This window comes from Erigeron canadensis, chromosome 4, assembly GCF_010389155.1.
Source record: "Erigeron canadensis isolate Cc75 chromosome 4, C_canadensis_v1, whole genome shotgun sequence".
Lineage (NCBI taxonomy): Eukaryota > Viridiplantae > Streptophyta > Magnoliopsida > Asterales > Asteraceae > Erigeron > Erigeron canadensis.
This window is the reverse complement of record NC_057764.1, coordinates 26,099,397-26,171,485: the sequence shown is the minus strand read 5'-3', so window position 1 is coordinate 26,171,485 and position 72,089 is coordinate 26,099,397. Positions and strand designations below refer to the sequence as shown.

Below are 72,089 nucleotides of genomic sequence, written 5' to 3'. Positions count from 1 at the left end.
TGATAACCCAATAATGATGGAGATGGTAAACTTAATGTGATTCCAACTTAAAACCAATTAATGATTCAAGAAATTTAGAGAGAGAGAGAGAGAAAGAGAGAGAGAGATGATTCTTGCAAGAGATACAGAGAGGGAAAGATAATATGGAGGATATGAGTGGATAATTTTGATGGAAGAGTTAGGGATAGGGTCAGGGGTAAAAATGGCAAGTGTTACACTATTACCTTACGTAGATAGTCTCTTTTCGTCTCCAACTAGTCTATTTCCGTTCCTAACACTTTTAGACTATTACCCCTAGTAAGTAGCCTCTTTCTGTCCACTTTTTCTTTTCTGCCTCTTTTAGACTATTACCCCATGTGAGTAGTCTATTTTTGTTTATTTCCCATTTTCGCCACTTTTAGACTATTGCCCTAGGTATGTAGTCTTATTCTGTCTATTTTCCATTTTCACCACTTTTAGACTATTATTAGAAATACGAGTTATACACATGAAGGATAAATCTGAAAAGAAAAGGCAAATGTTACATGCATAATTAACGAAAGTCAACGGGTCCATCACCACGAGTGTTACAATTAATCACATAGTCAACAAACATCAAACATCGTCAAATAGGTCAAAATTCGCGAATGTTACGGATATAGTCTTTGAAGTAAAATTCACGAATTTGAAAGTTATGATAATAGGATCAGATATGAAATTTAATAATAAAAAAGTAACCAAAAGTCACCCTAAAAGATTTGATATAATCAACGTATTCTTTTTTGTATATAAAAATTTATTTGTTTATTTAGTAAAAAAATAAAAGTCACTGTAAAAGATTATTTATTTATTTAAATTTGTCAACTGTCATGTAAGATTAAATGAAATCACTATTTATCTAATTATTGACAAATAAGAAAAATCCTAATTGTAAGTTAGATAAATATGCCACATATTTAAAAAAAGAAAAAAAAAAGATATACGTTCAAAGTTACATAATGAGTATGCAACAGAAATGATAATATGATAATATAAAATTATATAAATGAATAACGAAAATTGTAGTGGTTATCAAGTAAATGTTGACCAAGTGAATCGGTGTGAGGTCGTAGTCAAAACTCTTATCAATAATTTTCCAACGAGCAAGGAGACAATGAAACATCAATGGAGAAACCATGCACCTTACAATCATCATCATATAAAAATATGGTCCAATGTATTTTATATATCTATATATAAAATAATTAAACAAGCATTCACGAGATTCACACTATATGCAAAATTGCAAATACTAGTAAATCTAGTGGTAACCAACCCAACTGGTATCTTCTAAATCCACTATGTGGGCCCAGAATGTGGGTTTTCTCCAAGGTCTCGGGTTCGAGTCTTGGGTTTTTCATCTCAAGTTATTTTCCATGAGGAGGGGTTGGAGGTCCAACAATTTGTTGGTTAAAATTGCCTCCAGCATGTCTGAATCGAAACTAACTTTACAATAAAAAAGTAATCTAGTGGTTGTGTTAAGATATTCTTTATAACCCCATATTTTTCTTCTATTTTTTCACTATTTATCAGTTTCTCTCTCTCTTAGAACATCCCAAGAATACCCCCTCCTTATAACCTCTATTCTTCTCTTATTCTTTCATTATTTTACTAGTTCATTTTTATTTTTATAGAAAATAAATAAACAAAATTTATTGTTATTAAAACACATTACAATTAAAAAGACAATACATAATTAAAAAAGACAGTACATAATAAAAACACGCAATACATTATTTTTGAATTTTGATGAAGTCGCCTACTAGTTGATCTTTGTTACGTGTTCCTTCTGTCGTGTCCCTGTTAAACATTACAGTAATCTTATTCCAAGTGTTATTTCATATTTACTGCTCACAAGGTCCGGTAGCCTCAACATCCAACACCTCGACAACAAAATATTTTCTGATTCAGCCCACCTCCGTATCGGCATTTTGAAATGGAATGGTTTGAGTAAGATAAAAATGAAATAATTTGAGGAAGATAAAAATTAATTGAAATAAGTTTTTTTGATTTAAAATGGTTATGTTTAAGTTGAGAATAAATAGTGGTGTGAAAATAAAAAACAAAAAAAATATCAAACTAGCCGTTTGATTTGAATTATAGGATTAAAATTTGCTTTTTTATTTTAATAGCATTTAATCGGAAAAGGGACCCACCACAAGCTCCTAACGCATGTCTAAACTTAGGAGAAACCCCCAGGACGCAAGGCTGAATGCCGGCCGTGCTAGTAGCATCTTCGGTCGGTCCGATGTCGGACGCGGGAGAAGAACACCTATAAGGACCGACCTTATATCACCACCCACGAAAAGCTATTTATGTAAATAAATGTAACACCCCATCAGTGGCGGAAATGTGTGATGCAACTCAAACATGCTTGCAAATGGATATTACTCACATAATTACATGATGTCCAAATAAAGCTACAAGTTGTCAAATACAAGTCAAAATACAACAATCAAATACAAGTTGTCAAGATACTCTGAAATGTCAACATGAGGTTGGTGAATTCGTAGGATCACATAGTTTCAAATTGAGCCATCACTTCGATACTAGTTTATATACACATATATACATAATTACATCTATAAGTAAATGAGTATCAAAAAGGTTGAGCAACAAAAGTCTCACACCGGGAGATATTCCGCCCCATTAGAATTTTCACAAGTATCTCATCCACAATACACAAGCTCATATCCACCATATCATCCACAATCAACACAACAACAACAACCAAACTAACAATAATTATTTGTGTCGATACGTCAAGTATGTACAACAAATGAGTAATGGGAATCACTTACAGTAAATGGGAGACACCTAAATCACAAGAATCACTAAAACATCTCTATATAAATACGATTCACATAACAACAGTCACCACAATATACCATACCATAAACTCCAATATACCTCAACACCAATCCAAAAGGACGTACAAGTTCTACACTGGCCCAATTCTGGACGTACAGGATCAACACCAGTTCATTCAAGGGCGTACAAGATCAACACCAGTCCAAAAGGACGTACAAATTCTACACCAGTCCATTCAAGGACTTACATGATCAACACCAGTCCTAAAAGGACGTACAGATTCTAAATGCATGGCAATGGGCCAAGTGAGAATCATCTCAACAGCTACCATTACAAGTATCCCAATGCATAATAATCACAAGTATCATAGCATCCGTTATACATAAATAATCACCAATCAGACCTAGGTTTCTGATATACCTTTTAGGTATTGGCAAAGTTTGTATACAGGTGATACCATCAGCTTTCCCTCCACTCGACCAACACCCATTAAGCATACCAAAAACCTACCAATCTCTAATCATATAAACACATCAATATCATATGCAACGTCATAGGATCGCCTTAGCATAGTCTACAAATATATGAAAGTAGATAAAAAGAGACTTCTTCCATAGGGTAATAATCATAAAGCCTATAATAGTCCAAAAGAGACTACTTATCTAGGGTAATAGTCTTAAATCATACAATAATGTAAAAGAGACTACTTGCCTAAGGTAATAGTCTTAAATCATACAATAGTCCAACGTAGACAAAAAGAGACTACTTACCTAGGGTAATAGTCTTAAGTTATACAATAGTCCAAAGGAGACTACTTACCTAGGGTAATAGTCTTAAATCATACAATAATCCAATAGAGACAACTTACCTAGGGTAATAGTCTTAAATCATCCAATAGTCACATGGAGACTACATACCTACAATAATAGTCTTAAAGTATTCAACTTCAACGTTTTCTTAACTGATATCATGTATCCCTATCACCACATTGAAGGATGAAAGCATATAAACAACAAATATAGGCTAAATCCATGATATAGCACATACAACACATAGCGAGTATCTTTCCACCCCCAAAGAATACACCATATAGTAGGGCCACGAAACTCACCTGACGCGAGCAATACAATCCACGGGTGCACAAAAGAGTTTATACGCAATTCAAAGCTCACTTCTATCCACATCTAGGACAATGGAACAAGATTTGTGAGAATTGTATCTCACCACACCGCACCTTGGTTTCTAAATGTTAATATGGGTTTCAGCATGTGCACAAGGGTCCGGGTTTGTGCATACTAGTTATGGTTCGTGCACAAGGAGTCGACTACATGATATCCACCAAGCTAAACTTAAAATCAAGGCTTCAAACTTTACCACGACCCGTAGTGTAAAAATCAACTCTTTTCACAAACCCACTTCCTAAATTAAAAAGCCCTCTTTCAAAACCCTAAATCAAAATAGTTTTAACAAAAACGAAAAGATTTGACCAAGTGTTATGAAATCTAGTTATCCAAGACATATAAAAACATGATTTAAGTAAGTAAGAAGCAAATTTACTTACAAATTATTACCTCGGATCCAAAAATCCGAATTTGAGACAAAAAGGAAGAAATAGAGATATGTTCTTGCTAAGATAGATGATCTTGGTTGATTTACTAGATTATTATTACAAGTTGTTGTTGATCTCTTGCCTATTTCTTGATCCAAAACCACTTTGAATAAGACTCTGAAAGAAAGTTTGGGTCTTAGGGTTTTATTCCTCCTAAAACACTCTCGCATCCTCTTCCGACTTCTTTCGAGAATTGATTCGACTAGTTATAACTTCTACCTCTAGACTCGTTTAAATATTTCACTGATGCAACTTTACATATTTTTAAATTACGATTCTAACGACTATTCATACCTACAATTTCTTCACAAAAGATTATTTACTTCAAAATTTGACTCATTTAAAACTACTAGTCTCATAACGTTGACCGACCCAAACTGCGAGTGTTACAATAAAGTTCCTTATTGCAAAGTAAGGATATAAAAAAGTTCAAAAGTTTTCTTTTTTGCGATATATAAAGCTTTTCTTTCTGTTGAGTAAGTCGATCAACAAATTCTCGTTACAAGAAATAAATTTGATAATAAGTGAAGCATTAAATTTATAAATTGTAATCAAATAAGCATGTTAGGTCCAGTTTACTGAGAAACTGAAGCGTCTCCAGTTGCATATGGAGACTAGAAGATTTGTCCAGAGATAATATGAAGTCCAGTGGCCAGTATACAATTAATGCAATTGGAGCTTCACTCCAGTTAAGATCTGACCAGGAACTGAAGACATTCTAGTTGAAGTCGAAGACAACAAGTGGAAGATAGAAAACATCCATGACAGCGAATTCCAGTGGAAGTTTTACCCAGATCAAGACTGGAGAGCATTAGTGTAAAGTACTTACAAAGCTTTACACTGATTTGGAGGAAGACTTTTGTATTTTACATGCTATTATCTGGACAATACCCGTTGTCTGTGATTAAAGTACAAAGCATGTAAAGTAGGTTGGATAAATTGACTTTATGTCTTAGTTTATCAAACATGTTCAAGGACACTTACTTAAATGCTCTCAACCATATTTGTAGGGCAAAATTGACATCCCAATGTCAACCTTTGCTTATAAATAGAGATCTTTGCACATCCAAGAACAAACCTTTGCATAATCTGACTTTGCATATTCTTGATGAACTTGTGCAATATTCTCTCAATCGTAAAAAAGAACATTTCACAACTTTAAGTGTTTCGATTGTTAAAGAGAATTTCCAAGTATTAGATCATTTGTATTTCATAGGTTGTTAGGATATTTACATTATTGTATTATCTTGGTTCCGTAACAACCTTGTAATTTATTTAACATTAATAAATAAATTACACTTGAAAATTACAACTTGGTCTCACCAGTTTACTTACTTGTATTATTTATTGCATTGTAATTTACTTATTTACATTGTCACCTTAATAAGTAATATATCTAGTAACTTGGTATACGTTCATTGTAACTGGCAGTTGTCTAGTTCAGTAAACATATTGCAATGACTCTCACCATTAACATAGAGGTGTCTTCAGTAGTATCATCTCTTGAGTTGGAACTTATAAAGCAAATGATGCAAAATTCTACATGTATTTAGACCCCTCGTAATGTTCAATCCGCATACGTAAAAAATAAAATAAAAAACTATATAGATATTTGAAACCCTTAGGTTGATCAAAGCCCATAGCTTCTCACTACACGACATTTAGAAATTACATTTTTATGGCGAAATCATTTAAAATCCGGTTGATTACAAAGTTGAGGATGCCCAATAGCTTTAAAAAGAAGCATTGTAAAGGGCAACAACTCTTCTCAACTTTTTGTTGCAATACGAAAAAAAAAACAATGCCGCAATTCTTGAGTACAATGAGAAGATTTAAAGATAAAGTCAATATAAATCTGAAGTTCAAACAAAAAAACAAGCGGCTCTTTACTAAGCAATCTAAAAATTTGGAAGCTCCTAATAGTTATTAATGTATAGTTTCATTGAGACTACTATAAATACACTGAGATTTCAAAAAAACTATTATCTTATTATTTTATTGATTGGGGTCCAATTTTAAACTGGTCCCAGACAAATTATTAGTTTTATCGAGATTATTAAATTATCGAGTATCAATTTATAGATGTTCAATTGTAGTTAATAGTTAGCACTACAAGCTAATATTTATATTTTTTTTACATTTTCTATCCCTTTAGAATAGAATATAATAATAGAGGCGAATAAAGTTATAAATTAACCTACATAATCATCATGCATGTACAGATTTATTGACATGTAGTAAAAATTATATGACATGAATAATGATTCAACTTGACAAATCAAATAAGATACAACCCGTGAAGGTTGCAATACAAGTTATTACACAGTGATACGTATAAACTTAAAAATTAGAGGTGCAAAATTTAGAACTAAATGAAATAACACGCTATATTTAAATGCTAAATTTCTTGCGTAATACGTGAGAAAAACTGCCCCATTGACTAAGTGGGAGGCGGCCGCAACACCTACGTGGACTCCTCTTTATGCTCTCAAAGATCGACTTTTATCGAACCGAGATTCCATAGCTAGGTTGAAATATTAAGTTTTTTTTATTGTTATGTGCAATTCTCTTTATATAACTATGAAAGAATATGAAAAAACTTAACTATTTTTTTAGATTGACAAGTCAGCTTTTGTCTTAAGTGTAAATTTATGGTTAATTTTGACTTTTATAATAATAATAATTAACAATTAAATTTATTTTATAATGATAATCTTAATATAATATTGTATGTCTATTAAAATTCCCAAAGTCCCAACCCTAATAAACGTTCAACATACACCAAAAAAAAAAAAAAGAAACACTAACTCTTATCCATCAAATCTTAATATCTACTACTCCTTTATAATGATTATTCACCCCCTAATTTAGGAAAGAGTTAGAAAATAGTTAGATGGGAAATTACTAGATTGCCCTTAATAAACAACCCTTAAGGAAAGGGTTATTAGATATTACCAAAATTACCCCTAATGAATTAATTTACACTTTAAACCCTTATTTTCTAAAATATCACTATTACCATTGTATCAACTTACACGGTTAGACCACTTGACACTAATTGTCGATGTCATCGATCACTACCTGTCACCGACACCACTAAACCACCGTCGCCGTCACCGCCGCCGCATTGCGCGGGTACAATGCTAGTCATTATAGTGATAAAGGCCTCGAGAACCATATGCGCACGCTTTCAATTACATATTGTAGAATCTTGAATTAAGACCTCAATAGGCTAGATACACACATATATAATCATTAATTTAACTAACTATCTCATTAAATATCTATATTTTTTCTTAATCATTAAATATCTTATTAAATAAAACCTCATTTATTATTATTTTTTTCTAACCATTATATACATAAAATAGTTTTTTTCTAACTTTATTTTATTAACACAACTAGATTTTTGTCCCACGTAATACGCGGGTAAATATATTTTTATACTTATATATATAATACTACTTTCTTAATTAATAGTTAACAAATTAAAATATTCAATTTCACTTTATTAACATTTGTTTTTTGACCTTGATAATTTCATAACACTTATTATGTTGCTTATTAAGTCTTACTGATTAAATAAATTATTCAATGCCAAAAGTTATTACTCATCCATGTCATCACAAATATCTCTATGTCATTCGGATTTTCATGTCATATCATAAAAAATATCAATTATGACACATTCTTTAGATGGTGCCAAGGCATACAACCTTCTAAACCGAGTTGCGAGATTGTCACCATCAAGCCAATGATCATTCCAAAATCTTGTCTTATTTTCACTCGCAACTGTTCTTTAATAACATTTTAAGGAGGCTAACAATTGAGTGTGTCTAAAAAAATGAAGAACATATATTTGTCTACATATTATTACCATTTGTTTTACACAGGAACACAAACTCAGAACCACGAATCACATTGATGATTTTAAATCTAATGTAATTCAGATTTTGAACCACATGTCATATTCATTTGTACATATCAATGCTAAATTAAAAGTATCCAGATCACCAAAACCTAAACCACTCACTTTTTACCTGACAATTGTCTTCTAGTATCCCTTACCCCTTCCACCAAAAAAATGAAGTTTTGATCTTTATCAATCGAAATAAAGAAAAATAATATATCCTAAATACTTTGAATTCCCGAGTAAAATCCATCATAGACAACACATTAGTATTGAGATTAGATTTTATTCTATAATAACTTTACAAAATTTATGAAATATAACCATGGATGGAGTCCCCACTCCAATTTGGTGAATCTTGTCTTATTTTCACTCCCAACTGTTCTTTAATAACATCTTAAGGGGGCTAGCAATCGAGTGTGCCTTAGAGAATGAGGTTCCATATATTATTACCATTTGTTTACACAGGAACACATACTCAGATTCATGTATCACATCGATGATTTTAAACCTAACATAATTCAGATTTTGAATCACAAGTCATATCCATTTGTACAATATGAATGCTAAATTAAGAGTATCCAGACCACGAAAACCTAAACCACCCACTTTTTTACTTGACAATTGTCTTCTAGTAGATCCATTACATTTCATTTTCCGAGTTCGACCCCCCCTCCTCCCTTACCCCTTCCACAAAAAATTAATGAAGTTGTGATCTTTATCATTCGAAATAGAGGAAAAATAATATATATCCTAAATATATTTTGAATTACCAAGTTAGGATCTATCATAAACAACGCATTAATATTGAGTTTTGATTTTTTTCTATAATAACTTTGCAAAATTTATGAAATATAACCATGGATGGAGTCCCCATTCCAATTTTGGTACAATGTAAACTTCTTTTAAGGGTATTTTTGTAATTTTGTTTCTAAAAAATATTAATAAATAAAGAATATATAAAAACATTGACTTTATTGTCATAGGCCCCTTCTTTGAAAGTATATCACTTGGTTGGAAACATTATTTTTGAGATAAACCCCTCTATTGGTAGAGTAAAAATTTTAAGTTGTTTTTATTTTTAATAGAATAGAAAAAAAAAGGTTGGAAAAAGGGTTTTTTTTTGTTTGGGTAAATGTACAATACATTGATAATATAACTGTATGTAAAAACGTTATATTTTTTCAAATTCCTTTATAACAGTAATCACAATAGTCATGCATATTTAGAAGCTAAATTATATATCATTAATTTCGATAATTTATTTTATGTTGTTCATTAGAGCGCAACTTTTCCGTCACCACATGCTCCAAAATTGCAGATCAATGTTAAAGGTTGACGTTTCCAAAGTTGTCACTCACCTAAGCTAAACTCGGCCTTCTCAACACTGTCGTTGATAATTTCTAAACCCGACATTATATATATATATATATATATATATATTGTTGATACAGAATGTTACGACATTATTAATATTCAATTTTATTTTATTTTTGTTTAAAATATAGCTTACTATTTTTATTAATAGAGAATTGATCTATATATTTTGTATGAAACATATATTAAATATTTCAAATTAAAATATGCTTTATTTTTTTCATATGATATTAACTATTATTCTATTAGATAAGATCTAAGATAGATAATATTTTTCTATTATTAGGATATATATATATATATATTAATCTATTGAATATATTATATTAAAATTATTGGGTAAAACGTGTAAATTTGTGATGAAAAATCAAAAAGTTTAAATTAAATATAAAGAGGAATTTTTTTGTATAGTTATAAAAAGTATAAGTATTAATATTGTCATTTAATAAAGATGAAATAATTAAATTTGATCTAATGGTTCTAAATCAAAGATGGAATCCATCCAAGGGTTCTTGTTTGTTTATGAATGAATTTAGCACCTTGTTATATATATTGGTAGATATATATATGTATATTAATAAACTTTTTTTAAAATAGTTTATATATTTTTTTATCTTTATATATAGTTGTGTTAATGATATCATTAATAAATTTTTCTTTCCATAAAAGTCCAAAAATAACATAAATAAAAAAAATATTTAAAAAACAATACCAAATACAATGACATTAAAATATCGAACCACTTATACCGACAAAAACTCTTTTATGCAGATAAAGTTAATCATATAAATCTAAACGTTGTATAGGCGATATAAAAAATTAAAACTTATAAACTAACTAATCTTAGTATATGAGAGTACTTATAGCAGGTCCTTTTTTTAATTAACACAGTTTTTTTTTAAAAATCTCTAATAATCACCTATATATATATATACATATATATATACACACACATATATATATAAATTTCACACCGACAGACTTTGAAAGGGAAGCTTTGTTCTTAGCTTTGTAATCAATCCATTAATTTTTCACATGACTTAAAATAATAATAATAATAAAAATAAATCCTATTATTTCTTGTAAATCCTATTAAATTCTAAATAATAATAATAATTAAAAAAACATAAAATTTATATAATTGGATTATTATTATTAATATATATTAAAAAAAAAGGGATAATTACTAAAGTAGACTAATAAAGAGGGGCATTTTACAACTTAGACCGCCTTTTCAAAAATATTTAATTTAGACAAAAGACCCGTGGGCTACATAAGAATACATCACGGATGAACCTGGCCCAATTAAGTGACGACATGTGGATGGTGGGGGTTGCTGTACTTCAATAGCTTTATACATATACATATTACAGTGTATACTCATTTTTATATCTCTCTAACATACTAACATATTACTGATGTATGATGCATTATATACACTTCTTCTTGCTCTTTTTTTGAACAGTATATACTCTTGTTCTTGTTTAGTTAGATGCACTTCAATATATTAAACAAATTAAGCTACAACCAATAAAAATAAATTACAAACGCAACAGCTTGAATCTTTTTCACTGCGCAGGCAAATGTTGGCTATCAGGCAATGATCACAAACAAACTCACTAAGTGCAAGTAAACTTTCTCTGCAATGCTACTACTTCTTATTCAACAAAAAAGTCTTAAAATAGACTTACAAAGTTACAAGTGAATAGACGTGAGAATAAAAACAATATTAAAATGCTAACTAATCCTACTAGCTAGTCAACATGTGTTGAACGAGCCCACGTACTCCTTTTCGTTTGCATCACAATAACAATCTGGACCAAGATCTTTAATTTCACAAACAAACGTCCCCAAATTAACCCTTAACCAATTTTCCTGCTGACCCGTATTGATCATGCTCAACCCGGAACCATTTGATCCATACCCATCAAGATTAATCCAACAACAAATACATGCTAAGCGGCAACAGTCGAGTCATCAATGTAGTTGGCCTGCGCAAAGTACCCAAGAAATGTATACAGAGAAAACATTATATTGGATACCCATATTTAATGAATACAAAACAAGTATGACTCGAACAAAATAGAACTTATCCTCAATTAATGTATCTTGAACTATATAATTACTGACATAAACCGAAAAGGTCTCAAAACTATAAGAAAAATCAATTTGTTTGCTGACACAGTTGCGAAGGCACGACTAACCGTACCCTTGCACCAAACAATTGAGCTCGATTGAGAAAATGAGGGTGGCTCGATAACAAGAAAGAAGGAGGAGGTGTGGGTTTTGTCGCACAAAAAAGATGAAATCAGCAACGTATAAGAGATCTATCACATGATGTTTAGGTATATGTATATGTGAAAGATATATGATATAATAACGAGTATATTATATGTATAAAGCTATTGAAGTACATCATCCCCCACCATCCACATGTCTTCACTTAATTGGGTGAGGTTCATCCGTGATGTATTCTAATGTAGCTCACGGGTCTTTTGTCTAAATTAAATATTTTTGAAAAGGCAGTCTAAGTTGTAAAATACCCTTCTTTATTAGTCTACTTTAGTAATTATCCCTTAAAAAAATATATAACTAATTTTAATTTGATGTATTAAATGCAATGTTTGAACATAATTAATATGATGTATTTAATGTTAATGTTTGATATAAAATTTGTTTAAATAGCATATTGGAAATATATATATCTATATTAAAAGAGTAAGAATCCTATCATTTTAAAGCACTCTTCAAAATTAAACCTATTTTAAAACATTGCCACCTACGATTACATCATATGTGTCATCTCCATAATTTTTTACAATATTTATCTTATTTATATATGTAAAAAAAAAATTTAAATATTAAAATAATCTCCATAATTTTTTATAATATTTATCTTATTTATATATGTTAAAAAAGAATTTAAATATTAAAATAAAGACTAACTAGCTAATTAACCCGGGTTCAACCCGGGCATATTAATAATAGTTTTTTAAAAGCGTATGATCATCCTGCTGAAATTGCGACGAAATGGATTGAGTCTATTCTGAAATAGCTATGTGATTATTTACTACAACATTTTTTAGTTTTGATAAACAAATGCATATAGTTACCTTTAAGCTTTTGTGTATCAAATATATTTGATGTACTTAGACAACAAACATTAATATATTTGATGATAATTTTTTTAACTTAAACTTCTTAAATCAAGCTATTTATTTTTTTTATATAAGATACCTAGCATGTAAATAAAACAATATGTAGTTATATATTTTAAACTTCAAAAAATTCTTTTTACTTGGAAATAAATAGAAAAATTTCTATATTTATTAAAGTTTCACAAGACTTAAATGTAAATTATAAGAGACATACAAAAATCTTTTTATTTAAAAGACATACTTAAATGTAAATAGAAAATTTTTTACAAAAATCTTCTAGAAACAATTCTTTTTTATTTATATAAGAGACATACAAAATTAAAAATATAATAGTTTAACTTTGGATATACGTAGGATTCCCTACAAGTACATTAAACTAAATAAAAACTTTATATACACATAATTATAAGAAAAAATAACAAAATCAAATTCCATATCAAAATTAAAGCATGTACATTAAAAAAAATAACATAATCAAATCTCATACTAAAACTAAAACAGGTATAAACTTAACATATATTTTTAAATTTGGAAAGTATTTATTTATCAAAAATTTGTGTTTTTATCTTTTTTCTTTTTCCAAGTAATTTTATTATTCGATGGGTGATAAACCATTTTCTTTTTATGTTTTATACGAGTTTTTAATATTAAAAATATTTACAATCTTTACTTTTTTTTCAACTTTTTTATCACGCGCATATCGTGCGGGTAAAAGACTTAGTAAATAAATAAAAATTTTGACTTGAAATTAATGATATAGAGTTTACTTAGTAAATGGGGATTTCTATAACATGTCTCTAAATGAATCATGTAGTTTTCATACCATATCTGATTTACGGTTATGCCATTGGAAGTTTGCAATTTATATAAAGTAAAAGGTAAGTCCACATAGGATCACTATTTTGTGTTTGATTTATTGTTCAGTGTATTTGTTTAATGTTTCATTTTTTTTGTCTTAGTCAATACATTTTTTCTTACTAATATGGAATGGCAGATTTTTGGTTTACGTAAGGAAATTGGATGTCATTTTACCATTATACCCTTAAGTATTTTTCTCTTATTTACTTTTCCTTTATCTACAAGTTATGGATTTCTTCCCTTTTTTTTTCTCATTTGTAAATAAATGTGTTTTATGATTTTTACTTTCCCTAACCTCGTATTGGTGTAAAGTAATGATAACGTCTAGATTTTTACAATTTTTAACATTTTTTAAGGAATTTGTTTCTATTTTTAACGAGTTTAAAGAGTTTTTTGCACTTTTGAGCGTATTCATATCATAGTTATTTGCATAAATACATCTTTGTAAGTAAATCTTTTGAAAGTTTTAAGTTAGTTACATTATTGACCGGTGTACCATATTTACTTGACCCGAAGCACCAATAAAAAACACATCATTTTTATTAAAAAAATTATATTACAAAAATTTAACGCACCTGTAGCCCGGGCTATCCCTCTATTGTATGTAGTTCTGTCAGTGGTTATTATATTTTTAAATGATACAAGTTGTAAACGATATGATTTTATAGATTGAATTTGTTTCTCATGTACGTTTAACAAACTGACTAGCTAATTAACCCGGGTTCAACCCGGACATATTAATAAAACTTTTTAAAAACGTACTATCGTTGTTGAAGTTGCAACGAAATGGATTGAGTCTATTCTGAAATATCTATGTGATAATTTACAACATTTTGTAGTTTTGATAAATAAAATGCATATGGGCTACCTTTAAGCTTGTGTGTATCAAAATGTATTTGGTGTATTTAAACAACAAATATAAATATATTTGATGATAACTTCTTTAATTTAATCTTTATAAATCAAACTATTCTTTCTTTTTTCTTTTTATATAAGATGGTTAGCATGTAGAAAAAAAATATATAGTTATGTATTTTAAACTTCAAAATATTCTTTTTGCTTGGAGATAAATAGAAAATGTAAGACTTGAACGTAAATTATAAAACTATATGAAAAATTAATGAAGTAACTAAGATAGTGTTAAGATTGATTAATTTTTTAAAAAGCTAAAATGTTGCTAAAATTATAATTTTAAATATGATGTCATAATTTCTAAAAATATTTGTAGGAAAGATTGTGAGTTTGCCACATAAGATATTTTTTTAAAAAATCTTCTAAAAACAATTCTCTTTTATTTATATACTAGCTAAATATCCCGGGTTTAACCCGAGAATAGTAATAAAAGTTCTGTAAAAACATATATTTGATATTTAAGTTGTGACAGTCCAGCGGTACTCATAACCTCGTAATACTATATCTTATGTTTCAAATAAATTTAATTAGTTTATTAACCTGTATGATATGGCAAAAGTTTAAAATTATGTTATCATAAAATTACTTATATGATGAAAATATAAAAGTCCCATGTATAAAATATTAGATTTTTCAAAAGAAAATAAATAAAAAAAAAAAGACATCAAAAATAACAAAATAAAAATGAAATAAACTTTAATTAGGAATGTGTTTTTGACATCATAAATAAATTAAATAAAAAAGAACTAATTTTAAGAAAAAATTTGGAGGTGACAAATTAGTTATTTTTGTAAAATATGATGTCATAACAATTTTATTTTATTTAATATAAAGAAGAGGTTGAATAGTTTGCATTTTAGTAGTTCTAAGTTCTTGTATACCAACACCAAGAGACGATACGATTTTTTTTAATGGCAATATATAAATCAAACTAGTATTAATACCCGTGTGTGTTGCACGGTCGACTCATGATTGTTTATATTTATACTACATTTTATTTAAAAAACAGTAAATTGATGGGAACCGTTTGATCTTATGTACCAAATTGATACTCACATAACCCCAGCAAGGATAGTGTCAAGGTAATAGCCGCTATGTCTGACCAATGATAGGAAAAAATAACAATATGTAATCAGGAAAACGTAGGAAGAAAGTGAAATCAATTAATCTGAATCTAATAAATCTATCATAAGCTTGAAGCCAAATTAAACATATAACTTAAACACCATTCAAATAATATAGATAACTTTTATTACCTAAAACTATAAGAACAAATTAGATGATCATAAAAAAATCAAGAAAAGTTATTATGCTTCATAAGAGATGAAAAGGTATAAGCTATGAGTATAAATAATAATGATAAAAAAATCAAAAATTAAAAAAAAGAAAAGAAAAGAAAAAACATTCAAATAATACAGATAACTTTTAATGATTATTTGACTAAAAAGACAATTGTTGTTTTAATATAGCGTCACGTGTCGATTAAAAAAAAGCTGCAATTAAGTAATTATACTATACTAAAGATTAGTATTTGATTACAATTAAGTAATTATGAATTAGGAATCTTTTTTTAGTTACACCAAAGTGACACATGTCATGCGAGAAATGCGCCAAGTGTCGATCAAAAATCTTTTTAATATTAAATCTAAAGAAAGATTAGTATTTCATTACAAATAGCCCCGAAGGTGAGTTTTCCCAAGGTCTCGGTTCAAGTCTTGGGTTTCTCATCTTAAGATATTTTTCATGAGGAGGAGGTCAGAGGTTTAGCAATTAGCTGGTTAAAATTGCCTCTAACACGTCTAAATTGAAACTAACTTTAAAAAAAATAATAATAATACAAAGTGGAGAAATCGTCATGCATGACTCACTAGTCATTAAATTTTACATACAATATTACAAATTTACAATGCAAGTAAACAAGCACCCAATAATATATTTTATGGGTTTTGGGTCTCGATACTTTAACGATATATGGAGAGCTTAAGATGTAGACATCTTTATCCTATCAAGACGGTGTAAAGAGATTGCTTGCGGATCTCTAGCATTGCAAGACATTAGGATAAAACCCTTGACCTCTATCTCTAAAAACAAGGGTCTAATTAACCACTTATCCAACTTTGATGGTTTGTATAGATCAGACAATACATGATAATTCTGTAAAAAAAATTTAATAGTAATGAACATAAAAGTCTATAAACTTCATACAATACACGTATACTATAATAAGATGAGCGGAAAACCAAAAAACTGATATCAAACCGGTACCATTACCGAATATCGGTACTGATGGGGATTCGGTTTCAGTATAAAGTTTTGATTTTGGGAGGGAATCGGTTTCGATTCCAATCGGTTCTGTACGGTGAACCGATTATGAATCCCGAATTTTGAAAAACATAATTTTTTTTTAACATGAATTTTGAAAAACATATAGCTTGTGATCGTACACACACCTTACATTTTACCTTTCCATTTCATTAATGCTTATAAATATTTGCTTCATTAATTATCGTCTTACTTTACAAACAACATCTTTTCTTTATACTTTCTCGCGATTGTACAAAAAGCAACAAGAAAACCCAAAAACCCATCCAAGCATTAAAACTCAGTAAGTCACCATATATACATCATATGGTTTGAGAAACATGTATTATATGTTTGATATGGTGTTGGATAACTTAAATATGTCGGATAATGAGTATTTTTTTCTTTTTTTCGGTACCATTCGGTCATGATACCGGTAACGATACATAAATCAGTACGGTATTCGGTTCTTACTTTAGGTTGTTTTCAGTTTTGGTACCGTTTCTTACCGAAAACCATCCCTATACTATAATAATAATTAATTACAAATGGTTAGTTTGGTTGGAAAGTGAATTTTGAGGGTACAATATTTAATATTTTATGAGGTTAATGTTTTAAACTTTTATAAATAAACTCATGTTAAACAAATACTTTTATTCAAATATATTATTTAAGAAAGCAAGTATCTATATTTTTTTCCCTATATCTAAACATCTTTTGTTTAGAACATCCTTTTATTTACTCATATCAGACATTTTGTGGGAGAAATCTGTATCGTTCGCTCGCTTTAAAGAACATCCTTTTATTTACTCATATCAAACATTTTAGGCTGAGCATTTATTTCTCATATATCGCTCCACACCGGGAAGGGGAACCGATGGTCGGAAATGGTATTGTAACTAAATCCCATTTTCGACCTCGCTGAAAGTCGGAGATGATAACCGGTATATATCTCTAATTACTGATCATATACCTTTATTTAACCACTCATATCATCGTTAGATTCAGATTTTGTCAGTCATTGTCGTATTTACCGGTGCTCACGTCACCATCGTCGGAGGTTGCTTATGTAGTTTTCGCTAAACTTATTTTGTACACATCTAAAAACTCACCAAATTAAATTCATCCTTTTCTCGATCACCTTGCCGGAGGAATTTATTCGGCCAAACTCCCAATTTTGACACATGAAAACCCGAATAAATTTATAAAAAATGGAAAAATAAAAATATGCTTTAACTTACTTGGCCTAACTAGCTTTCTTTTAATTGTGGTCCATAGATTTAAATATAGATATAGATATCTAGATTAAATATAGGTATAAAATATAAATATATCTCTGTATAGTATATAGATACCTAGGATTAGATATAGATTTAAAATATAGATAGATAGATACAAACAGTAAGGCTTACACCCATTCGCGTTAGTTCATCAGATATAGATATAAAAATTTAAACCTAGATATAAACATACTAGAGTGATGACCGCGCGTTACAGCGGTGACGGTCTATAATGCTTTAGACACTGTAACAGTTTATAGCGTTCAGTTTACTTTCATGAGATGCGGCAATGCATAATCTAACCGTATATATCATTATTAAAATAAGTCGCGGATTAGGTGCAAAAAATAATGAAGTGCAAACATTAACCATGAAAAATAACCACTTACAATTGTAGGGGAGTAGACGAAGACGTACAATTAAAAAAATAAATAGTTAAAGATTAAAATTTAATATAAATATACAAAGAACGTAATTGGTTCGTAATTTCGTGAGTTATAATTTTTTTCTTATCCGTAGCAATACCTTCAACAACAATTTTAGAGTTAATGGAGATTTTATAACAATAGAGGTTTTAGGTAATTGTAGGTAATTCAAAGGTAGAGAGTTGAATGGGGGAGATGGTAGTTTGTTTGTATAGGTGGTATATAAATATAAATATATTGATACAAATAGATATATGTATCTAACAAGCAGCATGGTTGGATCAGTGGTAAACACCATGCCCTCTAGAGACAGGGGTCATAGGTTCGTTCCTCATTCCATGATAAGGTTGGAGGGCTTTTTCTACCATTTAGGTAGAAACGGAAGCAACCTCTCTACTTAGGTAGAGGTAAGGTCTGCCTACAATTTAACCTCCCCCATACACCGTCAAGATATTAGGGTTCAAAACCCGCAAAAGACGAAACTGAGCAGTTTCTTTCTTTCTTTTGATATATGTATGTATGTATATATATATATATATATATATATGGGTGGGATAAATAAGGAACAAAAAGATCAATCTGGACCGTTAGAGATCAGATGGAAAGAAAAGATGCATCTAATGAACCAATTCCTCATTTCTTCTCCTCATGAGGACCTATGGCCTATCATGTCGATAAAAATAACAAGAGGGTAATGGTCGACGGGATTTAAGTATTGAGGCGAACGTTTCTTGAATGTTTCAAACTTCTTCAAACGGTTAGGTCGAGCCAAAACATGTGTAAGATCTTCTTGATGATTGATCGAGTTGTATTTGATGAATTAACAAGTGATAGACTAGTGATATTCTACCGTACTGTACTCTTGAGTGGATAACAATGTTAAATAAGCTTTTTGCATCGTATCATAAGTTTGTTTTGAACAACCAATTAGAAAATATTCGATCCATATGATAAGAAACACTATCGATTGTTAAATAATAAAATTCACCAACTTTTCTTTATTTATAATTTAAACTAGATTTAAATTAAGATATAAAAGATTGTATTTCCCAAAGTAGAAAGAATATTCTACTATATATGTAGGTCGGAAAATGAAAATTAAATTTTGGTATTAATTTTGGTTGGTATAATTTAAATGTGGTCATGATCCACTTGCTCATATACATATATACATGAATGAATAAAACCTTTCCAAAATATACACATAATATACATTTATACATATAGATAAAAAGCTATATATAGGACCTTGCTCTTTAAAGAATCTTTCATTGCTCCTGTGCTCCATTACTCACTCATTTTCCTCCTAAAAAACAGAAGAACACAAATTCAAAGGTACTTCCCACCAACCTCTCTCTATTTCTATATCTCTAGAATTCTTCTGTTTTATAAAAACAGCCGTGTGTTATTATTTATGTTCACTTTGTGTACTCATTGACTAGAAACAACAAATAATTCACTTTCTAATTACCTCAATGATATCAATGTATCTCTCACTATAACTCAACTTTGTCAGGTTTTTTTCTTCTTTTTTTCATTTTATAATAATTTGTAAGGCTTTCTGTTATATGAGGTTTGTGTGTGTTATACCAATAAAAGTAGACGTACTAGTAATGGTTAATTAACATCGTGAAATTTTTACAAGAAATTTCAAGCTCAACGATTCATTTAGTAGTTTAAATTATATATTCTACTTTTTTCCTTGATTATAGTTAGGTTAATTCAGTGTTGATTCTATTTTATGAAATTATGAATCTCCCCAACTTTTTCTACTTGAATATCCCTTTTTGAAAAGATCCGATTCTGGTTTCTGTAGTATAATTAATATATATTTATATTTTTCATAGTCTACAAACAAGTCTACTATACTATTATAATGATAAAAGTTTTATATCTTGTCATTAGTGTGCATAAGGATATACTTTTTATTTAAAAAATTAAAAGTTAGACTTTTTTTTTTTTATGGAAGATATAATTTTTTTACAGGTCTAAATGCTATCACTAGATAAAACCTATATATATATATATATATATATATATAATGAGTTTTGCTAAACAAAGCCCTAAGTGTTTTTGTTAAGGTGTATTAATTAGTTGTATACTTATCATAAAATTCAAGGGTGGACTTTTAATATGAAAATATACAATCTTTTTATGCACGTTAAGTGAAGCCTTAAAGGCTTTGTTTATCATTTTCCATATATATGCAATGTGCCAAACGTTTTTATATACTTGATGGTTAGATCACTCCTGTCCCAACGCTAGCGATCATCATTGAAACCGATGAGGTGCCAGTAAAGCGACACCGTAGTAGAGGGGCACCGTAATTTTTGGACACGATCAGTTTTTGGTATTCGTTAAGCGACAAGGGAGATTGAACAACTGCTTTTATTAATTGAAAACAGTTTTGAATCAAATCATGTTAATTAGGAGTTTTTAGTTTAAAACAAAAAGTTAAAGTTACTGAAAAACTCTTAAAAATCTTGGGTCAAATATCATCATAAAAAGGTATACATTAAAAAAGGTTAAGTGGTATTGTTGGTAGAAATGTATAGTCGAGTGTGTCACTTTAAAAACACCACGTCTTATTACTGATGTGTACCAAAATTGGTCTTAATATAGTCACAGCTATTTAACTTATTTCAGCTACTGTTACAAGGTCCATTGAATCTACAATGTTCAAAAGCGTCATTCACTTGTTTATTAATTGATGCAGGTTTTAACCATTTTTATCATTTGATTATTATGTTTTTTATTTTTAGCTTTGTTTTATATAGATTAACAGTTTCAAAAGTGTGTTTTATGTTTGACTATTGAAATAACCATGCATGTAGTTATGATTTTTGGAAACTTATTACGTATGATAACAATAACAATAACTCTCCTGAATTAGTACATTATATATTCTTCTATTTATATATATCACAATAATCATGTGTTTTTTATACTTACCAAGCATATACTTTAAAAATAATAAATATGTCTATGTCTAATTTGTTATTTGTTAGACTCACTAAGATGCCTAAAAAATAAAAATCTTGAGCTACTACTTACAAATCAAAAGGTAGTGTTAAGAAAAAAAAAATGTAAAATACATATGTCGTTTTAGGCATATATATATATACTCGTTGCGTATAACATTTATTTAACTTTAAATAACTCATCTTCTTATAAAACTGTAAAGAAGACGGTATCTGAAAAAAATCCTAAAGGGAACATTGGCTCCCTTGCCCCCTTTATTACCGCCAGTGCCGTGGAGTGTTAGTAACAATAGTTGTAGATACATATAATTTTCCTTAATTAATAAGCAATGAGATTGTCAAATTATAAAGCTCTTTTGAATAATTTTTAGAAACAACTTTTTGACCTCTTAAAAGCTAAAAAACCTTATAAGCCTTTTCTATTAAAATAAAGAAAGAATCATCACATTAGAGATATCACATGAACCTAAACCCTCTTAATAACCTTGATTACATGTATCTAAATGTCATGTCAGAAAACTTTGTACGGTTGTATCCTTAATAGTTAATATATGGGAGGGGTATTCCCTCAAGTTATCTTAACATAACTAGTGATGTTTGGATAATCTTAACCTTTGATTAAAAATTAAAGGCTTTAAATTTTGGCCTTTAATTTTCAATCAAGAGTTATAATTCAAGTTGGTAAAATAATTTAAGAAAATTGCTTCTCTCAATATATACGAGTGCTTTATATATCTTTCACTTATATAACCGCACTAGAATATGCCATGATCTCCAACAATCTATGTCCCATGTCCCAACATGTCTTTGTCTACTAGACCCACAGTAATTTACTGCTATTTATTCTCCGTAACTATTTGTTGAATTATGTGTCTAGGATAACTATTAAGAAAAATATAAGAATCGTAATTTTACTTTGTATATAAGTATACTACGAATTTTTTATTATTTTAGTTATCCAACAAAAATTTTCAAAATTTGTTTACATATACATATAGTGCAGTATTTTTTTTTTATTACCATTAAATTTTCAAAATTGTTTAAATATGGCTGCAGTTTCAAAACTTAATGATCAAATGTAAACAAATTTAAAAAGTTAATGGTCATTTTTGAACAATAATTGATGGTAATAACAAATATACATACTGTAAAAAAATCCAAGCTAACTAAACAAATTGGTTAATAAGAAAGGTTAAACATCCATCCCAATTATTATGTAATGTAAAACTGCATTATTTAGAAAGTGACATCAAGACAACAATTTGATTTATTTTTTCGTTTTTATCAACTATATTTTAGTGTCTTTATTCTCTTTCACATTTTCATTTTCATGACCATTTCTAAGTTGGTTTTAGTCTTTTCAGGGTCAAGAAAATGGAGAACAAATTTGATTCAGAGAAAGTGATTGAGGAATTTGAATCAATAACCAAAAATGCCAAAAAGGTTCAAGCTGAAACATTAAAGAAAATCTTGAAAGAAAACTGTGAAGCAGAATACTTGAAAAAATGGAACCTTGATGGTAAATTTGACCCTCAAACTTATACTTCTAGTGTTCCTGTTGTTACCCACAAAGATCTTCTGCCTTATATTCAAAGAATTGCTGATGGTGCCAACTATCCAGTCCTTACTGGAAAACCAATCACCACTATTACACTAAGGTATACATACATATACATATACCTATATATAGTTACTAGATATATCATATATATTTAGTCTTAGGCCGGTTTTTCATAATATATATTGTAAGTCTTAATGTTTGTGTTTATAGTTCTGGAACTACTCAAGGGAAGCCAAAATTTGTACCTTACAATGATGAGTTGACTGAAACAACAATGCAGATTTATCGGACTTCTTTTGCTTTTAGAAACAGGTATATATATATATATATATATATATACACTGATAGAACAATAAATATGTTATAAAAAGTAGCAGGATGTGAAATTTATAAATGAGGTGATATAGCTGGTTTTAGTTCATCTATTGTGCTGTTGAGCAGTAGGATAAGAAGTATACAAAATGAGTTATAAGTTTTACAATACAAGCAAGAAAAAGATTGTAGCACTGATTATAATGTTTAAAGTATAGTTTTCATTAAACAATAGTCTAATGTCTAATCTATGTTTGTCACATGTTATTTGCTTTTAGGGCATTTCCTATTGGAAATGGAAAAGCTTTAAGTTTTATCTTTGGAAGCAAGCAATTTACAACAAAAGGTGGATTACTAGCGGGGACCGCGACTACAAACGTATACCGTAGCTCACAGTTCAAGAAAACAATGCGGGCAATACAAACCCCGTGTTGTAGCCCAGATGAGGTTATCTTTGCACCGGATTTTCATCAATCTTTATATTGTCATCTCCTATGTGGACTTATTTACCATGAAGATATTCAAGTCATATCGTCCACATTTGCCCATAGCATTGTTCATTCATTTAGGATCTTTGAGTTAGTGTGGGAAGAATTGTGTTCTGACATTAGAAAAGGTGTTTTGTCAGCCAGGGTCACGGTTCCATCAATTAGAACCGCGATGGCCAGGGTTCTGACACCGAACCCTGAACTGGCTGACAAGATTTATAACAAGTGTTTGGGGTTAGTGGAATGGAACAGGTTGATCCCGGAAATGTTCCCTAATTGTAAGTACATTTATGGGATCATGACCGGGTCAATGGAACCGTATTTAAAAAAGCTACGCCATTATGCTGGTGAAGTACCGTTGTTGAGTGGAGATTACGGGTCGTCAGAAGGGTGGATTGGAGCAAATGTTAACCCAAATTTGCCACCCGAGATGACTACTTTTGCCGTGCTTCCTGATATTGGGTATTTTGAGTTCTTACCATTGACAGAGGTTGACTTGGATGGCCCAATTGAGTCCAAACCGGTTGGCTTGACCGATGTCCAAATTGGGGAAGAGTATGAGGTTGTGGTCACGAATTTTGCAGGTCTGTATAGGTACCGGCTAGGCGACGTGGTTAAGGTTATTGGATTCCATAACGCAACCCCGGAACTCCAGTTTGTTTGTAGAAGAAACCTCATGCTCACTATCAACATAGACAAAAATACTGAAAAAGATTTACAGTTATCAGTTGAAGCAGCCGCAAAGCTTTTAGCTACTGAAAAACTAGAGGTCCTTGACTTTACAAGCCATATTGACCTGTCCTCGGAGCCGGGCCACTACGTGATCTTTTGGGAAGTTAGTGGGGAGGCAAGTGATGCGGTTTTAAAAGAATGTTGTAATTGTTTGGATAAGTCATTTGTTGACGCGGGCTATGTGAGCTCACGAAAAGTCAATGCAATCGGGCCTCTAGAGTTGCGGGTTTTAAAGAGAGGGACCTTTCAGAAGATTTTGGATCACTATGTTGCGCAAGGGTCAGCGTTGAACCAATTCAAGACTCCACGGTGTGTGAGCCCGGCTAACCAAACAGTGTTGCAAATACTTTGCAGCAATGTTGTTAAAAGTTATGTGAGTACTACTTTTGGTTAAGGTATCATGATGTCTTCTATTGTTACAGTTTGGATTGATTTTGCTTAAATACTTAATATATACATCGTGTATACAATGTCTCTTTTTGACATTTGTAGGTTATATCAAGTTTTCAATTAGAAAAAGTACATGATATTTTTTCATGAATATCAATGTAATTAATGTATGTGGACTTCACTGATCTATCTATAATAAAATTTGGGTAAGTGTGTCATTGAATTCACTTTTAAACAATCCTATAAATAATATCTCTATATAACCAAGAAAGGACATTTGAACCGTACACCGGTTTGAACAAAATTATAATGTACAGGATTAGGTTGTTCATTATACAGTGAATATGTTTCTTGTCATTTGATATCTTCTAAAAATTTGCTCATCGGTGTAACTGTGACCTTGATCGAAGTAGTGATGCATTAGCATCGCTTGCCCTTCATGATTTTCGCTAGACATATCTTCTAGCACAACTTCTTTGTCGTAGTCTCAAAGTTTCTGCTTGTTCTTGGGCTTCAATTGTTGGATCATGTACCATAAGTACCTGAAAAATTCCCATAAGCATAACTTTGTCGGAATCGCAATACATGTGGTTAAAATTGGTTAATGAAATTATATTGATTTGTGAAAGGAATATATTGATAAGCATACATGTAGATTGTTGTGATTAATATGGTTGAAATGGTATTCCATTTGATAAAAAATAACAAAAAGAAGTTCGTAGTCGTGCTCCAAAGGTTAGACTTTTTTAAGGTGTAATTTTTTTACATATCTACGAAGAAACTTTTTTTTTTGTTTTCCAAAACTCAACCTTTGAATCTTTTACAGGTCCGAAGCGAACCTACTTACCTTGGCCTTTCACGCCAAAGCCCTGGCGCAAAAGGCTGTTAACGCCGACCACAAGCAACGCGTTGGAGACCCTCTAAAGGAGAGTCATTTGACATCATCAACTCTTTCTTTAGCATTGTCTCTTTGGTTCGCAATCTTTATAATGCGTTGACTTACAACAAACTTGGCATGCGGCTTTGGTGGCTCTTTAGCAATTGCTGATGGTAGTGGATTTAAGTAAAATATACATAGTGTATTAATAAGGATTAGTATGTCACTCAGATCATGTGTCATTGAGGAGCAGAAAGTCAAAAAAAAAGAAAAAAAGAAATAGGACACGGTTGGCATAAAGTTTTTGGATTAAATAAAATCTATTAAAAAAATTAAAATTTAATAGAATAAAAATTGAATGAATGTATTTGTTTTTTAGAGATTCAAGTGATAAACGGAATCTTTCTCATGCCCCGAAAATAGAGATTTCATTAAATAAAAAAATGTTTACTATCTAACGAAATAAAATTCTTTCATTTTTTCTTTCAACCAGATGCATTTAAAAAAAAAGTTTAAAAAAAAGGTGGAGTTTAGTTCCTATTCTAATTAGCTAAATTTATCATTATCCCTATAAAAAAATTTTCGGAATCTCCATGAACCGAACGTGGCCTTATTATGTGACTTAGAACAAGTATCATTAAAACCACCTTCTGAATTGACTAATATATTTAAATAATAAAATACAAAACGAAGTAGAAAAGACGACCATTAACAATCAAGCTTGTGGTTAATAAATTTGATTTATTGGAATAGAACATTAGGAAGTAAAAAGCTTAAACAGGAATGACTATATCCCATATCCATTTGTTGTTTCAAGACTAGTTCTTTTTCTAAATCTACAAGCAGCCTCACAAAACTTGTTCTTTAGAACAAATTGAAACAAGCGATTGTCATTCTATTGACAGCAAATCTCATACCATTGAACATGTTTCGATTGTATACCTTCATCTCAAAGCAAGAATGTAGCACCAACATGCTGACATCTAACAAAGAATTCTAAAGTTCTAGATACATCAACTTCAACTTATACAATGATCATTCTTTGATCAAGGGCATGGCTAAAACATCGAACTTGAACCTTAGAGGGCCATTTTAGTCAAATCATCCATTTTTACGTTTGTCTTTACGCCCAGCCCTTTAAGACTATCAATCATCGCAGGGATATCTTCTTGCAAACCAGCAGCCAAGGCCTGAAAAGAAGAAATATAATAAAAGCCAAACATAAAAAATCACCTTCTAGAAGAAAATATGGCATCCAATTTACCATTTTGTCCCCATCTTTTCGACACTTTATAACCTCCAAAGGCCATTCGCTAACCAGCTTCTCCAGTTCTGCCATTATATTTGGCCTTTTGGCTTCCGGTAACGTCTGACATCAAGTAATAGAAACATATAATTGTATCCCAAGAAGAAGCCAGTGGTAAAAATATACAAAGCCAAACGTTTAGTTTGTTTTTGTTGAAATGATGATGGGATCCACAAAACGGAAGCTAAATAGTACCTGAGTCACATCTTGAATTATTGCGGCTGCTTCATCAGGCTTGTGTTGAAGCAGAAACCCCTGCAAAATGCCAAACAATATATAGACACGACATCTGAAAGAATAGACATTCAAAAAGAGTAACAAGATCTGAACAATTAGTACCTTGGCACATGAAAAGGCACTACCGATTGTATGTGTTTTCATCACTTCTGATCTCAACTTTTCAATCTTCCATAAACTATCAAGATCTCCTTTAAAGAGAAAAGCGGAAAAGGGTATCAAATAAAACTACAGATAACCATGTCAAATTTTCCAGGACTCGGGTGCTTAGATTAAGTTTACCCCAAAAGGTGATGTAACAAGTAAATATCAGTAGGGGCAAGATCATGACAGTATCAAAGATGTCGATTATTTATTTAGAAGAGACTTGTAGATAAAAAATAATTGACCATAAGATCCACGATTGTAAATGACCAGAATTTATTTACGTGACAGTTAAAAACGTTTCTTTTTTCCAGCTATTGGTAATGATAATGTAAGGAATACACGGGACCTAGTTTGGCAGCAAATGTCATCCAAGTATCAAATGAAGTTCGTCTCAATTTCGCTCCAGCCTTGACGAATCGTTTTGCGTACTTACACATCAACTCCCAGCTATCAGTATTGTAGCAAATGCTGCAAGATATATGCATGATGCATTAACAACATCATTGGAGAAATAAGTTAGATTTCATCATTGACAGCATTTTCTCCATTATGGTTTTGTGGTTCATACGAAAATATACACCCACAATAACATCATGATTCAGGTAACATCATGGGCCCCAAAGGAGTGAGGATTGACCATAATGAAACATATTGGTAACACTAATGAGAATTAAACATAATTATCAGTTAACGAACAGTCAAACAATAAACCTTTTCAAATGATATTCCTTTTATTTGAGAAGTTGGACCCATTTACCTAAAAATGATTGTTATTTTTTACACTTTACCTTCAACAGGTCAACTTTAAACCCACAGCTAAAACAAAACGGGTCAAAAGTTGTCCCTGGTTACTTTAAATGATTACAACATCATGCATCGGTTTCTTTAAAAAGATCAGATTATTACCCTAATAGTATAATTTTTTGTTATAGAATTTATAAAATTCGACAAGTAAACAAAAGGTGTTGGAGGGCCAACCTAACCTACCCCACCACCCATATTGCCACGCCTCCAATGGCAGATTTGTGTCCACTGTCTTGCTACAGTCTATATTTTGCAAGTCCTATCTTCATTTCTCCTCACATCATAACCACTAAAAATGATAATCATTAAACGGAAATGCAAAATGACGCATTCAGATATCTATTCCCCCCATTCATCTATAATGGGTCCCATATTTACTTTAGCTTGCATCAAGTAAATAAGAGCCACAAAAACACTTCCATTTTAGTAACATTATATTCATGGCACCCTGAGAATAGAAATGTCAAACGACCAATATATAACAAGCAGCATTTTGATTACACCAGTGTAGGAAAAGCAAAATTTAGTTGACAAACAAAAAGGCAAGATACAGAAAAGTAGAAGACCTACAGTAACATCATTGTTGAAAGATTTTTTGCAGGCTAACACTAAAAATAAAACAACATTCAAAACTTTAAATGGAAACTAAAGAGAGATGTAGATTAAGAATACCTAAAAATGATATCTGCAGTACCAGGTTGCAGGGGCACATCATTTGCTTTTAAGAGTTTCATTACATCGACCATGAGACTAACATCATTATGTTGCTTAGCATACAACTGACACAACATTACATCAATTCTTTAAATTGCAAAAAAAAAGAAAGTAAAAATAGTAAGGAATTTCAAATTAGTAGTGAAAAACTATACCAGTACATTGTGAGCAGATGCAACACTAGGAGTCAATCCGTACACATTGTGTTTCCACAATGTCTTCTTGCCTAAGAAAAAAATAATTGGTCGGTATTGGTTTGCCTAAATTGATATTTCCACATTATGAGCCCCAGTTATGAAATGTCAAGAAATATACGATTTTGAGTCTCGATTATTTGAAATTTGGAATATTGGATAAATCATGAATAAATAAATGAACTAAATGTCAGTTTTTTATATAATCTTCTTTTATTTTCCCTTTTCTGGGTCTTCTTTCCTTAACAAAAGAATTAGAATAACAACCACTTGTTGATTATTCTCATATCATAAAAGGGGAACCCACAAACGGAAAGGTCAAATGGTCACACAAAAATGAAAAAAAAAAAAAAAAATCAAAACGTATGTCATACCAAAGTCGATAGCTTCTACACGTACACACGCTTTGGATACTTCCCGGCAAAGATTGTCATTAAAGTTTTCAAAAATTCGAAGATTTGATAACCTCTGCAATTGAAACACATTATTATATAGCAATACTATATTTGTATCTTAAACAAAATCAGATGGTTATATGATGAGCAGTATGGAATTAAATTTGCAAGAAGGCTTTGACTAACAAATTTACGAAGGTTCTCCAAGACGTTAAATAGAAGTTTGATGTCTTCACGATTGTCGCATTTTTCAATCAGGGCCCACAGTAAACTGTTTGGAGGTGCAGTCCTTTTATCTATCACGGATTTGAGAAGTTTATCATGCAATTCCTTAGCCGCCTCTGTAGTGAGACAGATAAAAGGCTTAAGACATTAATACCATCATTTTCAAGAACAAATGCTGAACTAATAACTAGAGGTGGCAAATTCAAAGCAATTACATGTGAATGAGCCAACTGGAGTTGTGTTTTATTTCAGACTGGTCAGATGATATGTACAGCTGAAAGTCGCTTAGAGTGTATCTTTGATGCATACAATGCCGTATATAGTTTCATTTAAAAGTTTAGATGATTACTGAGATGGGACAAATAAATGGCCATTTTGACCCTATTAAATGTGTCAATATGACGCATACAAAAAATTGACCTATTTCAATCTGGAGCCATTTTAGCACATTACTGAACCTGCCCGCCCTGCCCATCTTTGCATCTCACCACCTTCAGAGATACTGCATTCAAGATAACTACCTGTGGAACCAACTTCTGTCAAACTAGCATCTGTAGAGTATAATGCCCTTGACAACATCATCAAGCCTGAAGGATGTTGAAAGTTGCATTCTTGATTAATAAATGCATGTGGGACAAGACTTTCATTAGTAAGCCCTGTATCACAAAATTACTATTGCTCAGATTTTAAACACATAATTATTGATGCAGTTGCCTGATGAAGCCTAATAATATACATATGTTGTTGAAACAAGGTGTAAATTCTAACTTCTTTTTATCATTTCTGTGTGCTAGTTTGAACAAGGCATACAACATTAACCCAAAAGTTGTTTAGAAGTTGGTAACAGCAAAAGATGATAGAGAAAGTATTGAGGTAAATGAAAGATCCCCCTCTCGGCAATACTTTAATGCAGACTTGCATCTGAGCCCATTAGTAACTATTAAAAAGTATAAACGTAATTTACTTTGTTAGCAAGAATTCAACTATATTGCCGTTATTACTGATGTTTCAAAATATTTAACTATACTCAAACACTTCCATTCCATTAAATTTCTATTAGAGGCATAACCAAGCAAGAATAACGGAAGTGGCCTAACTTCTAACGTGAAAAAATACAATTATTACATAATCAAAACAGACATAGATGAGCTCTGTGTCAAAAAATAAAAACACTGCATACATCGTTTGCATCCTAAAGTATCATTAAGTATGTGCCAAAACCAAGTCCGGAATCCTAATTCTACCCTGTAGTAAAATAATATCCTTAAAAGCAAGAGATAAAAATGAAATTTAAGTTAAATTCAACAGGGTAGTGTGAACCTGCATTGCTTCCAAATGTCAGTGACGTCTGATAAGAACATGGTAATAAGTTATTAACTTGCCTCAACCGCGAGTGCTGCCGTGACACCTGCATAAGGAAGCCAGACGTGAGACGGCTTTTTTCGAATTGACAGAACAAGAAAGTTGAGCTAAACAAAAATCTGGGATGAAGTAAGCTATATGCTCAAAACCGACAAAACTGTATTAAACTTGTCATGTTTTGCTAATGTATGTATCCAAACTCCAAACCATCTATTGTAACTTGTAAGTGTCAAACTTCCAGTTCATTGCTATTGTACACGTCTACTTACCTCTTCAATTGGTAACCACTATTTTTATCGACTTGGCAGCCATATAAATTATCACATCCCAAAGCCAGTGCCACATCATCATTTTACAATTCATAAGAAATAACCGGATATATATGATAGCAATGAAATGATTGTTTGATACACACGATATCAAAAGGCCGAAACTTGACAAGTTTGATACATTTTGGTACACTTCATCCATCAAATCACCAATATTCAGCTACATAATTTTCACTAAACAAATAAACTCCTAACAACACATAAATTACATTTTCCCCAAATTTAAATAACCCCAGAAATGTAACATAAACCTTTCTTAAACCCTTATATTATTCAAATAAATTTCTTCAATATTCTCATTCTTAAAACAAATAAGTAACTAGATTAGAATTATTCATATATATATATATGAGAGCAAAATGCAGAAACTTGTTATATATAAAATCAGAAAAAGAATGGATTTTTAAAGAAGAAAACAAACCTGAACAAGAAGGCGCCTGAAACCCATTTGATTTTAGAATAAACCCAACTCGAATCTTGAATAAACTTAGCACCTTTTTACAACACAAATCAGTATATGATTAAAGTGTTCATCGATGTAAAAGAAAATGAAGAAGAAGACGGCTGGTGTGTGTTGGCTTAGAAAGCTATTGGGCCCTTTTATCGAGCCTAATTATGGCCCATTTAAATTTAAAGTGTCTGTTTGGGCTTTACTTTGCAACCCAAATATTTTTACAAAGTGAATCATTTCAAATCTTCAAGGGTTTTTTGGCTTTGCTTACTTTTGATAAGTATATGATCATATTTTTACAATTCTAAGTCATGATAAGTTCGTAAGTTTTAAAATAAGTTATTAAATGGGACTTATTACATATAAGTTATAATAAGTTAAGCCAAACGCCCTCAAAATAAAATTGTGATAACAAAGATAATTCAAATTCTGTCAACAACGGGTATAAAAGAGGTAAATATACACATTATATTTCTACTTGAAATTGTAAAATTATTGTGATTTCTTATATGTTTAAAATAACGAGAGATAGTATTTGCGCGTTGCGACGGTAAGATGGTGAGGATGATAGGCCATAGGCGGTGATAAGTCATAGAGTGTGATAACCAAATGCTTTAGCCGTACAGGCTCAGTCATTGGATTTAAAAATTCGTCGAAAGTATATCGAATGACATCTTTAATGAATGAGCATGAAATTTTAAGGACACTCATACATTTTTTATAATTTATCGATATACGATTTTTGAGATAAAAAATTTTGAATGAATTATAGGTATATATGATTTATAGAGGAAAGAGAAAAAAAAATGAGTGGTTGAGATTTGAGGAGAGTAGGAAAAATGAGTGATTGAGATTTAAAGATATATCAGGTATATTAGGTAGAGGTGTTTAAATTAGTAAAGTAATTCAAATAATCTTTTCTTAAAAAAAATGGGGGTCCTCCTTTATAAGATACAAGAGAAAGTACGCGCGCATTGCGGCGGTGAGATGGTGGGGTGATAATAGAGTGTAATAGTTAAATGTCTTAGCCGTACGGGCTCCGCCCACGGATTTAAAAATTCGTCGGAAGTATATCAAATGATATCTCTAATGAAAGAGCATGAAATTTTAAGAACACCCACACAATTTTTAAAAATTATCGATATGCGGTTTTTGAGATAAAAGATTTTGAATGAATTAGAGGAATAAACTACAAGTAATTTTTAGAGAAGAGTGAAAAAAATGAGTGGCTGAGTTTTAAGGAGAGAGAGAAAAATGGTTGGATTTACGGGTATTATGGGTATATTAGGTAGAGATATTTAAATTAGTGAATAAAGAATTGAGGTAATTTAGGTAGTTCAAATCATCTTTTGAGATTTTAAAAAAGAAAAAAAATGCTTTATAACATGGTATATAGATATATAGATATAGATAATAGTTTGAACCACTGGGTTAAACCCAGTGCCCCGGGGTGTTTCACTAAACCTGCTATGCGGGGCCCCGGGAGAGTTTACTCCAAGGTCTCGAGTTCGAGCCTTGGTAGATTCTCCTCGACGGTATTTTCTAATAATGGAGGTGGTATGGTGAGAAAGGCTAGTTAAGATCTGCTTAGTGCGAGACCCTTTAGTTGTGCGATTAGCACACATCATACGCGTCTGAGGTAAAATTCACTTGTCAAAAAAGATAAAAAAAAAGATAGTAGTTTGTAAAAAGATTTTTTTTTGAAAGAGTCAATTCTTAATTTTGTTAGGTAATTTAGGTAGTTTAAATTATATTTTAAGATTTTTAAAAAGGACAAAATGCTTTATAAGATAGTAATATAGTATATATAGATATAGATATAGATTATAGTTTGTAAAAAGTTTTTTTTTTTAAGTCGATTCTTAATTTTTGTTTTTCTTTTTACAATAAAATACTACTACATTACATTTGTACAAACGTATATATAATCTTAAAGGAATGAGAAAGACTTACCTTGTTTGTTTGCAACGAAGATAGAGAATGAGAATGGAGAAAGGGGAATCAATTTCATTCTCTATAAATTGTGGAGAATGGGTGAGAATGGAAAAAAAATTATTATTTTTTTTTTTTAAGATGTTATATGTAATAAATGTATTATTATTTAAAATTTTATTTTTTATATATATTCATTCTTTGTGGGTACCAAACAACGAAATCATTTCCATTCTCTATGATTCCCTTTTACCAAACACCTCTAACATTAATCCTTTAATGCCTGCCGTTAAAAATAAAATAAAATTCCTTTAATGCCTCACCTAAATTTGTCTATCGCTATCTCACTAAACCTTGAGACTTGCAAAGATGACATTAGCAAAAATAAGTGACGCGTATTAAATTAAATTGATGACTATTTGTTTGCAACTACTTTGAGAAGGTCCAACTTTCAACAAAATTCACACGATAAACAAATCAGAACTAACTCACGTCATTTTAGCAGAAGATCAACTTCCGCCATGGTTGTGGCCGTGTAGATGAAGTCAAAAGTCAAACTTGCTCCAGCAACGTACTGTGAATTGTCTTTTTCTCTCTCTCTCTTTTTTTTTTTTTTTTTTTTTTTGTAACAGTTTATGTTTACTCAATATAATTTAAAAATATATATATTTTATCCTTCAAGCAACATTCCCATAAATGCAAGTATTGGAAGATTAATATTGAAATATGCTAACATTTACATCAACAAGATTCTTAGTAAAACACGAAGGGGTTTGCTAAATACAACCCTTAGGACTGTGTTTAAGGTGCATAAATTGTTTGTATATTTACCATGAAAATCAGGGGGCGGGCTTTTAATATGAAAAGTACAAGTTTTTTATGCATGTTAAATACAGCCCTTAGGGCTATATTTAACATTTCCCAAACAGGAAATACGATAAATTAGAGTAAATTACACTTTTCGTTCCTGAAGTTGGCACGTTTTTCACTTTTGATCCATAAACTTTAAAAATTACAATTTTGACTCTAAAGTTGGCCAATTTTTTCAATAATCGTCCTTTGGCCTTACGGTGTTAAAAAATGGCCGTTAACGTACGCACGTGCTAGACACGTGAGGGCACTAATGACATTTCACCTTACACCGAGGGACGAAAAGTGAAAAATAGCTACTTAAGGGACGAAAAGTGAAAAAATAGCTACTTGAGGGACGAAAAATGAAAATCATACAAATAAATTTCTTCTTCCATACTTTTTTTTCCGATCATCTTCTCCGATCATTTTTACCGATGAAATTTTCCGACTAGACATTTATTTTTCGATGATACCTAATGAAAACTCGACTTTGAATCCAAATCTAAACCACCAACAAAATCATTTACTCAAATTCATGGCATTCAAAATACAACAATAAAACAAATTATAGTTCAAACATGTCAGTCATCTTTTTTTTTTCTTCTAAATTTTGATTTTAATTGAAAGGGGGACGGTGGTTGGTGGTGATTCTAGGTGGCGGCGGTGGTTGGTGGTGATTCTAGTCGGCGACGGTTGGTTGGTGGTGAATGTAGACGGCGATGGTTGGAGGTGACTGTAGATGGCGGTGTTTGGTGGTAATTGTAGGCAGCGGTGGCTGGTGGTGATTGTAGGCGGTGGTGGTTGTTGTTGATTGTAGTGGCGGTGGCTGTTGGTAATTATAGGCGGGGGTGGCCGGAGGTGGCGGTAAATGCTGAAATCCTTTCCAACTCTGACCCTCTTATCAGTTCTGAAATCCCTTCTTTTACTGGGTTTACCAAAGTCCCTCTTCTTCTCTCCAGATTTAGTCAGTGTTCCAGATCTAACCAGGTCATCAGTCATAGCACTGGTCCTTCGAATGGCTTCTTCAATCGAGTAAGGAGGAATGCCAGTCATAGTGTTGCGAATCTGAGGAATGAGACCATAGGTATATCTCTCAATCAACTTAGACTCAGAAGTCACCAAATGAGGCACCAATCTAGCCAACTCTTGAAACTTGTTAGTATACTCTGCATGACCGAATCCCACCATGGTGTGGTGCCAAAATTCTTGCTCAATCTTTTGCATCTCATTCAGTGGACAAAAGCGGTTCTTCATCATCTCTTTAAACTGATCCCATGGTGTTTCCAAAGTAGTAGTTCTTCCACGGGCTCCTAGCAAGGTATTCCACCATGACAGTGCATCATCGGTAAATGAACCTCCAGTGAATCTTACCCTCTGATGAGATGGACATTCACTTATGTCCATGACTACTTCCAATTTCTCCAACCACTTCATAAACATGCATGCCCCTCCTCTTCCATTATAATCTGGTGGACCACACTTCTTAAACTCGGTGTAACTACAACCTCTTCTCTCCACAGCATACTCATCATTCCTGGGAAACCTTCCGGGTCCAAAGTCCACATACACACCTTCCCCAACAAACACCACCTGGGGTCAATATTTTCTGGTTCTTGATTCACTCGTTGCGGTGCAACTCTTACTGGTTCAACTTCAACTTCAGGGGCTCTTCGGTTCTGATTTGGAACAACACCCATTGCGGCAGTCACTTGTTCAATAATAGTAGGCATTGAAGCCGCCAACTGTTCAGCAATGATAGTGGCCAAATCAGGGTTCTTAACGTGACCCATGCCATCACCACGGCCACCACGACCTCTACCACGGCCTCTTCCTTGCTGACCTCCACGACCTCCTCTCGGGTTGCCACGACCACCTCCAGGGTTACCACGACCAACACCATTATCTCGAGCTTCGACATTCGGGTTTGCTCTTGTTCGCACCATTTTCCTATATCAGGAAAAGATGGGATCGGCGTTAGAATGAGGAAATAGTCATTCGTGACGTCATTTACGCACTCTCAAACACACTCGTGTTAGTTTTCTAGAACCCTATACACTTATATTTTCATTATCACATGTAGCTCAAGAAATCAAGTATTACATCTGAAGGTGAGCATTATCATCATATCAACCATGCAGTACAAAGTAACATTACAATAAGATACTCAATTCATGAAGGATAGTTCGCAAAGTGAATAACATAACCATTTCAACTTAAATTTAATTTTTAAATTCAATTAACTTTTGACAGCCAAAGTGCGGTCCGGATCTAACACCTACATCCGTTGCACTAGCGGTGTATGTATACAGGGTGTACCAGTGGCTAACCCTCCACACCTCTAGTACATCTAATGCAAGGTCGGTTCACGGTACTGATATGCTCCCTAGGTATTGGCAAAGGTATGTATACAGGGTGTACCAACGGCTAACCCTCCACCCGACCAACACCTATTGAACATGCCAGAGTTGCTACCACACTCTAACCATCTTAGGCACGATCCATGTTGCCATCAAGTCCATAGAAAATATACCACACGCGAAAAATTGATCAGGCTTTTCTGTGATGATATATCGTCGTACTTTCTTGCTAACAACACATCATTTCGCTAACTTATTATCATTATTCAAATTCAATCACATCTCATAGTTCGAATACCAATAGCATGAGTACACGTGGCAAGGTAGCATGGTTCTAAGGTCGGCGCATGAAGGAATACAATAGCATGAATATCGCAGATATAGATAAGATCCATAGAAATTGAATGCACACATAATTCATATCATGCATGCTACGTGCGGTTCCTAAGTTATAGTCTAGGCAAATCCACCTAATTCACTATAATCACGGCTCTGATACCAATCTGTAACACCCCGACTAAGGCGGAAAACTCGGGATGTAAGATAAAGCACACGCGCACATGGATGTTACATAGGAATACTAAATGAGTGCATAGAATAGGCATAAATAGTCGTTTACATAGTCAACAAGCATAAGAGAAGTCATCCCACACATGTTCAATCGAGCATTCAAATAAAGATAAGATAAGTTCCCACTGGACATGTTCAGAATCGTCCTAGGGTTTCAGCTAGCCAAGATCGTCCTACTGCTAGCCAAGATCGTCCTACTGCTAGCTTCAAGATCGTACTAATGTTCTAAGCTAGGTCAAGATCGTCCCATCCTTCAAAGCTACAACAAGATCGTTTCAAGTGTTCAAGGGCTTAAGATCATTTCACTACTATAGTTTAAGATCGTTTTAGGCTTCTATATGACACAAGATCGTTCTAATATTCTATCATAAGAGCACAAGTACAAGATCATTACTAGATCAAGAACGTGTGTTTGAGCTAAACCAATCCAAAGGATTAGTTACCCATTAAACGTACCAACGCATCACAACATCACACAAGAACAAACGAGCAAGAACCATGAATCAAAAGGCTGCCCGGGACGATCTTGAGGACCAAGATCGTCCTAGGGAGATCGTCCTAGGCTCCTGGTCGGCTGAATCAAAGACTAAATCAACACACGAAGATCTAGGTCACTCCCGGGACTTGTTAGAACACAAAACTAGTACATATATACATAATAACACTACCCATTAACACTTTTTACGATTTCAAGACCATCTATAACATGAACAAGGTGTGGCTCATTAAGAACAAGTTTTCCCTCATTTTCAAAAATGGGTTTTGTAGATTAAAACATGTTATGACCCAAATTTGTTCACAAAAAGGTTACTAAACACATTTAGACACAAACCCATTAGCTATCAACATGTTTTCCATTCAAAAATTGGACCAAATCATCAAAAACATAAACTTGAAAAAGTACACTTTTAATTTGATCAAAAACTCAAAATTTGTTGTTGTTACCTGAAATTTAATGCTAGAAATATGTTTTGATTATTACAAGGAAGCTAAAAGTACAAATAATTTTGGTTTAACAACCTAAGATCAAAAGATGAATTTTGTGTGTATGAATGGAGGCTGCAAGTGTGTGTTTTAGAGAGAGAGAGGTGTGATGAAGAAGATGAAGGAATAAGTTTCTCTCACTAAGTTCTTCTATTTATAGTTTTCCAATAATAATGATCTTAATAAATGTAGGGACTATTTGTGAATATTTTACGGCTAGAACTTTCATAAATACGGTCGTTTGCGACTCGAAATCTAGTATTTTATCGTATTAAATTATGGACTCGTCTTAGAAATTAAGTTTTTTGATCAAATGGGCCTTCATGTAAACACATATCTTAAGTCTAAAGCACGTTAAGAACTTAGATAAAATTTGTGGATTTTATTTATTGCATTTCTAAGACGGTTGTTACAGTGGGTGGCAATGGCTCGTGGTGGTTATAGACGGCGGTGGCTGGTGTTGGTTACAGACGGCGGTGGCTAGTAGTGGCGACTGTTGTTGGTGGTTATTGGGTGGTGGTGATTGGAGAGGCTTGGGGTTAAAGGGATAATAAATGTCTAGTCAGAAAATTCTATTGGAAAAGACGATCGTAAAGATGATCAGAAAAGAAAGAATGGAAGAATAAATTTATTTGTATAATTTTCATTTTTCGTTCCTCAAGTAGCTATTTTTTCACTTTATGTCCCTCAAGTAGCTATTTTTTCACTTTTCGTCCCTCAAGTAGCTATTTTTTCACTTTTCGTCCCTCGATGTAAGGTGAAATGACATTACTGCCCTTACGTGCGTACGTTAACGGCCATTTTTTTAACGCCGTAAGGCCAAAGGACGATTATTGAAAAAATTGGCCAACTTTAGGGTCAAAATTGTAATTTTTAAAATTTAGGGATCAAAAGTGAAAATAGTGCCAACTTTAGGGACAAAAAGTGTAATTTACTCGATAAATTAAGGAATCATATGTACATATTTATTTTGCTAAAAATGTGAAAATTATGTTAAGTACGTTATTCACACTTACATAGTTTGTCTATATAACACGTTTTCCATAATAACATTCGGGATTACAAGCAATTCTTTTTATCTGGTGGTGGTATATTTGGAAGGCTCGAAACAACGTTTTCCATAATAACATTCGGGATTCCAATATCGATGTTTTTAACTCCATTGTTTCTTACTCTTTTCTTTGGATTCATAATAGAGATAGGAAAAGTGGTATGAGCTGGAATGCGTGGGATGAGAATCCACTTCAACATAGCTAGCCAGGTTACAAGAAAAGTGTAGTCACGTGGGAGTCTTAGATCGCAAATCTGCTTCTTTATGGAATATGATCTGCTGGATCGAGTTTTAGGAGAAAAATTTACTACACGATGTTTGGATGGTGGACTTCAAGTTTTTTGTCCTAAGATTGGCTGCTCACGAGTTATTGTAGTTTATTTTGAACTGATTTGTCATTAGCTTGCAATTGCTTTGAGACATCTAGATTGATAAAATGTATTTGTAATTTTACTCATTTGTGACTAGTACCTTGCTAGTTTCATTTTCAAATAAAATTCCGCCGTTCTAAAAAAATATAAAACACAATAAAAAAAACGATTTCACATTTAAAAATGTGAACAAAAAAGTTTCCGCTAATGCTAGGATAAATTGATCAATACACTGAAATTATTTTTGAAGGACAAAACTACCCCTAATATTATATTTAAAATATTTTAATATATTACGGTATTTATTTTATTTGCTTTAACGTCAAAACCCTAATAAAATATAGAGTTTTTTTAATGACAACCCTTAGTCAGTATTAATTAACTTGATGCTTTAAAATTTGTACTTTGTCTTGCGAAAGTTCAGAGGGCGGTTATTGATATATAGAGTACTACTTTTTATGCATGTAATAAGCTGTTAATGACAACCCTTAAGGCTGTCATTATCATTTTCCTAAAATATATAACCAACCAGCCTCCCGTTTTCAGTTTCTTCAGCGATCACAATATTTTACCGACTTTCTACCACATCTACTTCCTACTTCTGGCCATCTCCTTCTTACTCACGTGTAGAAAGGTGAGTTGATCTTAAAATATTACATGTAGAATACTTAATATGTTACATGTAAAATTGTTAACTATGATTACAAAGTCGTCTTCTTATTTCAATTTTGCTACATTGCGTTGCTCATTTATAATGACGATTCGTTATTTTAGGATTTCTTAGTATATTTCTGTAATATGATTTGATATTGCTAAAATTTTATCTAATAGATGGCGGAAACTACTAATCCAACAATTCTACCTGATCAAAATGAAGAAGTTTATCTTGCTAGCTCCAAGTTTGGATCGTATGACGATTTACTAAATAGTGTGCGCGCATTTTATTACTCTAAAGGTTACGGGTTATCTATTCGTGGTTCTAGAAAAGAGAAGTATGTCATTTTGCAATGTGACCGAGGAGGTTCCTATAGAGATTTATTACGCATTGGAGATAAAAGGAAAAAGAGAACTGGATCTTATTTGATCAATTGTCCTTTCCAAATTGAAGGCAAAAAAGGAAACGATGGTATTTGGTTTTTTAAGGCAAAAATCTTGGCCCATAACCATGAGCCATCTTCTGATATATCCGGGCATCCATCGTTTCGTCGACTAACAGTCGATAACGTGGAAGTGTCAAAAACATGACATTGTCAAGAATACCGCCAAGGCAAATTCTTAGTTCCTTACGTCAAAAACCCCAAATCTTCCTGCAACCCCTAGAACCATATACAACCTGAAAGCAAAAATCCGTAAAGAGAGTTTAGGAAACCGATCAATGATTAGTGCCTTGTTTGAGGAGCTTAAAAAGGGTGGTTTTGTGTACGATATATTAAATGGTCAACAAGGGCGTATAACGAGTTTGTTCATTGTCCACCCCTTATCTATTAAGTTGGCTAAAACATTCTCTGATATCTTTTTGATGGATTGCACATTTGCACATATAAAACCAACAAAAATAACATGCCTCTTCTTGATATCATTGGTGTTTCGTGCTTTAATACCTCTTTTTATTCTGGCTTTGCCTTTTTGGAGAAGGAGGATGAAGAAAGTTACACTTCGGCCTTAAGTGCATTTAAGAAAACGGTTGGACTGGGAAATCAACCATTTGTGATTTTAACAGATAGGGAACTAGCACTTATGAATGCAATTAGAAGTGTATTTCCATCTGCAATTAATTTGTTATGTGTTTGGCATATTGAAAAGAACATCTTGACGAATTGCAAGAAGTATTTTGGGGGTGATGAAGAGTTTGACATATTTATGTTAACCTAGAATAATATAGTTTACTCAACAACAGAATCTATCTTTATGCAGAATTGGGCTCAATTCTTATCTTATAACGAGAAGAAAGATGTGATTGATTACGTAAAGAACATATGGTTGCCTTGGAAAGAAAAATTTGTTAGTGTTTGGACCGAAAAGTACTTACATTTTGGTAATCGTTCGACCTCAAGAGCTGAAGGTGCCCATGCCAAACTCAAAAAGTATTTACAGGTTTCAATAGGTGGTTTCCAGGAAGTGAAAGACAAAATTTGTCTTGCAGTGGAGCATGAATTTAACGAGATTAAGGTGCAACTTGCAAATGAGAGAATTAAAGTTCCTCATGACTGCAATATACCTATTTTCAAAGAGCTTATATACCATGTGTCTCAATTTGCATTGCAGGAAATATTTAAGCAATATGAAAAAAAGAAATCGGGTAATAGTTATAAACTCTAACTTTTATCATCATAAAGTTTAAAGTGTTCTTTTAACGTGTGATAGCTTTTTGGTTCTTATTAGGTATATTGACTCCTTGCACAAGTCATTTCATGGCGACTATGGGTCTTCCATGTGCTCATAAGATAAAAAGTTTGCACGAAGGGATACTTTCGTTAGACCTTGTTCATCCACATTGGAGAATTGATACGTTATCTCTCGATCCGAAAGATGATTCACATGACGAGGATGAAGACAATTTTTTAAAGATGATTAGTGAGTTGTGTTTGAAGTACAAAGGGTGGCCGCTAAACAAGAAAGAGTTTGCTACTTCGATGATCAGTAGACTTGTTAACGAATCTGAAGTGTTCTTTGAGCCCATTATCCGACGACCAAAAGGAAGACCCCCAAAATCAAAAAAGAAAAGAGGAATAACTTCTACCACGCGGGATCCTTCAAGGTTTGAGCATGTGGAAGCCTCGCAAACACAAAATCCATCAACTTTTACTTGTGTATTCCAAAGGAGCATTGGAGTAGCCGAGGATATGAGCTATATGCATCAGGAAGATAACTTTATTGATTTAAACATCTATCCTGATTTTTGAAGTGATGTTTGTTTCGGTTGAAAATTACCTAAGATAATTTTAGAAAGGATTTTAGATTAATAATCAACCGAAGATTTGTAAGTGGGGTTTGATGTTCAAGGATCTTCAAATAAAAAGGAAAGTTTTCTTATCAAAAATAAATAAACTAAGAGTTTGTACTAAAAACGAGTTTGAGAAGATCTTTGAGATCGAAATACTTTGAGTAAATAAGAAAACAGTTGAAGATAATGTAAAATAGAATAAAATAACGTAAAAGCTTAATGAAATTGCAAATAAAAGTAAAGACACCAGAATTTTGTTGACAAGGAAAAACCCTTGATCCAGTTAAGTGATCTTAGGTAAAAAAAACCCCGGGAGGATGCAATCAACCCTCCAGTTATTCTTTTATTACGATATTTGTTTATGATTGATCGATTACAATGAAATGAATAATTGGATGAACTATGAAATGCTAATAAACTAAAGTGTTGTTGATGATTGTTGAATAAGTGTTGTAAAAGTGTGAGTGCAGATGAGAATGTCCGTCCCTCGTGCAGATCAATCTTCCTTCTATTTACAGAGCTAGACGTTGAACAGTATTTCCAAAATATCCGGGATCTTCTTTGAATTACTCTTCTTCGCTAACTTGACTTGTATGACCGTTGAGAACTTATTCTTCTTCAAGTAATTCTGTTTTCAATCCCGATTCTTGTGGACGAAGTGGTAGACTAGCCGTTGTGGCACGTTTTTAATATAAGACGCGTCTTTGACCTAATTCCTGCAAATAAAATCTAATATACTAGACGTATATTCGTTAGTATGATCACAGGTCTTGAAGATATCAAGATCCTTATATATCTGGATAACATTGATTTTAGGACTACATTTACCAATACAGGATCAAGGATCCTCTAATTACATACAGCATTAGGAAGTTATTATAAAAGGACTTAAGCTGTAAAATATACTCGGGATCCTAGTAGTGGAAATTCTACCCCAAACAATGTTATGTCGTCGGAGTAATATGGTCTTATTTGTTTCTTATTTATATTTTCTGTTGAGACTTTTTAGACTCAAAGGTTTGGAGTATCGATCTAGTTGCACTTCTCATAATGTATTTGAAATTGCAGTTTGTTTTTGTCGAATCTGTCAAGTAATGACTTATATTTAAGTTAATAGCGTTGGTGTTACTGTTTTGCAACTTCTTTTACTTGCAGCAACTTATTGTTTCTGGGTATACGCATAGGTAGTTGGTAGTTTTATTTGGTATCTTGATGTTGCACTTCTATGCGTTCTTGTAAAGCCGAAGTGGTGCCTGTTCTTATTTCATTGATTTATAAGAGTTAACATGGGGGAACTTAAACAGAGTGCTTATATTTGGCGATGTAGTCGCTTCAAATTATATGTTATGATAGACTCTACTTTATTGATATAATAACAGGCTTAGATTACAAAAGGAGATGGGCATACCCATTTTGTACATGAAGTATCTTCCAAAATCCTAAATATCCATCTTTAACTACATGCTAGATTGACTTGAAATCAACACGATGACTAAAACACAACGAGATAAATGCTTATAACCATCACGTTCAGTTGCCCGATGTTAAGACGCATGAAAATCACGATACACTTCAGTGTGTTGCTTAACTTTTCCTGTGTAAGAATCAGGACCCTAATCTTAATTTTTACACACACTCTTAATGTTAAATGTTATAACATACTTGAATCTGAACCACTTGATAGTTTTAAATGTGTCGGAGTTGATGTTTTTGAAGAAATATAAATTAAGATTTTTTAGAAGTAATTTGCATGACTTGATGGCGGATCTTGTGGAAGCACAAAAACAATATAAGTCAAGGTGGCAATTAGAGTATGTTTGACAAAACTAGCTTATAGTTAATGGTTGTTAGCTGGTAGTTATAGCTGAAGCTTTTTAAATATTTTTAAACGTTTGACAGAATAGTTTGAGCTTTTAGCAAAATGTATAAAATTACAAAAATAGACATAAATAAAATAAAAAAAAATACCTAATACAAATGTATAGTATATACATATTTTATTTAAGTTTTAACCATATATAGTAATGTCACATACTCACATTACATTCCGTATACTACATATATATATATATATATATATATATATATATATATATATATATACTATCTTTAACTTAATAGGTATAATAAATATAAGGATAAATTGGAAGCCTGTGTTACAGTGTTAGTGTGTTACACTCTTCTTTTTTTATTTTTTACTTTTTTAGAATGACAATATATATTAATAAAAAACATCTAGCAAAACACTAGACGCCGACACAAAAGTTACAATTACAATGCCTAGAAATGCCACACATAACATAACCCTAGACACTTCTTGGGGCTTGAACTGCGAGGAATGCAAAAATGATATAAAAAAAAAAAAACTCATGCCAATTACGAGACATAAGAAAAATCCTCATCCACAGAAGCCGAGCATTATAGTATTTTTGTTACACTCTCCTTCAACCATGTGATCCAACAAAAAATTAACCAATGAACAATTCTTTCCTTTCGCTAGATAAAATATTGTAGGCTAAAAGCCTCCGGCTTGTGTTAAACGCTACGTGTACAAGCGTTTAAAAAACTAACTTTTTTTTCAAATCTAAAAGCTTGAAGCTTTCCAACAAAATAAAGCTTTTTATTAGATAAGAACTTTTTCTTAAAACTAAAATAAAAGCTTGATTCGGCTTTATGACATATATATTAGTATGAAATGTTTGTGATTCCATCATCTCGCCTAAAAATTCATAATACAAATTGCGGTTAAAATAGAAACAACTTACAACACATTTAATAAGTCCTTGACCAATCTAGGCACTATTGCAATCGCTTGAGAAGTTGCTTTCATAGAATTTATTGGCCACAAAAGTACAAAACAGATATATTGTTTTACTCGGAAAATTACAGCTTTATATCATAAATTATTGGTTTTACATCCATGTGATGTTTATAAAATTTATATAAGTCTGTTATTAATGTAGAAAAGTGAAGTGCTGTGCAAGAACAAAATTAATATTAATATATTTATTATATAAGATAAGATGTAAACTGGAAATTAGGCATGTAAAATAATGCAAAGAATAGATGGTGTGGTTTTTTAATAAACAAGCAAAATGATAAGTAAATAAAAGGTTGTATTATTGTGTTAATTTACATGATGAAGAGGCATAGGCATGTCGCTGAGTCCAATTATCACTGCTATTAAAAATAATAATAAAAAAAATATGCAATTAGGATTATAAGTAGGGCATTTCATAACATGGGTATACAATTTTTTCTTACATAAACATGACTACAACAAATTTATTGTCTGTACACACTTTTTCCATGCATTTTTTAAAAATACGTAAAATTTTATTAAGTTGTTTACACCTGATAATATCTACAAATAGTCTACATTAAAAAGTGTGAAAAAATTTATAATTTTTACATTTAAAAATGTGAAGAAAATGTTTACACACTAATAAGTGTGTACTATATTAGATTTATCACACTTTTAAATGTAAAGTAATTTCTTCGCATGTGATTTTTACGCACTGAAAAACCATTATCTTACGGAAAAATTTAATGCGTAGAAATCACTCATGAAAAAATGATCTCCACACTTATAATTGCATAAAGTATATAAAATTTGTACACATTTATTAGAAACATTCTTTTTCACACTTTTAAATTTGTAATCATTTATAAGTGTGAACGATTTAACAAAATTTTATGCACTTTTCAAAATAATGTTTAATAAAGTATGTAGAATTAACTAATTTGTTGTAGTGTGTATTGAAATTAATTGATGGATAATGATATATCTTTCAAATAATAAATAATAAGTCTAAAAATATTTTTAATAATTTGATTTGGTAAAACGAAATTATTAAATTAAGAAAAATATGTTACATAAGTATACTAAGCTAAATTTTTTTTTTAAATTTATCATTTTTCATAATTAATGAAGTTGAGATGTTTTAACATTGACTTCGAAAAAGTCATATGAAACGTGTAGTCAACCTCGGGGCGCAAACATTGACAACGACGTCCTAACGTCTTGAATATTTCACACATATATATAGTTTACAAAACAGAATAACAATTAGCTCTTACATTAAACTTCGGGATTGCTTCTATATTCAAGTTGCAATAGTTGTCTTCTAAAGTTATAGGCCCTCTCACGATAATTACAAATTACAGCCATAAATATTTAAGAAAACTTACCGGATTGACCGGCCATTGGATGAGCATATCCTCCCTTCGAGTAATTACTGAGAAATTAAATAAAGAAGTAATTTGGATTTTGTTTTGGAACTTTCTTAGTTTTCATTTTTCGTGCCATTTTACACTATCAATAGTACGGTATCCTCAAAACGCAATGATGGTGATGGGACGAAAACGATGGTTTGGTGGTAGCGGCAACTATTGGTGGTGGTGCAGACGTGCGGTCTTAAGTGGTGTAAAATAAAGTAAATGTAATTGATGTAAATGTGGCCGTGGACAGAGACGGAGCCAGAAATTTTTCTGCGAGGGGACAATTTTAAAAGTTGCTTGTCATACTTATAAAGTCGTATCCGAGAATGTAAAAAAATTGGACCCTATCTCGGGGTTATAAAATGGACCCTCAAAATAGTTTCGTTCAACACATTAGGTGTAACGTTCATATTTAAAAGGTACTAGTTATTTTTAATAAATAAATACCACACTCGCCGGACAAGGTCTTATTAAATGAAAACTTATACAATCATAATATAGGAAACCCGGAAAATATAATTTTTTATGAAGTAATTAACTTGTATTTATATCTTTTCTACATAACTATTATGATTATTAGAAATTAAAACAGTTTTTTTTATACCCATGGAAATGCTTCGATAACCAATGACTTCTTAAGAATAAGCTTATGACAACGAAGATAATATTTGTATGTATTTCCTATTTAGTTTTTCTTATTTTGAACAAAAAATTACACATATACTATTTAAATTTAAAAAAATTACATTGTACCAAAATTGAAGTGGGGGCAGCTGACCCCGTTGCCCCCATCCTAGATCCGTCCTTGGCCGTGGAGATATTTTTGAAGAGAGATAAAGGTGTAAATTACGAAATAAGGGTTTAAATTGTAAATTAGTTTTTTAAAAACAAATTGAGTAATTTTTTATAACTCTTTTCGAAAGGGATGTTCATTAAGGACAATTGGGTCCCTTGCACAACTAACTATATTGTAACTCTTTCCAAAATGAAAAAAGAAATAGGGTTAAAATGTATCTCAAAGAGTAAAGATACAAATAAGGATAATTTATATCCATACTACTATATAAATATTATAGACGACATGTTAAAAAATTAGCAAAATGACCAATATATCCCTCTCATCTATTTACATCATTCATCTCCTAACTTCTATATACATATATCGCCCTCTTTACATCTATTACTTGCACTACTCATCACCACAACAATCCCCGTCGCCACCTCCACATCGTTATTACCGTAACATTGTGCGGGTATCCGGCTAGTCTAGTTGTGTAATTTGTGTATATTTGGCTTGTATTTTGTGTATCCTGACCATCTAGCGCCTTGCTAGTTGGCTTTTATGTTTTAATAAAATTCTACCTTTCTTAAAAAAACAATGATTGAATCAAAAAAATATATTAAAAATCACTTTCAAATCAATTTCCCTCATGTTTATCTAAGTTGAAATAACTTTTCATATATGAACTTGTATAGATTAATAGCCAGATGAACCAGCGAGTTAGATGATTCAACATGTTAGATAGACCCAAAAGTTAGATAAATTAACATGTTAGATGGACCAGCAAGTGAGATGAACCAACAGGCTAGGTGAACCTTTGATGAACCAACAAGATGGATGAACCAACACATCATAAACCAAGAAGAGACTCATCATTGTCTAATGGATATAAGGAAAACTTAAGACAAATGGAAGCCCAATATGCGGATAATGACGCATCCTCAAAGTGAAACACTCTATTACCCAAAACTAATACTATAAATAGGTGATTCCATGTTCTCATTTATGACATTCAACCCATATTTTGCTATTAAATTCTCTTAGATAACAAACTCATACTTATTCTCACACCCGAGCTTGTTAAAGAATAAACCCGTTTCCTTGTTTGATGAGACTAACACAATGTATTTTCTTGGTCACATATAACAAGGCGGGTCAAGCTCACTTGGACTCGTTGAATAATCTTAAGGGGCCTAAATTTTCTTCTTCAATATACATATTTGCGTCATATATCTAAAAATATTATTCAAAAATGGAAGTGTCATAAATAAATCTTAATAAAAGTGTGATACTATGATATAGAACCTCGTATTGTTTAATGCCGTGTAAAAGAAACCTTGTATTATTTGTAAAGACAGAAGCAAATGAGTTTTGAGGGCTCAGCTCTTAGTTAGAAAAAGGGCATAGTTGAATCAGATAAATTAATTCAAAAATATTCGATTGATTTAAGTTGTGTCAATTGGAAAAGTCATAGTGTACGTAACTTTGTGATTTATTTATGAATGAAACAAAGGGGCAAATAGAAACAAATGAATGGAAAAACGAAGGGAAGTTTCCACTTGACTAAAAAGATACAAGGATTGTCAAAAGAGAGAAACATAGCCACATAGGCATGTAGATGTTTACACGTCGTGATTAAAGTCTTTCATGTCGTGATGTTCAGTCTTTAGTGTAGTGATGACGTGGCCAAGATGGAGCTAAGAATTTTTATGGGGGGGACAATTTTAAAAATTATTAGTTATACTTATAAAAATCGTATCCGAGAATGTAAAAAAAAATAGACCCTGGCTTAAAAATATAAAAATGGACCCTCAAATAAATTTATTCTTCACACTAGGTGTAACACTTATATTTAAAAATACCATTTTTTTAATAAATAAAGACCACATGTGTCGGACAAGGTCATATTAAATGAAAACGTATTCAATCATAATGTACGAAACCCAAAAAATATACTTTTAGAAAATAATTAGCTTGTAAAAATATCTTTCCCACATAACTATTATGATTATGATTATTAGTTGTTTATGATAAATATATAATAATTTGAAAGAAAATAATTATTTCACAAATAGCTATACTATTAATGTATTACACATTTACATACCCAAATAGAAAAAAAATTATTTTAAACCTTTTTTCATTCTTTCTAAATAAAAATCAAAACAACTCAAGGTTTTTATTCTCCCAATGAAAAGATTATGTCAAAATTAATGTTTCGATGACCAATGATTTCCAAAGAATAACATGACAATGAAGGTAACATTTGTATTTATTTCCTATTTTCTTTTTTCTTACTTTTAAAAAACAATTACAAATATATCATTTAAATTGTGAAAAATTACATTGTATTAAAATTGGAGTGGGGGCAGGTGACCTACTGCCCCCATGCTGCCTCCATCCTTGGACATAGGAGTCTTTAGACCAGCGGCAAATTCAAAACTTGACGAGATGATCAACGTGAGAGTTGGTGATTTTATCGATTGGTTTACTCATGGATTAAGAACTAATGAGAACTGAAGAGCTTACAACTGTACAAACATGACAAGATTTTCCATTATGGTTTGTGTGATCACACTTGGTGTTTGGTGCAATGGAATGGAAAGGAAAAAAAAATGAGAAACCGAAGAATGAAATCAAGAATGTAAAAGTTAGAATGGTTTTCATTCTCTTCATTCTCTACAAATTGTTAAGAATGGGTGACAATATTCGTTATTTTTTATTATTATTTTTTTGTGTGTGTATGGATGTTATATGTATTTTAATTACAAATTAAAAATTTGTATTTCTCTTTATAATAATTTTTTGTTTGTATCAAACGACACAATCAATTCTATTTTCAAATACGCATTAAAAAGTTTATAATTTTGACCAGGTTTTGTAAGGATTAACGATATAGGTATTAGTGGCGGAGTTAAGATTTTTGTTCTGGGATCGCCAAACGATTTATATGATATTAACAAGTGTAAAATTAAACTACAAAATTCAATTACATTAGTTTGAGGTAGCCAATTACTTTAAAAGTAAATAAATTCATAAAAATAATACTAAAAATATAGAGCTTTATAAACATTGTGGGTTGCCGTGACCACCACATAGCTCCTCCATTGATAGATATTCTTTTAAAAAAGATTTCTAGTAGTTCAAAATAATTTAATCATGACATTCATTTGTAAGGAATAACGATATAGGTATTCTTTTGAAAAATATTTCTAGTAGTTCAAAATAAATTAATCATGACAATCGATAAAATAAAAAATGAAACGGGGAAAACATATTAGTTAATTAAATGTGTCATATTGTTTTGATATTACATGATTATACACAAAGTTTTATAAATCCTTTCACATCTTAAATAAAAACAATTTAGGTTAAAAGAGAAATAAGAATATATGGTTGTTAGATATCTAAGTTTGAGTATATAATTCCTTACATTTTAATATTTTAATCCATATAAAATATGGAAGCTCAATTATTTATCTATTATATAATAAATATTAAAAATTTAGTATGTAAGGAATTTTATCCATAAACTTAAATATCTAAGAGCCATATACACAACTTTTTTTCAACAAAAAATTATACATAATCATATTGTTTCTTACCTGGGGCATAATATCAAGGGCAATTACAAAACAAATATGAAGAGTCCAAAAGGATTTGCAATGAAAAAAAGTAAAAACAAAGTACACACTTTTACCCCTTTAGGTCTGACTGCCTGAGTTGGCCTTGGTTTTTAACTTGTTCTCCTTTCCTCTTTTCTCTTTGGAATTATTCTCTTACATCACACATAACTCCTCATTTTTCTCTTTTCTGCCTATGTAAGATTTTATTTTTATGAGTTTCCTCTCATTTCATACATCATTATTTCTCAAATCAGAATCTTTCACCAAACACACAAAATCTATCTCTCTCTCTCTATCTTGCATGCTAACCTGTGACAAAAATTTCTGTACAAAATAAATACACAATCTTTGTTACTAAAATATATTCCATTTATTTGCCCAAAAATGTCTGAAAGTCCAGCTAAAGTTAGGTTAGTTAGATGCCCAAAATGTGAAAACTTGCTTCCTGAAGTTACTGATTATGCACTTTATCAATGTGGTGGCTGTGGTGCTGTTCTTAGTGGTAAAGTTTCTAACTTTTGTTGATTTTTTTCAAGAAAGTTAGATAAGGTTTATAAATTTGTCATCTTTTTGTGTTTTGTATGTTTAATTTTTGATGGGTTATTGTTGAAATGATGTGGGTGTGGTTGATCTTGTGAAAAAGCATGAACTTTATTGATTTTATTCAAAATGTGCAAACTTGGTTAGGTGAAAACATGAATTTGTATATGTATCTTGTGTTCTCTTGTGACTTTGGAGTGAAATTAATGTGATTTTGTAATGAAATTTACATTGGAAAAATTGCTTGGTAATATCCTCAATGTTGACTTGTTCTGTCTTTTTTTTTGTTTTCTGTAGCAGTCAATACCAAGTTGTGTGTGGTTTAAATGAGTTTGAATTAGCATTGGTGACTTATTAATTTTAAGGCATTATATTTCATTGCCTTTTTTATTCCTTTCATATAATATAAGTTTGTGATTAGGTCAATATTTTTGTGTGATTTGCTGTTTAGAGAGGGTTGAATAGTTCTTCATGTGGTGTACATTTTATGTCTAAAGTTTTCATTGTGTTGACTAATTTACAGCAGGGAATAAACATATCGAGTCCGGTATATCGTCGGAGAAATCGGGTGATGAAAGTGATATAGTTTCAAATAAAGTCTCTAAAGAATCATCGAATCTTGATTTCTCAAATAGAAGTGTTAAGAACATGAGTTTAGGGTCTGAGAATGGGGTAAAATCTAATGGAAGTTCCGGTAGGACACATGATAGAGGCGACGATAAAAGCATAGATTTAGATGAACCACTACCTGTGATAGGAAATAATAGAAGTGGTTCAAGAAGATCTGTTAGAAGCTCGAATTGGAGATATCGTGAGTCTGATCTTCAAGAGGCCTCATCAAGTTATCATTATGCACCTCATCATGAATATGGTGAGGTAGCTCAAAGCACCAATGATCCGGAGGTCGAAGATGACAGAGATGAACTTTTACGGAAATTAGATGAACTCAAAGACCAAATTGTTCGGTCTCGTGATAAATCGAAAGAAAAAGTTCCATTGCATCCTCTTATCCCATCTTATACTGAGGGCCCTCCTTATGCAAATATGCATCATAAAAGTCATCCTTTATTACCTTCTTCAAATCAAGTTCCACTATTTTCTGACCCGTTTAGATCACAAAATCATAGAAGAGCCCCGGTTATGCCTTTAGAACAGAACCCGTATCATCCCTATTATTCTGGGCAATATGTTAGCAACGAAATGACTGATAATCGATTGTTTCACCACCCTTCTTGCTCTTGTATGCTTTGCTACAATAAACACCAACAAGCTCCACCACCACCACCACTGCCGCCACATCTACCGCCTGTTATGCCAAACGATCCAGTTTTTTACCAACATGATTACAATCGTCGGTTCTCAAATCTTTCTCTGAATTCTCATAGCTCTGAGCCCCACACAAGATGGTCTAGTGAAATTCGTCGTCCTCCACGGGGGATCTTAGCCACTGGAGGAAGGAGGTGCTGCCCTGTGGCTGGTGGTTCTCCATTCGTGGCATGTTGTAAATGTTATGAATTGCTTCAAGTACCCAAAAAGAATACAAAGAAAATGAGATGTGCGGCATGCTCTGAAGTTATGTTGCTTTCGATTGTCAATAAACGACTCATTCTTTCTGTTTATGTAGAAACTAAAAATGATACAGTGAAATCAAAAGATCATCACAGAACCTCTAGAGATGCAAAATGGGGAGGCACTGAGTTTTCGTCTGAGGATTATGATAACTCTGGCAATTATGACTTTGAGTCAATGGATAAATTGCCATTAGGAGGCCCGAGTTTGAATTCCCACAAATCTGCTCTTTCTTTCACATCAGAAGATGAAGTAAAAGTTAATATTATTATGGAAGATGACAATTCTGTCGATGCAGCGGTGAATTCTAATAAACCGTCTCCGCCCCCTTCAGGCTCACCTCTTCAAGATCATTTTGACTATTCAACCAAGTATAATCGAGCAGGAAAAGGAAATGTAAGCAGAAGGTCAGATATGAATATAGCTGCAGTTCCTGTTAATTTGGGTCCCCATGGAAGTTCCATGAAAGATGCTGCAGTGGCTAGCGAGATCGAGATTTCATCGAATGAATATTGTGTCAACACAGGCACTTCTCAAGAATCTGGGGATGCAATTAGGGAGACAGATCAACAAAAAGGAAATGAATCTTTCTTGATGAGTAAGATCAAGAAAAGCTTCAGGGAGTTCTCAAGGTCTAGTCAACATGATGAGCAGGTTAAAGTCAACGTGATGGTCAACGGACATCCTATACCTGATCGCTTGGTCAAGAAGGCAGAAAAGCTGGCTGGGCCGATACAGCCTGGTGATTACTGGTTAGTTCATCTGAAAGATAACACTATATTTTTGTATTTTTTTGAAATTTATATAACCAAGTATGCACATTGCTTGATCATTTTCCTTTTATCTTTTCTATTTAGGTATGATTCGAAAGCTGGATTTTGGGGTATAATGGGTGGCCCTTGTCGTGGCATAATTCCGGTAAATTTCTTGATCTTTTATCTACTCTTATGAAGTCTGATTTGAGCCGCAGACCAACTACAATACCCAAATTTTCATGTTTGTAGTTTGGATGACAGTTTTAGTATCTTATCTATCATCTGGTTTTCTCCTAGATAGATGCCATCTTTCTTTGATTTTTTAATAGTAAAGCTGGCAATTTGATATCACTCTTATGCTAATGGGCCAATTCTGGTTGTATTCTTTAGATAACGGGTTCATGGGTCGAATGTAGAAATTTAGCTAATATGAGACTGGTTGAGCTGTGGTTAAACGGGACAAAGTTCATGTAACGTGCATTCATATGCTTAAAACCGTATCATGACAACTAATATATCTTCAGTCATCTTATTAATAAATTAATCTGAGGCCTTTGATATGCACATAAAAAGCACGCGTCTTGACCCATGACAGGCCCCACTCATTCTGCCACCTTTAGTGTATACTATTGGAAAGTTCACAAGATATTATATGAATTCTAGCACAACCAAATTGCCGAACCTGTCAGTTTCGTGATATAAACTACTTTTATATTCTTGCAACTTATGTGGAACATATTTGGTTTGGTAGCCATTCATTGAGGAATTCAATTTTCCAATGCCTGAAAAGTGTGCGGATGGGAACACTAATGTTTTCGTGAATGGAAGAGAGCTTCATCAAAAAGATTTGGATTTGCTCGCAAGTAGAGGTCTCCCGACTGATACAGATAGAGCTTATGTTATTGAGATCTCCGGGAGAGTGCTAGATGAGGACTCAGGTGAAGAGCTCGAAGGGCTCGGTAAACTTGCTCCAACGTAAGCACCCAACTCTTGCTTTACTTCATTGTTTACATTTCGACTGTTAGCACTAGGTTAATGTCATTGCATATATGGATTATTGGGCTTAACACAAACTGGCAATTTTGACCCATGTATACTAATTAATAACTCAATTTGGGTTATGTTTAATCTTTTAACAGTTTCAACAGGTATGTATACAATTATACAAAGTCAGTTCAAAAAATAGTCAAATGATTGGAAAGTCCCAAAAAGTGTACTTTAAATGCATGCATTAAATTTGATCATTTTCTTCAAAAAGTTGGATGATTATCACAAACACAAATAAAAAATCAATATGGTTTGACAAAATTTGGGTCAACCCAACTGGTACCCAAAATATGCTCACTTCGACTTTTACCCAAACTGCCCCTCTTATTTCCTTCTTAGTTCTTACCCCAGACCCCTATATTCAGCTCATTTGAACCCAGGTTTGAGACTATCAAGTAGATGTCGTGCTAGAACTTTTGTTGGCTTTTTAGAGATAGAAAACATATCGTCTTAGTGAAAGAAAGGCAAATCTTTAACAATCCTTTAAATCTGGCTGACCCAGTTGTCAAGCCCACAATATTCCAACTTCTTCGGGTTGGAATTGTTGCTCAAGTTAATAATGTACCCAACCCAAACCAACCTTGCCCAATCCAAACCGATCTTATTAAAGTTATGGACCACGTGACTACATTTCATCAACAAGCACCTACATTATGATGCTTATCTTCTGTCATTGTTCTTGTTGACAGTGTGGAGCGCAAGAAACATGGATTTGGGATGAAGCCTCCAAGAACCGCTGTTGTATAATGGATTTATGGATAGGTAAAGCTTTTGTGGTGTTTGGGTTAGCGAACCGGGTGAATTCTTTGTGAGAATGAATAGCTTAGCAATTTGTGTAGCGACGTGTATGTTATGTGAACATGTAGGATGTCATTAGTTTTCGTTAATCGCAAAATTTGTTGTTTTTGGTTTTGAATTCATTTTGAAGGTATATTCCATGAGTGGTTTCATGTAATCAAGTGTTTTTGTTCTTTGTGTATATATATGCAATGTTGCACATATCAAATTTCAAAGAGTGTCATATGTTAAGCTTTTAATGATTGAATATCGAACATTTTCGTCTTGTTTTAATAATTTGAAGGTATCTTTTTATAAAAAGTTTATGCAAAATAAATTTTCAAATGAATTTGTATTGTAATTTATGCTCGTATTTTTAAATATTCTGGTTTGGTCATGTACTTGAAGTAAAATGATTTGTCGTCCCGTTTAAAGTTGAACAATCATTTGAACATTCCAAATAGGTCCGATCATGTGTTAGTTTGGTTATTGAAACTTTATTATTTAAATAAAAAAGACATTTAATTCATATTATGTCAAATTAAAAGTTGATCTAGACTTGAGAGCTGGCAAAAATGGACGTCGAATTTACTTTTGGATGTTGACATTTCAACTAAATTTCATAAATGTCCTCTGGGCGACAACTTATCCATAATAATTTACACTTTTAATTATCATGCCTGCTTTAATCTTTTATAAAATCATATATAATGAAAGAAATCTTACTTACACTCTGTTAAAGTTCATAATAGTATCATGACATCTCAATGTGAAGCAACTACAATTTGTGTGTGTGTGTGTGGGTGTGTGTGTGTGTGTGTGTTGGGGGGGGGGAATTAAATATATACGTATAGTTTTGACTTGTGAACAAACAACCTAACGAACACAAAAATTAAACAAACTGGTATCTGTTTTGTAAACTTGGGTATGAATCTTGGATTACCCGTAATCATGAGACCGGTCGATGCAGTCCTAAATAAAGGATGGGGTTATAACAATTTTTAGAAGCATAATGTAGACTCACCACAACACAATATAAATAGCTAGTAATGCATAGCACATTTATAGTTTTGACTTCCTTTTCATATCAAACTGAAGTGTAAGTCACCTTACCCAACCCATTACACTTTAATAATGCAACCCTGAACCCACATCACAGCCCCATAAGTTAGAAAAAAGCTTTGAATTCCAAAAATTCCATAAACTCTAAATGAAAAAGATCATAAAAGTTGATATGACCAACAGCCAAAGTCATCCACTAAATCAAAAATATAACCGTGCGTTCATTAGAATTGTTGTTTGTTTGATATTAATGGCGTTTGTTTATCGTTTCTATTTCTCAAGTTCTATTCAGATTTCTCCGGCCATTGTTGGTGATAACGACTACAAGTTGCCACCACCGGTGGCTGTGGCTAACTTGACACTCTCTGATGAGTTTCCAGCGAATAAGACCGCAGTTCGCCAAGGTATTACATGCATCAATGTCTTTGTTTTGTATTTAATGTATCTATAATGTATATATATGCCTGTCCTTATATAAATTAATGCTATCATTTTGTTATTAACTTGGTACTTAATTTAGTGTTGATATTAAATGATAAAATCCTTCATTCCTAATCAACATAGCTTACCTACTTAAGGTTATTCATTTTGCAAAGGAAGTTGAAGTTGTACCTAAGTATTGGCATAGAAACCGCCTACCAAATATAAACCCGAACCTGGTTTGACAGAGGATACATGATTAAGAAACCGGGGAAACTTGAGTGCGATTAGTTGTAGAAGATTAGGATTACTTTTTTTTTAACATATTTTCAAGGAAACAGAAAATGTGTTCAAAATGCAATTATCTCAAAAGGTTTTCATTGAAAACAAAAAGTCTGTTTTCCAATTTCTAACTACCCTTTGGAAAAGGAAAGCTCATTTTTAGACAAGTTTCTAAATATTTTCCCTTTTAAAGATTCAGGATCAATAGAATGTGATATTTTCTCGGGAGAATGGGTCGGGGATTCAACTGGTCCACGTTACACGAACCACAGCTGCAACACCATTGAACACCATCAGAACTGTATGAAGAACGGCCGGCCTGATACAGATTACATCTACTGGCGGTGGAGCCCTTTCGACTGTAACATATCCACATTTGACCCGAATATGTTTCTTCGTTTCATGAGAAACAAAGCAATGGCCTTCATCGGTGATTCAATCTCACGAAACCATGTCCAGTCATTGCTTTGCATTCTTTCTCAGGTACACATCGCTTGTTCATATTTAGTTGTGAATCATTTTCGGGATCTTCTTATTCTTGAAAATGATTTTGTTAGGCCAAGACTTATATTATATAGGTGTCACTCTGCCATCCATTTATGAAAGATTGGGGTACATTTTAATTCTAATGGGTCAATTCTAGGGACGTAAACGAACCAACCTGAAAAGAAATTGGGCTTGTTCATGTTCGTTCTTTAACTTTATCCAAACAACCGAAAATGGATGGATAGATAAACGTTGTTATATACGGGATAATACTCCCTTCGTCATATTTTAAATATCTTAGTTTGACTTATTTTTTATTCAACTTTGACCGTAAATATTTTTGTTTGTGTATATAACACTTGATATAAATTATATGAATGGATTGTATTTTAATTTTATTTTTCATTGACAGATACTATGTAATACAAAAAATAGATACTTAAGGTCAAAGTTAAAAGAAAAAGACTTGAAAAGTCAACCAAACCAGACCTTGATTACCTATTGCCTGTGTTCTTTCTAATGATAACTTATAATATGGTTCAAGGTTGAAGAAGCAGTTGAAGTATACCATGATGACGAATACAAGAGCAAAAGATGGTTCTTTGGATCACACAACTTCACACTCTCAGTAATCTGGTCACCCTTTCTTACAAAAGCAAAAATATTCGAAGACAATGATGGGCATTCTTCGGGTGCAATCGAGCTCCATTTAGATGAGCTTGATTCAGTTTGGGCTGATCAGTTCAGTAACTTCAATTACATCATGATAGCAGGTGGAAAATGGTTTCTAAAATCCGCGATATATTATGAAAATAACATAATAACCGGGTGTCATAACTGTAACAAAGAGAATGTATCAGAAGTTGCATTTCATAATGCATATAGAAAAGTACTCCATACAGTTTTTGATTTCATAACAAGTTCAAAAAACCATGAAATGTATGCATTTTTTAGGACAACGATACCGGATCACTTTGAAAACGGGGAATGGAATACAGGAGGGTATTGTAACAGGACGGTTCCGTTTCAAGATGGAGAGATTAGTATGAGGGATATTGATATGTTAATGAGAGATGTGGAGCTAGAAGAACTTGGCAAGGCCAAAGAGGGCAAGAACGGGTCGTTTTTGAGGTTGTTTGATATGACACGTTTGTCGTTATTGAGACCCGATGGTCACCCTGGCCCGTACCGCGAGTTCCACCCGTTCGACAGAAAAGATAGAAATGTGAAAGTTCAGTACGATTGCTTGCATTGGTGCTTACCTGGGCCGATAGATTCATGGAATGACTTAATGATGAACTTATTGCTCCACGGTTGAGTAGAAACAACAAAAAAAAAAAAAGTGCAATGTATAGTTTTGTTCAATTTTTATTTCTTATTTAGAAGTTTCTATATTTCACGTATTATTTTATTGTTTTTGAACATACATACGAGTATTATTTTCTTTATACATATTGCTTCTTTTACATATTATTACAAAAGTTTCTTTTAAACCAAATTACCCCCAACTCACCATACAAGTGTTCTCAAAGTAAACTACATTGTCTTAATTGGGCATGTGTTATCACCCATTGATTTTCTAAAGAAAATTTCCACGAGTATGTGTTATCACTAATAAATACTAGTGCGTGTTTTGTAATAATGTAATAGTGTACGTAGTCCTTTTAATTAAGTATGGAGGGATTTGTTTGTAATTAGGGAAGGACTACAATGTAATTAGGGAGGGGGTTTAGTGAAATATTCATGCCTATATAAACCCCTCCCTATGACTTGTAAAAGTTTAGCCGTTATAATAATATTCCACATTTCCTTATTTTCTTTCATTCTCTCTCACACACATAAACTTTCATATCACGATTTAGCATTGTTTACATTTGGTATCAGAGTCGGTCAACACGTTTCTTTCAGATTTCATTTGTTGATTTCTCGATATTGAATAGGACTTCATGGACCCAGTGAAGCATTGCACATCTTTTTCTAACCACTCAAGTATTTCTTAACAAATGCTTATTTTATTCCCACGGAAATTTTCACATTTCTATCAACTTTTCTTTTGAAAGACGTTGATATTGAAAAAGTAACACACTCTACTCCGGTCCCCGACTTCGTTCATGCACTTATTGAGTCTAGAGCGTACTTGATATATTTTTCCTTGACTAGGACACATCGAGTCTTTCTATGTCTTTGTAACATTGCATATCTTTGTGATATTGCCGGAACATTCGTAGTGATATCATATTTTTGATATTCCACGATGATCGAATGAAAATCCTACCAATGCTAACATCTTTTCCAACGTTGAACGTAGGTCACACATTTTCATTTTATGAATTTGTTGAGTTAACGAGAAGTCTATGTGACCTCAGATTCATTTATTTCCCAAAGTCTTTGAGGAAAGTTAAACATGGTTATCGATACACCTTTGTGACACTGACCATGTTTTACATTCTTTAAAGCAATCTATCGGTTGAAAAGCCATAGACCGAACCATTTAGAGATTAGCTTTGTGCATTTTTTGATGATAACGGGAAGTCCTAAACTTGTAATCGTATTTTTAGGCCACACCATTAATCCTTTCGATTTTTTGTTGTGTCAACAGATCATTTTTATCTGGATGTCATTTCTCTTCACATAAACACAAAGAATCCCAACACCATTTTAAAATGTGTAGAAACTTCTCTACACTACAAAGTGTGTAGAAATAAAAGTTCACACTTTTTAGTGTGGACTTTCATAATTATTTTATAACACCTCATTTTTCCACGGTAACTAAAAAGTTGGCGTGGACAAATGAGGTGTTACAAATTAGTTATAAAAGCTCACACTAAAAAATGTGAACTTTTAGTTCTACAAACTTTTTATTGTGGAGAAATTTATACACACTTTTATTTCTATATATTTTTACACACAAAAAAACGTGACAAAATTTTTAATTTGTTTACACTCACAAAAATGTGAACAAATGAAAAATTATTTGTAGTGTAATTATTTAAAAACTGAATACGATGCAACATTTACAATTCAACACCAAGGAGGAAATTGTTTAAAATATAATATAGTGGTGTTTAATTGTAATTATCTAAGTGTGGATGGAGTATTAGTGAAATTATGATAAATGTATATAAACCCTCTTCCACCCTATTTGTAAATCAACACTTTCATATAACAAAATCTAATTATATACAATTATAGGTTTTCTCTCAAATATCTCAACTAGATCTAATTTCATCATATATTCATAATTAAGCTTAAATTAATTATGTCAACTCTAAAATTAAAACCCATTACCCGTAAAAATATTCAAATACATCCATCAGTTGGTGTATCTTTAAAAATAAAAAAAAAAAGAAGTAAATTACATAATCTTAATCTTAATATATACTATAAGACAGTTGAACTAATTACTAATTAACCAATCACATCGTTCGATTTTATCAAATTGACTTTTGATGATGTCATCATTAAGATAACTTACAAATTAAAAATCCTAATAATTATTATCCAAATATATTATTATATTAATATTTATATTAATTTGTAGAAAAAATCTCATTAATTTACATTTTTTTGTTTTCCATCAATATTTTACACTTTTTAGCCCTGAATACTTAATTTATATATATATTTAGCCAATTTTTTAAAATTTACAATCATTTAATTAAATAAAAAAAATTTAACATATGAAATATTTTCTACAAAAAATTATTTGAAAACTTAATGACTTATTAACAAATATTAGAAGAGTCCTAATTGTTATCGAAGTATATAAAAACAATCCTAATTGTTATCATATTATCATAGAACAAGTGATTAAAAATAAACATATGCGTGTTATGAACGCGCATCATGATTAAATACATATACTTGAATGTCAAGTACAGGATCACAAATATGTTTATATTTTAATTCTTAATTATTTTTCATAATAATATCACACTATGAGTACATCCGGTTTCAAAATATTATATAATGGAGAAATTATTATATATAGCATGTGTATTGTGAAATGACTGCGACAAACAATTCCATTAATATGTCTAGACTAATAATGACAGTGACGAACCTATGATTATTGCACTACAACTTCCAAAATATAACACTTAAAACCGTGTTTTTTAAAAATTATAATCTTTTATGACTTAAATGTATGAAGGTGTTATTATTGTTAATATCGTAAATCTCGTGTCCAGTGTTGGACACGAGTCTAAAATCTAGTATAGGCCTACATAAAACATAAGATTATCTTATAATACATGATAAAGAATCTATATATAATTTCTTCTTTGATTTCAAAATGCAAAATTACCAATTTATTACAATCAAATATTATAGTTTATAACTTTTATGATTAAACTACTTTTAGAAAAATTATCTGTAAAATTAAACACATTTTTTCTAGTATGACGAACAATAAAAAAAAAAAAAAATTAATCCCACTTTATCGCACGGATAATATGACAATGATAGACTAACTTGTGTTGAGATATCAGTGTCTTGTTAGATGTCATTTTCTACTTTACCAATATTACCACAGGGACCATTTGTAATTGTAATTTTGTATCGTTTTACAACTTAATATATGTGACACAAGCTTTGCGTGTGAACTAACATCACCTATATGTAAAGCTTTTATTCCCCAAACTATCTCAAATTCTCATGAAATTGCACACATGCATTTTCTTCTGAAATAGTCAGCATTGTGTCTACAAGCCATTACGCTGAAAAACATTGTTATTCCTGATGGATCACATTGATATGTAACAAATAAGAAATAATTTGACATGCATGCAAGCACATTGCGATTTCCTTCACGTCATTAACCATGTCGAGAACAACATTATGGATCACGCCATCATAGGACGCATATCACACCGTGATCTACATCCACTCCGTATGCTTTAACAAGTAGTAAGTTTACGGACTAATGATTATGTTGCTAAGAAGACTAGAAGTTGGATGCTTGTGAGAAGTCTCAAAAACTAAAGGGACCAAATGTGTAACTTGTTTACTTGCTGTTTCTCTATATATAGCCTCATATATATGGCTACCATTTCTTTACAGTAGATCTTTCTTTCTGGCCATTCTTAACTGATTAGGTTCATATGTACCCAATGTTTCTCTATATATAGATCAATGATTCATAACTAGACTTTTTAAGTTTAGATATTCAACTTAACCACCACATTTTCTCCAAAAACCATGGAAAAACCAGCCCATATAGTCCTTATACCTAGCCCTGGAATGGGTCACCTCATCCCATTAGTTGAATTTGCCAAGAGACTTAACACCCTACACAATTTTTCATCAACATTTTTCATCCTAAATAATGGTCCTTTGTCTAAATCCCAACATGCATTTCTTGATTCACTTCCAAATGCCATAAACTATCTCATTCTTCCTCCTTTAAACTTTGATGATTTGCCACAAGATACCAAAATCGAGACGCGAATGAGTCTCATGGTGACCCGGTCCAATCCTTCTATTAAAGAAGCCTTAAAGTCCATAACTTTGAACAAAAAGGTTGTTGCTTTATTTGTTGATCTCTTTGGAACAGATGGTTTTGATATTGCTATTGAATTTGGTATCCCTCATTATCTTTTCTTTCCGGCATCAGCCATGACTTTGTCTTTGTTTCTTCATTTACCAATGCTTGATCAAATGGTTTCTTGCGAGTATAGGGACATGCCTGACCCGGTTCAGATACCCGGTTGCATACCACTTCATGGTAAGGATTTTCTTGACCCTCTTCAAGACAGGACTAATGACGCATACAAAATGGTGTTGCATAATGCAAAAAGGTATATGATGGCTAAGAGCATTGTAGTAAATAGCTTTAAGGAGTTAGAGGGTGGAGCAATTGAAGCTTTACAACAAGAGCAGCTCGGTAAGCCACTTGTTTATCCTGTTGGACCGTTGATACAATCAACATCGAATGAGACTAGTCAGGATGTAAACGAGTCAAAATGCTTGAATTGGTTAGATGGTCAGCCATTTGGGTCTGTCTTGTTAATATGTTTTGGTAGTGGTGGGACACTTTCGTCCGGACAAATCACTGAGTTAGCCATGGGCTTGGAGTTGAGTAAGGCAAGATTTATATGGGTGGTTAGAGCCCCAAATGATAAACAAGCTGATGCCAAATATTTAAGTTCGGATACCCATAACGACACTTTGGACTATTTACCAAAAGGGTTCTTAGAAAGAACCAAAAATCATGGGCTGGTGGTGCCCAGCTGGGCACCACAAGCCCAAATCTTGAGCCATGCCTCCACAGGCGGGTTCTTGACTCACTGTGGTTGGAATTCGCTTCTTGAAACTGTAACCCAAGGTTTACCAATGATTGCTTGGCCACTTTACGCAGAACAAAAGATGAACGCAGTAATGTTGTCTGAGGGTTTGAAGATTGCGTTACGAGCTAAGGCTAATGGAAATGGAATCGTGGATCGTTTAGAGATTTCTCGGGTTGTCAAGGGTTTGTTAGAAGGAGAAGAAGGAAACGCGATTCGTATTAGAATTCAAAAGCTTAAAGAAGCAGCCGCGGATGTGCTTACTAAAGATGGGTGTTCTACAAAAGCATTAGATCAGCTAGCTTCTACATTGAAGAATAAAATTTAATTGCTGTATAAATACATTTACATATATTTAACTTGTGTATCAGTTATTAATCACCTTCATCTTTCAATTGCATCACTACTGGTACTATAAATTGAATAAACAATTATAATACGCTAAAATACATGGTTAGAATTAAAATGAAAAATAATGTAGCAGTAAGATAACCAAAGGTTGATTGAATTGATAGCAACAACTTATGTAATGTTAAGAGAAACGTAACAGATATTGAAGATAATATATAGATATGTTGTAACATTTTAGTCAACTATATATGAGAAATCTCGCAAGAAATCTCTCTTGTTAGGCCTGTCCTTATAAGGACGTCCAGGCCACGTCTGACGCCACCAAAATTTTGGACGCTAGTAGCACTAGTGCGTCCTATGCTGCGTCCTTTCCATTTGTTCCACTTTTAGACACGCGTCTATAGCGTTTTGTGGGTCCAGTTTTGTGTGTGGCTTACAAAAAGAAAAAATGAAAGAATGGGTTATTGTAAGAAAGGGGTGTTTTTGAGGTGTTATAAAAGAAAGAAAAACCTGATGAATAGTGAAAGAACAGGGAAAATGGATCTGTGGATGGAAATGTACTTTGTTGAAAAACGTGGCCTGAAATGTCCGTTTCATTAGGCCCATTTTACAAGCCCTTTATGTTATGGTCCAATTACCAATTAGTCAATTACTGTATCTCCATTTAAAAGTTGAAAATCGTGGCCTGAAGTGCGAAGTGTCCGTTTCATCAGGCCCATTTGGTACCATCTAGACTCACCAACCAAAGTTTGGAAGATATCAAGCCATTTAAGATTCGCTTAAATCCATTATACCCATCTTCTTGGAGTGTTATCAGCCTATCAGGATTCGAATCCGGTGTAGACAAACCAAAGTTAAATATGTTAGTCATTTATTTGTGGTGTTTTTTTTTTAAAAAAAAAGTTACTTGCACCTTTTTTTTTAAAAAAAAGTTACTTGCACCTTTTTCAAGTACTAATAAAAAAGTTACTAGTTAGTTGTTAGCAGTTAGTATTCGAGACAACACAATAACATCTAATTGGGCAGTATGCGGAGCTTGAACCACGCATGCCTGGCAGGGCGGCTTTTAGGTGGTTCATGTGGTGCTAGAGGGCCAGACCCACCTTTTTTTGGGGCCCACAATTTTTTATAAAACTTATTTATATATATATAATTTCTACATCTTTAGTACGAAAGCTGTAAAATTGTTGTCTAAATTAATATGTGGGCTAATGTAAAGTATGGAATGAAATAAAAAGCCCATGGACCACTTTTAACATGAGTACCTGACAAGCTCATATCCTATTTCAAATTACCAGCGATTGAACAATTTATATTATATGTATAAAATATTTTATATCAATTCAATTGATATAAAATATTCATATAAACTATGTTATTTTTTTCATCGTACTTAGATTTTATCGTTGAAAACGTTTATCGTCGTAATGTTATGCTATTATATATTATTAACTCGTTATATTATAGGCCCACTTTTAATTTTCGAGGCAGGCCCCAAAAAATCCATTCAAGTACTAACTCTACGCGTGTGGAACAGCTAAAGTTTTATGACAAGAGCGGCATAGTAAGGCTAAGCCATTTGATGTATGCACCACAACGTACACGTTTTACAACTGACTGTACAAACTAGTATCGCACAGTTGTGGTGAACCTATCAAAGTAAGTAGTATTAATATCACTTCCCTTTGTTTTAACGTGTATTTTCTTTTAGGTTAATGTGTATTTTCTTTTATATAACGAGGTATTTCTTTAGTAATGTAAATAGGAATATGGTTTGTTTGACGGTAGAATCGAAATTATAAGAAGTTCATCAGACATTGTATTGTGTTTATGTTAAGTTCTAAGATAGATTTATCATCTATCTTTAAATCTTTTCTTTTAGGAAGCATGGTCATGGGCCTTTTAGGAAGACGGTGCCAACGAGTAAAGGTATATGGGTTTTTTTTTTTTTTTGCAAGAGACTTTAAGCCCTCAAAATAAGTCGAGTCTAGAGCCACGGATAAAGTTATCCCGATTCCCGACCCTAAATGGTGGGATCCAATAATCTGAATAAATCACCAAGTTTGCCGTATATGGTTCGAAGTTTAGCGATCGAACGAATATACATATGGGTGGTTAGAATCCTCGAATAAAAGGGAAAAAAAGTATACTGGTATATGGTTCGAAGTTTAGTGATCAAAAATACATATTGTTAGACTTCTCATGATCTAAAGATACTTTGTCTTTTCACCAAAATACCTCTTAAAAAGAACCAAAAACCATGGGTTAGTATTTAGGGGGCGTTTGGTTCGCATAATGTTTTTGAAGTAATTGAAATCTGTCAAATTAATTGGAATTTGAAGAAATTGAAATTGGAAAGTTTTAAAACTTGTCATGTGTTTGGTTGACAGAATTCAACGAAATTCAACTAAGGAATCTGTACTAACATTATAGCAAATGACCAAATTAGCCTTTACTAAATAATAATACAAATATAAATATTAGTAATATATAAACAATAATAATAAACTTTAATGTCAATAATATAAAAAATATTAATATAATAATAACAATAAAATAATAATAAAAATAATAAGAATAATATTAATAATGACAAAAATAAGAATAAAAAAGATAATGATAAAAATAATGTAAATATTATATAACAATAATAATAATAATAGATAAAAAAAATATTATTATATTAATGAAAATAATATAAATATATATAAAAAAATAATATAAATAATATACTAATATTATATAAAAAAAACTAATAATAGTAATAAAACTAGTAGTAGTAGTAGTAGTAATAATAATAATAATAATAATAATAATAATAATAATAATAATAATAAATGAAAAAATAGAATAAAAATAATGATTTATTGTAACTTTATGACATTCTAATAAATTATAACAATAATAATAATAATAATTTTATTATAACTTTATGATTTTCTAATAAGTAATATTAATAAAAATAATTATTATTATTTTAATCTTAATATATACTATAAGACAGTTGAACTAATGACTTATTAACCAATCAAATCGCTCAATTTTATCAAATTGACTCTCGCTTATATCATCATTTAGATAAACTATAAATTAAAAATCCTAATAATAATTATCCAAATATATCATTATAATAATATTTATATTAATTTGTAGAAAAAGTCTCATTAATTTACACTTTTTTGTTTTCCATCAACAATTTACACTTTTTAGCCCTCAACACTTAATTTATATTTATATTTAACCATCAACTTGAGAGGATTTTTTTTTAATTTTCTTAAAAACGTTACAAAAAGTATTCATATATTTTTTTTTAAGTTACAATTGTCACTCAAATCAAGAGTCCTAATTATTATCAAAGAAATTGAAAACAATCATAATTGTTATCTAATTATCATAAGACAGATGATTGAAAAAGAGCCTGCATTATGACCACATACATATACTTGAATGTCAAGTACAAGATCACAAGTATAGTTATATTTTAACTCTTAACTATATTTTAATAATAATATTACATTATGAGTATAATTGGTTTCAAAAACTTTTATAATAGGAAAATTATTGTAGCATATGCCTTGTGGAATGACTACGTCAAACAATTTCATTAATATGTCTCAGCTAATAATGACAGTGACGAGCATGCGATTATTGTACTATAACTTGCACATTATAACACTTAGAATCGTATATCTTCAAAATTATAAGATTTTATGAATTAAATATATGAAGATCTAATATTGATAATATCGTAAACCCCGTGTCCAGTGTTGAACACGAGTCTAAAATCTAGTATTCTATAATAATAATAATAATAATAATAATAATAATAATAATAATAATAATAATAATGATAATAATAATTTATTTGTTTGAGGGATTTTTAGGTAATTTATACACATTCTATTGGAATGTTAAAATTTCCTTCCATATCTTGAAAGAATCTTAAATTCCATGTTTTAAGGAATTCAAAGGAAAGTTTCAATTTTTACCAACCAAAGATAATAAAGGATGGAATTCAGATTCCAATTACTACAAATTTCAGGAAATTACGTGAACCAAACATCCCTTAATAGTGTTCTCGTGGGCATCAATCACTTCATGGATTCTTATTTCTTAACCCAAACTATAGGCTTGGCTCAAATATTAAATATTAGATTACAGATAATATTACTGGTCCATTAGTAATAGTAATGATGATGTACACATTAGTTGTAAATTTGTAATTATTTGATATGTCACTATTTCTTATATAAACCACCAAATTATGTAACAAGTTGACAAGTACCAAACCCCAATTCAACATAAACTTCCAAAAACATTGACAGTTTGGATGAATGAACAATCATGAATGTGACACCCGTAATTGAGACTAAACACCAATCATGAAGATGCGTAACGTAATTAGATACTCGAATGAACAAAAACTTAAAGAACAACAAAGCACATGGACGATCCATGAAATATACTTTCAAATTAACTTTAATTTGTAGATATTCTTGTATATATTAAGTTGTTGTCATCAAGAACTAATTAAGAACAGGAATTGCATACCAAATCAAATATTCGGATACAACTTTAAAAGGAAGAAATATATGCTATTAGAGACTCCAATGATTCATGCGAATGCCCACCCTTAACCAAAGAAGCATCTGCTTTTTGTTTCAAAACTCTTACATTCTTTCTAATGTGTTCCCCTTCTTCATCCACAATAACTCTTCTTATTGCATTTGCTATTTCTTGTCTTTGCCATCCATTCTCTAAATACTACCCCACCTTGGAAACATCGCTCATATATCTCGCATCCAACACTTGATCGCCCCAAAACGGCGAAGAAATCATAGGAACACCTTCACATATGCTTTCCAAGGTCGAGTTCCATCCACTATGAGTCCAAAACGCACCAATTGCTTCATGGGCTAGCACTTCTTGCTGAGGAGCCCATTTCACAATTCGGCCCATCTTTTCATTCACAAGCCCATCAGGCAGAGGTTCAATCCAGCTTGAACCGTAAACAAACCCAGGCCGAACCACCCATAAAAACGGCTGCTTGCTATCAACCAACCCATGAGCTATTTCTAAGAAATCTTTTTCCTCAACTTGAGACACACTACCAAAACTAATATAAACTACAGATTTTGGTGCTTGTTTGTTTAACCATGGAAAAAAAGTTCGGTCTTGTTCTAGTAAACTGCTCGATGAGGCTGAGAAAAGTTTAGGGAATGGCAACAGGAAACTTGGTGCCCGAATGTCATGGTTAACCGTTTCGACCTCTGGTTCTTCGAGTTCCTTGAAGGAGTTAAAGATGATTCCTGAAGATACTATTGTTTGTTTCACCATATTAATGACCACCTCTCCAAGGTCATCATTCTTGTTATTAGTAACACCCATCTTTATAATGTCTTTCACTTTTAGCACAGGAAACTCCACCACTTCTTCATCCAGACCTTAAAAAAAAAGTCCATTTTCGAACCCAAAATTAAATTTGAGTATATTTTTGAGGGTCTTTTTTAATTTTGAGACGAGTTGTAACTAATCAGATAAACCAAAAATGTATAAGGTATTAATTTTATAAAAAATGTTAAATGTAGCCCTTAGGGTTGTACTGAACCTGCATAAAAGATATGTACCTTCTACATCAAAAGCTCAAATCTGAATTTTATGTTTAATGCAACCCTTAGGACTACTTTTAGCAAATCAATGCTTTTTAAGTTTTAATTGATAAGGTTACATTTTACTAAACAAAAATAACAATCAATTATCTATATTTCATTTAATGATACTATTTATGCATCCATTCATTCAATGTACTCGGTACTTAATGACTAAAAAAAGAAACGGCCTTAAATATTGTGCAAAAATTAGAGTACAAAAAGGTAAATCTAGTATGGAGTAGCTTACGGGTGTTGTCTGAAAGATTGAAGTAGCCACGATCATCAAAAAGAGATATCGAACCATAAACAAGAAAGCAAAACAAGCTACTCGTCCTCAAAACAACGCGTGGAAGGTTAAGGCTATCAGCGACGGATTGTGTGAAGTACCAAACCGCGTCAGTGATTAAACACGATACAGGTGGTTCATTTTTCTCCAGGAGTTCTAGTTTCAGTTGATCGCGTAATGGATTTGCACCGTCTTTATTGAACAAGAAAATACGAGAGAACGCGCCCATTCCATGTAATGGTAAATTGCAATAGCGTTCGTCGTGTGGGTCGTTGTCAAGAATGGACTTGAATGTGAAGTTTGGGTAATTTGAGGCTTTTGGTGCATTAAAATTGGTGTGAAAAATGGTGATACTAAAGCCTTTAGAGTAAAGAATATTGGCAAGTTGCATCATTGGGTTAAGATGGCCTTGATATGGCAATGGAAAGAGTATTACTCTTCGGTGCCGGCTAGCGGTTTGATCTGCCATTTGAACTAATTAAGTGACTTTTAGATGAATTGTGTGAGTTATTATAGCCAAGTGCAGATTGTCCTGCTATTATTTAATTCCATGATAATGACAATTTATAAATTACGTAAGTTAATTGTAAATTTAATTATAAATTAAAAAACTATCCACATTTCTGTTCCTATATCATTGCATTTTGCAAAAGTATGACCGGCAGACTCATTATGCATGTTTTATGTTGTTGGCTTCTTGCGAATATACTTTTGCTAAGTCGTTTA

At 31.9% G+C, this 72,089-nt stretch overlaps 6 protein-coding genes across 9 annotated transcripts; 4 read left to right on the top strand and 2 right to left on the bottom strand.

The window, feature by feature from the left end:
* The first annotated feature begins 19,929 nt into the window (after window positions 1-19,929).
* On the top strand, window positions 19,930-25,333 carry LOC122596687 (jasmonoyl--L-amino acid synthetase JAR6-like). The gene is made up of 4 exons (XM_043769306.1): window positions 19,930-19,994; window positions 23,005-23,298; window positions 23,412-23,513; window positions 23,792-25,333. The coding sequence occupies exons 2-4, from the start codon at window positions 23,015-23,017 to the stop codon at window positions 25,125-25,127; spliced, it is 1,722 nt and encodes a 573-aa protein (XP_043625241.1). The 5' UTR covers window positions 19,930-19,994; window positions 23,005-23,014; the 3' UTR covers window positions 25,128-25,333.
* Window positions 25,334-26,863: 1,530 nt separating this feature from the next.
* LOC122595830 lies at window positions 26,864-32,268 on the bottom strand. 2 transcript variants are annotated; one of them, XM_043768280.1, is made up of 12 exons: window positions 32,135-32,268; window positions 31,343-31,430; window positions 30,544-30,678; window positions 29,984-30,138; window positions 29,777-29,870; window positions 29,364-29,434; window positions 29,167-29,273; window positions 28,037-28,158; window positions 27,646-27,734; window positions 27,502-27,561; window positions 27,265-27,369; window positions 26,864-27,190 (listed from the first exon to the last, which is right to left on the bottom strand). In XM_043768280.1, exons 1-12 carry the CDS (start codon window positions 32,159-32,161, stop codon window positions 27,080-27,082), a joined length of 1,164 nt encoding a protein of 387 aa, XP_043624215.1. In that variant the 5' UTR covers window positions 32,162-32,268; the 3' UTR covers window positions 26,864-27,079. The 2 variants fall into 2 exon arrangements, with proteins under 2 accessions (XP_043624215.1, XP_043624216.1); XM_043768281.1 differs by having other exon boundaries at window positions 30,544-30,609; window positions 32,135-32,267.
* Window positions 32,269-52,018: 19,750 nt separating this feature from the next.
* Window positions 52,019-56,719, top strand: LOC122598653 (protein ENHANCED DISEASE RESISTANCE 4). Of its 2 annotated transcripts, none has more exons than XM_043771242.1 (5): window positions 52,019-52,355; window positions 52,920-54,714; window positions 54,820-54,880; window positions 55,469-55,692; window positions 56,454-56,719. In XM_043771242.1, exons 1-5 carry the CDS (start codon window positions 52,238-52,240, stop codon window positions 56,509-56,511), a joined length of 2,256 nt encoding a protein of 751 aa, XP_043627177.1. In that variant the 5' UTR covers window positions 52,019-52,237; the 3' UTR covers window positions 56,512-56,719. The 2 variants fall into 2 exon arrangements, with proteins under 2 accessions (XP_043627177.1, XP_043627176.1); XM_043771241.1 differs by having other exon boundaries at window positions 52,917-54,714.
* A 904-nt stretch (window positions 56,720-57,623) lies between these two features.
* Window positions 57,624-60,194, top strand: LOC122596640 (protein trichome birefringence-like 24). 2 transcript variants are annotated; one of them, XM_043769253.1, is made up of 3 exons: window positions 57,624-58,007; window positions 58,505-58,788; window positions 59,336-60,194. In XM_043769253.1, exons 1-3 carry the CDS (start codon window positions 57,752-57,754, stop codon window positions 60,107-60,109), a joined length of 1,314 nt encoding a protein of 437 aa, XP_043625188.1. In that variant the 5' UTR covers window positions 57,624-57,751; the 3' UTR covers window positions 60,110-60,194. The 2 variants fall into 2 exon arrangements, with proteins under 2 accessions (XP_043625188.1, XP_043625187.1); XM_043769252.1 differs by having other exon boundaries at window positions 58,499-58,788.
* A 3,700-nt stretch (window positions 60,195-63,894) lies between these two features.
* Window positions 63,895-65,475, top strand: LOC122596439 (hydroquinone glucosyltransferase-like). The gene has a single exon (XM_043769016.1). The coding sequence runs from the start codon at window positions 63,991-63,993 to the stop codon at window positions 65,401-65,403; it is 1,413 nt and encodes a 470-aa protein (XP_043624951.1). The 5' UTR covers window positions 63,895-63,990; the 3' UTR covers window positions 65,404-65,475.
* Window positions 65,476-69,899: 4,424 nt separating this feature from the next.
* LOC122597790 (UDP-glycosyltransferase 76G1-like) lies at window positions 69,900-71,824 on the bottom strand. Its single transcript, XM_043770359.1, has 2 exons — window positions 71,325-71,824; window positions 69,900-70,870 (listed from the first exon to the last, which is right to left on the bottom strand). Exons 1-2 carry the CDS (start codon window positions 71,755-71,757, stop codon window positions 70,191-70,193), a joined length of 1,113 nt encoding a protein of 370 aa, XP_043626294.1. The 5' UTR covers window positions 71,758-71,824; the 3' UTR covers window positions 69,900-70,190.
* Between the last annotated feature and the right edge of the window lie 265 nt (window positions 71,825-72,089).

What these genes read in the sequence shown, in the direction of transcription:
- LOC122596439 (XM_043769016.1), top strand. Translation starts at nt 63,991, where the DNA reads ATGGAAAAACCAGCCCATATAGTCCTTATACCTAGCCCTGGAATGGGT.
- LOC122595830 (XM_043768280.1), bottom strand. Translation starts at nt 32,161, where the DNA reads ATGGGTTTCAGGCGCCTTCTTGTTCAG. An exon ending in GACATTTGGAAGCAATGCAG is followed by an intron (nt 30,679 to 31,342) that starts GTTCACACTACC and finishes TTTGTGATACAG; the next exon opens with GGCTTACTAATGAAAGTCTT. An exon ending in GACAGAAGTTGGTTCCACAG is followed by an intron (nt 30,139 to 30,543) that starts GTAGTTATCTTG and finishes GTCTCACTACAG; the next exon opens with AGGCGGCTAAGGAATTGCAT.
- LOC122598653 (XM_043771241.1), top strand. Translation starts at nt 52,238, where the DNA reads ATGTCTGAAAGTCCAGCTAAAGTTAGGTTAGTTAGATGCCCAAAATGT. An exon ending in ATACAGCCTGGTGATTACTG is followed by an intron (nt 54,715 to 54,819) that starts GTTAGTTCATCT and finishes TTTTCTATTTAG; the next exon opens with GTATGATTCGAAAGCTGGAT. An exon ending in CTTGTCGTGGCATAATTCCG is followed by an intron (nt 54,881 to 55,468) that starts GTAAATTTCTTG and finishes TTGGTTTGGTAG; the next exon opens with CCATTCATTGAGGAATTCAA.
- LOC122597790 (XM_043770359.1), bottom strand. Translation starts at nt 71,757, where the DNA reads ATGATGCAACTTGCCAATATTCTTTACTCTAAAGGCTTTAGTATCACC. An exon ending in CAATCTTTCAGACAACACCC is followed by an intron (nt 70,871 to 71,324) that starts GTAAGCTACTCC and finishes TTTTTTTTTAAG; the next exon opens with GTCTGGATGAAGAAGTGGTG.
- LOC122596640 (XM_043769252.1), top strand. Translation starts at nt 57,752, where the DNA reads ATGAAAAAGATCATAAAAGTTGATATGACCAACAGCCAAAGTCATCCA. An exon ending in TAAGACCGCAGTTCGCCAAG is followed by an intron (nt 58,008 to 58,498) that starts GTATTACATGCA and finishes TCCCTTTTAAAG; the next exon opens with ATTCAGGATCAATAGAATGT. An exon ending in TGCTTTGCATTCTTTCTCAG is followed by an intron (nt 58,789 to 59,335) that starts GTACACATCGCT and finishes ATATGGTTCAAG; the next exon opens with GTTGAAGAAGCAGTTGAAGT.
- LOC122596687 (XM_043769306.1), top strand. Translation starts at nt 23,015, where the DNA reads ATGGAGAACAAATTTGATTCAGAGAAAGTGATTGAGGAATTTGAATCA. An exon ending in ATCACCACTATTACACTAAG is followed by an intron (nt 23,299 to 23,411) that starts GTATACATACAT and finishes TTGTGTTTATAG; the next exon opens with TTCTGGAACTACTCAAGGGA. An exon ending in TCTTTTGCTTTTAGAAACAG is followed by an intron (nt 23,514 to 23,791) that starts GTATATATATAT and finishes ATTTGCTTTTAG; the next exon opens with GGCATTTCCTATTGGAAATG.